This window comes from Sus scrofa, chromosome 1 (genome assembly GCF_054392235.1).
Source record: "Sus scrofa isolate SSC_HxYL_T2T_F1_AM1 chromosome 1, Sscrofa_HxYL_maternal_Yorkshire_Landrace_v2.0, whole genome shotgun sequence".
NCBI lineage: Eukaryota > Metazoa > Chordata > Mammalia > Artiodactyla > Suidae > Sus > Sus scrofa.
This window is the reverse complement of record NC_139383.1, coordinates 78498721-78570809: the sequence shown is the minus strand read 5'-3', so window position 1 is coordinate 78570809 and position 72089 is coordinate 78498721.

Below are 72089 nucleotides of genomic sequence, written 5' to 3'. Positions count from 1 at the left end.
GTGGCAGCAGGAAGACATCAGAGACTCCTCCCCCTTCATCTCCCCCAAAAAATCGTAAAACTGGACAAAACTGTTAAAAATAAACATTTCAGCACCAAGAAAAATGGATCAATTATAAACAACGAAATGAGATGTATTGATTCATAAAATGTATCAATATCTTATGTAAGAACAATGGAGTCTGCCTAGGGCCTTCTTTACCTAGTCAGCTTCTAAACATACACACACACACACACACACACACACCCATTTGATTTGGTGATTTTCTGAGGCTAGCCAGGAAGACTAGCAGCTTTGTGGCCTACAGGGACAGACTTGATGTGGAACAGAGGGCAATATCTCAGGGATGGCAAGTTGCAAACTCATTAGGAAATGAATGGGGAAAATCTATGCTCTACTAACAAGAGTGTGTAATCCCAGTTCAGGGGAAACCCTAGAAATAAGAGATTCATAGACTGTCTAAGGCAGAAGCTGTAGCACTGTATTGCTGAGTTTATAGCATATATAAGCAGAATATATATGACAATATAGCACAAGTAGGGAGTCAAGTTGTTTCATATATGTACATGTGTGTGTGTGTGTGTGTGTGTGTGTGTGTGTGTATCTTTTTTTCTTTTTAAGGCTACACCTGCAGCATATGGAAGTTCCCAGGCTAGGGGTTGAATCAAAGCTGCAGCTTCTGGCCTACGCCACAATCATAGCAATGCTGGATCCAAGCTGCATCTGCAACCTATGCCACAGCACATGGCAATGCCAGATCCTTAACCCACTGAGTGGGGCCAGGGATTGAACCTACATCCTCAAGGTGACTATGTTGGATTCTTAATCTACTGAGCCACAAGGTAAATCCAAGTTGTTATATTTTAATGGAATAAATCAGTCTTAACCTGGCCTAGATTGTGATCGTGTATAATATACCCCTAGAATAATCAATAAGAAAATAACTCAAAAATGTAATTTAAAAAAAAAAATGAGGGAGTTCCACAATGACTAGTGTCCATGAGGATGTGGGTTCCATCCCTGACCTCACTCAATAAGTTAAGGATCCAGCGTTGCTTCGGTCTATGGCATAGGTTGCCAATGTAGCTTGGATCTGGCATTGCTGTGGCTGTGGCCTAGGCCATTGGGTACAGCTCCAATTTGACCCCAGCCCAGAACTGCCAGATGCTGCAGATTTAGCCCTAAAAAGAAACATAAATAAACAAATTTTTTTAAATGAAGAAGAAAGAGATTACTATCAACATTACATAGAGAAACAGGTTTGTAAAGGAATAAAATGAACAACTGTATGCCAGCAAATTACATAGATTAGATAAAATGGAGGACAAAAACTACTGAAACTGTCTTAAAAATAAATAGGAAAACTGAATACATCTATAATAAGTAAAGAGATTAAAAAGATAAATTAAAAACTACCCACAAAGGCAATGAATTCTATCAAACATTTAAAGAAGAATTAATACCAATTCTTCACAAACTCTTCCAAACAATGGAAAGGGAGGGACTACTTCCCAACTTGTTCTATGAGGTCAGTATCACCTTAATACCAAAATCAGAAAAAGAGATCATGGGAAAAGGATACTACATATTAATATCACTTATGAATATAAATGGAAAAATCCTCAATAAAATACTCTTAAATTAAATCCAGAAACCTATAAAAAGGATTATACATAATTACCAATTTATTCCAGGAAAGTAAGTTTTGACATCCCCAAATCAATCAGCATAATACATCATAGCAATAGACTAAAAACCAAAAATCACATGGTCATCTCAAGAGATACAGAAAAAGCATTAAACCAAACTTAACATTCTTCCTGATAGAAACACTCACAAATTAGGAACAGAAGGATATTTCTTTAACCTGATTAAAAGCATCTACGAAAAACCCATAGTTAACATCCTACTTAATGGTAAAAGACTAAATGCTTTCCTCCTAAGATCAGAAACAAAACAAAGATGTCTACTCTCACCAACACAGGCAGATGTACAGAGACAGAAAATAAACTAGTGATTGCCTAGGACTGCATCAAGGAGACTTTAGGGGAAATGCAAAGTGTCTACTAATGAATAGAGGGGTTTGGGGGGAGTGTGATGAAGATGTCGTAAAATTTATTGTGATGATGGTTGCACAACTCTGTGATTACACCAAAAACTATTGGACATTTTTTATGGGTAAATTGTATGGTATACAAATTATATCTTAATAAAGCTATTATCCAAAAAAATAGAAAAGAAAATTGTACATTAAAATATTGATTCATTAAAATGTAGAAAGGAACAACAGAGGGGCAAAAAAAAGACATCAGACACCTTGAAAACAAAGAGCAAAATGGTGGATATAAATCCAACTAAATCAATGTCTTCTAAAATGAATGGACTAAACACTTCAATTAAAAGACAGAGATTAACAGACTGAGTAAAAAAGATCCTGCATCATCTACCAGAGATACAGTCTGGTTTTAAAGACACAATTATGTTGAAAGTAAAAGGGTGAAAAAAGATATAACATATATTTAGTAGTCATAAAAAACATGGAGTGGCTGTACTAATATTAGGCAAAACAGAGGTTAAGAAATATGACTAGTGGTAAAGCACTACATTTCATGATAGAATGGTTAATATACATGGAAGTTATAAATGTACATATATCACATATTAGAGCATCAAAATACCAAATACAGACATAACTGAAAGGAGAAATTGACAGTTCAACAATTATAGGTGGAGATTTGAATTCCTTACTTCCAGAAATTGATAGAACAACTGGGCAGAAAATTAATACTGATATAGAAGATTTGAACACCTCAATCAACTTGACCTGACATTTAAAGAACACTTCAAAAGTAGAACACGCATTCTTTTCAAGGACAAACAGAACATTTGCCAAAACAGACAACAGTCTAGTTCATGAAATATCTCGATACATTTAAAAGAACTGAAATTGTTTACAATATGTTCTCTGAGCACAAAATTAAATTAGACATTAATAACAGATAAATTTTGAAACATCCCAAATACTTGGAAATTAAATAATATATTTATAAATAACCCAAAGGTCAAATAAGAAATCACAGTGAAAATAAGAAAATATCTTTCCTTAAAAAGACACATGCACCTGCATGTTCAATGAAGCACTATTCACAATAGCCAAGACATGGAAACAACCTAAATGTCCATTAACAGATGATTGGATTAGGAAGATGTGGTATATATACACAATGGAATAATACTCAGCCATAAAAAAGAATGAAATAGGGAGTTCCCAACGTGGCGCAGTGGTTAACAAATCCAACTAGGAACCATGAGGTTGTGGGTTCGGTCCCTGCCCTTGCTCAGTGGGTTAAGGATCCGGCGTTGCTGTGAGCTGTGGTGTAGTTTGCAGACGCGGCTCGGATCCTGCGTTGCTGTGGCTCTGGCGTAGGCCAGTGGCTACAGCTCTGAATCAACCCCTAGCCTGGGAACCTCCATATGCCACAGGAGCTGCCCAAAGAAATAACAAAAAGACAAAAAAAAAAAAAAAGAATGAAATAATGCCATTTGCAGCAACATGGATGGAACTAGAGACTAGCATACTGAGTGAAGTAAATCAGAAAGAGAAAGACAAATACCACATGATATCACTCATATCTGGTACCTAATATACAGCACAAATGAACCTTTTCACAGAAAAGAAAATCATGGACTTGAAGAATAGACTTGTGGTTGCCCAGGGAGAGGGGGAGGGAGTGGGAGGGATTGGGAGCTTGGAGTTAACAGATGCAAACTATTGCTTTTGGAATGGACTAACAATGAGATCCTGCTGTGTAGCCCAGAGAACTATGCCTAGATACTTACAATGCAGCATGACAATGGGAGAAAAAATTATGTATTCATGCATGTGTAACTGGGTCCCCATGCTATACAGTGGGGGAAAAAAATAAAATGTGATTAAAAAATAAAAATAAATTAAAAAAATAGACAACTGGAACTCTCACCCATTGCTTATGGGAATGTAAAATGATGTATCCATGTTGGAAAAGATTTTAACAGTTTCTTTAAAAAGTTAAACAGATTTGCCATATGGCTTAGCTATTCTACTTTTAGGAATATTCCCAAGAGAAACAAAAATTTATGTCCACACAAAAGTGTGAATGCAAATGTTCATAACAGCCTTGTGCACAATAACCAAAAAGGTAGGAATAGCTCAAATATCCATCAACTGGTGAAAATATAAACAAGATGTTGAATATCCATAGAATGGATATCTATTCAGCAAGAAGAAAGAATGAAGTACTGATAGAGGCTACAACATGGATGCACTTCAGAAATGTGTTCATTGAAAGAAGCCAGACAAAAACAACACCTATTGGATGATTCTATTTATAAGAAATGGCTTAGAAAGGCAAATATAGAGAGGAAAAAAAGAAAAGCAGTTTTTGCCTAAGGCTGGAGGTAGTAATAGAGTGACTAAATGGGTGCAAATTTCTTTTTAGAGTTATGGACATGTTCTAAAATTAGATTCCAGTAGATGATTGTATAATTTTGTAAATATAAAATTCATGGAATAGTACACTTAAAATGGGTAAATTCTATGATAGATAAAGTATATCTCAATAAAATTTTTTAAGAGCAAAAGAAAAAGAAAGAGAAATCACAGTGAAAATAAGAAAATATCTTGAACTACTTGAAAAGGAAAACACAACATATAAAAACTTGGGAATGCAGCCAAAGTACTGCTTAGAGGGAAATTTAGTGCTTTGAACACTTACATTAGAAAGAAACAAGGATCTAAAAAGATTAAGCTTCCACCTCAAGGAAAAAAAGAACAATTAATCAAATCCAAAATAAGCGGAAAAAAGGAAATAATAGAACTTACTGCTAAAATCAATGAATATGAAAACAGAAAGCCAATAGAGATCATCATGGGAACCAAAAGTGTGTTCTTTGAAAAGTCAGTGAAATTGACAAAGAGTTACAGGGACAAAGGAAAAAATAAAAGATATGAATCAATAAAATCAGGAATGGATGAGGGACAATTAGGAATTTGCCAACAGAAATTTAATTGATTATAAGAAAATGTTGCAATCTACTTAATGTCGACAAATTAAACAACTTAAATGAAATGGACAAATTGATACAAATATATGTATCACCGAAAGAGCTGCAAAAAGAACAGAAAATCTATATAAACCTATAACAAGTGAAGGAATTAAATTAGTAATTAAAAAGTTTCCCACAAAGAAAAACACAGACCCAGGGGACTTCACTAGGCATTCTACCTAATATTTAAAGAAAAAAAGGATACCAATTCATCACGAACTCTTTCAGAGGAGGAAGCAACACCTTCCAACTCATCCTGAGGCCAGAAAATTGTAAACCAATATTCTAAATGAATATAGATATAAAAATCCTTTACAAAATGTTAGCAAATCCAGCTAACATAGCAAAAGGATTATATATTACTGTGCCCAAGTAAGACTGACCCAAGGAATACAAAATTGGCTTAATATCCAAAAAAATCAAATGGTATAATACATAACATCAAGGAAATAATGGACAAAACCACTTGGCCATCTTAGAAGAATCAGAAAAGCAATTTTAAAAAATCAATATCCACTTACAATTTTAAAAAATACTTTGAACAAATTAGGAATAGTAGGGAACTTTCCCAGTCTCATAAAGGACATCTAAGAAAAGCCGACAATTCTTAATAGAGAAGGATTGAGTGATTTCACACTTAGTTCAGGAAAAGAGAAGCGAAGATGTCTGCTCTCACCACTTCTATTCAATACTGTGTGATAGGTTCTAGACAGTGCAATCCAGCCAAAAAAAATAAATCAAAAGCATATATCGGAAAGAAAAACTGTCATTTGCTGACAACATGATCCTATGTGTATAAAATCTTAAGTAACCTCAAAGAAAGAAAGAAAGAAAAAGAAAGAAAGGAAGGAAGGAAACAAACCCTGGAATTAGTAAACAGGATTGAAAGGTCACAAGATACAAAATCAAAACTAAAAATGTAATTATGTTTCCTAATACTAGCAACAAATAATCAAAAATTGAAATTAAGAAAAAATTTCATTCACAATAGCATCAAAACAAATACTGTACTTAGGAATAAATTAATAAAAGAAGTGAAAGACCTGTACACAGAAATCTAAAAAAAAAAAATACTAAAAGCAATTAAAGAAGATTTCTAACAAAATGGAAATCCATACTATATTCATGAATTGTAAGATAAAATATTTAAATGTCAGTTCTCCCCAAACTGATGCATATATTTAATGTAACTTCTCAAAATCTTTGCAGTCTTTTTTGGAAAAATTGACAAGGTGATTCAAAAATAAAAGGCAAAGCAAAAGACTTGGAATACTAAAAAAGCTTTGGAAAAAGCGGAGTTGGACAATTTATACTGGCTTCACGACTTTCTCGAAAACTCATAATTAAGATAGTGTAGTTTTGCATGTAGATCATGGATCAGAATAGAGAATCCCCAAAATAAAGGCTTACATATGGTCAATTGTTTTATTTCATTTTCTGGGCATGGGTGTTTATGTAAATGCTTATCTCCCTGGCTATATTAAATTTTCCCAAACACCTTTTAAAAAAATAAATGTTTTGTTTTAGAAGAGTTTAGATTTATAGATAGTACAGAGTTTCTGTGTATGGTACACACAGTTTCCTCTGTTGTTAATGTCTTACATTACTATGTTCATCTGTCACAGCTAAAAGCCAACTCTAATATAATATTATTAGCTAAACTCCATACTTTATTTGAATTTCCTCAGTGTGTACCTAATATTCCTTTTCTGTTCCAGGATCCCATCCAGGTTACCACATTACATTTAGTCGTCACGTCTCATTAAGCTCCTCCAGACTGTGACAGTTAGTCAAGCTTCCCTTGTTTTTAATGACCTTGACAGTTTTGAGGATTACTAGTCAGGCAGTTTGTAGCATGTCCCTCATATTAGATATTTCCAATGTCTTTTTCTCATGGTTATATTGTGTTTATGTCTTTGGGGAAGAAAGATCACAAAGGTGAAGTGTTCTTAACACATCATACATGCCATCAACATATCACAAAAGAGACTGACCTTAATCACCTAGCTATGCTAGTACCTGTCAGATTTCCCTAGTGTAAAGTTACTCTTTCACACCTTCCCAGCTCCATCCATACTGTACTCTTTGGAAGAAAGTCATTACGTGCAGTCTTCACTGAAGGGGTGAGGAGTTATATTCCACCAGGATCAGTTAGAGAACTATTTGTTACCAACTGTCTCAGAATGAGTACTAATTAAAGACCTAAATATAAGACCAGATACTATAAAATTCTTAGAGGAAAACATAGGCCAAACACTCTCTGACATAAACCACAGCAACATCTTCTCAGATCTACCTCCTAGGGTGATGACAATAAAGACAAAAATAAATAAATGGGACATAAATTTAAAAGTTTCTGTATAGCAAAGGAAACCCTAAACAAAATGAAAAGACGACCCACAGAATGGGAGAAAATATTTGCAAATGAAGCGACTGACAAGGGATTCATCTCCAAAATTTATAAACACCTTCTACAGCTCAATACCAAACAATCCCATTAAAAAATAGGTAGGTAGAAGATCTAAGCAGACAATTCTCCAAAGAAGACATACAGATGGCCAAAAAAAAAAAAGGGTTCAACATCACTCATTATTAGAGAAATGCAAACCAAAACCACTATGAGGTACCACCTTACACCAGTTAGAATGGCCATCATCAAAAAGCCTACAAACAATAAGTGCTGGAGAGGGTGTGGAGAAAAGGGAACCCTATTACACTGTTGGTAGGAATGTAAATTGGTGCAACCACTGTGGAAAACAGTATGGGTTAGTGATAGACTATTTTTTTAATCTCCTTTACCAGAGTTGGAGAAGCTGTGATCTTTAGGTAAGCATGAAAAAAATATGGGGAGTTCCTGTCATGGCTCAGCAGAAACGAATCTGACTAGGAGCCATGAGGTTGCGGGTTCAATCCCTGGCCTCACTCAGTGGGTTAAGGATCCAGCGTTGCCATGGGCTGTGGTGTGGGTCACAGACTCGGATATGGCATTGCTGTGGCTCTGGCATAGGCTGGCAGCTATAGCTCTGATTAGACCCCTAGCATTGGAACCTCCATATGCTGCAGGTTCGGCTCTAAAAGGACAAAGAAAAAAAAAAAAATGTAGTACCAAGTAAAAAGAGAAAATCTACAAATTACATGGACAGTGTGTCACTAATGATTTTACAAATACATGTATAATTAGTAAAATACATACATTACATATGTTATAAAATGAAATAGTAAAATATACACAACTTGTATAGTAACAAGTGTAAGTGTGTATTGATGAGTCATGCATGGGAATGACAGACACCAGCCCCTGAGTAGAGACACCCTTTGCAGAAGGGAGGGAGGTGGGGGGACTTCTACAGTATCCACAGTGTTTTGTTTATTTTTTAAAATATATCTAAAACTAACACTGCAAATGTTATTTTTTTTCAAGCTTGCTTATGGGTATGTGGATGTTCATTAAATTATTCTCTATCTTTCATGTTTGAAATATTCTATAATAAAATACATAAAAGTAAATCAAAGTGTTTTTTTTCCCCGAGTGTCATATAAATTGTAGATTGTTGGAAATTTTCCATGTAAAGAAAGGAAAGTGATCTAAGGGAAGATCAAAGTTGTTCTGAAGTATCTGACAAACTTGAATGGATTAGATGCCTTTCCAAAGTCATTTACTGAACATCAACTATGTATGAAGAACTCTGCAAGGTATTGGGAGTGGGGAAAACTATGTTCTGAGGATATAGAAAAAGACTATTTGAGAAAAACCTGAGACTAAAGCCAGGGCTTATGAAGCCAGATGTCTTAATGTGTACCCAAAACCCAAAACTGGATTTGTATCTTAGATGGGCAAGGTGTTACCTTAAAAGGGACAAGATTCCCACTGTTATTACTTCATTTTCCCACCTTACCTCATATGATACTGGTCTTAGCACTATGACCTGGTGAACTGGCATTTCTAGGAACGCACAGTCTGCGATTCATAAAAGAAATATGGCTTCTAACAACAGATGCTGGGCAGATGCTCCCCCTCTACTTTTTTTTTTTTTTTTTTTTTTTTTTTTTACTTTCCCTCTCTTTAATTCAAAAGTTGGGGGTTAAGCATGATCTTCATGCTGTTGTTTAACTCTGCAGGCCAGCTGCCTTCACAGCAGCCTCAGAACAAGATGATTTCCTTTGCGTGTCTGAAATCATCTGACACCAGCTGCCAGCCTGGAGATTTCCATCACTCAGGAGTACTCAGTAATATGGATGCCATATCACTGTGCACTGGGAAGGGTGCTTCAGCCACAGTGATTTCCTATCCCGTTTCATTAAACTGAAGGTGAGGTAAAAGGGAATTTGACCTCCTTGAGAGGATGGTTTCTTTGACCTATGAGAAGTTTGCCGTTATAAAATGAAAATGCAATCACTGGAGAGACATAAAATAGGAAGCTAAGCTGGGCAGCTTGTAAATCATTGAATAGCCATGCGTGTGATTTCATAGCAAAAGGGTCAAGGTTTCCAGAGAAAGTAATTTGATGCTGATTACATGATACTAAAAAAGCAGAGATGCTTCTGTATGTCACAGAACAATGAGGACATAAGAACAGCAATAAACAGCCTTCATTATGACTCTGCCCCTCTGGGGTCTGGTCGCTTTAGATACCCTTCAATGGAAGCTCGAGCAATTAAGATGGGCTGATTTCTCAGGGAAAGAGCTTTGTGTTAGCAGAGCACAACTGAATACAAAAGCTGAGAAAACTGTCCTAAAATAGCACACTACTGAAGACTCTAAAATTCCTCTTGTCTTAATTTACAAGCCTAAATTAAAACCAACTGTTTTTCAGAACTAAGTATCCAACTGTTAAAGGAATCTAAAAAAAAAAAAAAAAAAAAAAAAAGATATTTTCTTGGATTGTCTACACAAATTTAGAAATTTGCCTTGCAGAATCTTGCAGGAGTCTTTTAGAGTTGTTTTTCAGATCTAAAGGAAAAATCAGAGCCATTTCACTGAAAAAAGGAAAATGAAATCTGCCTCAGGTAAAAGTCATTAAGTAGTGAAATTCTCTTTTTTCTCCTCTGTCATGTTTTTTCTCCTCTGTCATGTTGAGGTCAAAACCTAGGCTGATAGAAACACTGAGATCAATGGTTCCTACACTGCTTTTTGTAGCACCCCAGCATATCTCCAGTGAATCTGGAGATTCCTAATTAATTTTCTTTTTTAAAAAAATCTTCTTATTGAAGTATAGTTGACATAATGTGTTGTTAGTATCAGATGTACAGCAACGTATTCGTATACATTTTTTTCAGAATATTTTCTCTTACAGGTTATTACAAGATATAGAGTTCCCTATGCTGTACACTAGGTCCTTATTATTCACCTGTTTTATATATAGTAGTGTGTGTACTTTAATCCTAAACTCCTAACTTATCCCTTCTCCCCTTTCTCCTTTGGACCATAAGTGGTTTTTATATATATATATATATCTGTGGGTCTGTTTCTGTTTTGTATATGAGTTCATTTGTATCATTTTTGTATCAGATTCCACATATAAGTGATATTGTATGATATTTGTCTTTATCTGGCTTTCTTCACTTAGAATGGTAATCTCTAGGTCAATCCGTGGTGCTGCAAATGGCATTTAAATGTTTATGTAATGCGGGAGCAGAGGAGAGTTTCAGGGAATTGCAAGCTCTGTCAACTCTTCCCCTAGTGGGCTCTCCCTGGAAGTTAAGAGCAACAACTCCCCAGCAGGCCTAGAATCCTGCTTCTGCTACATTATCAGCAAGTTCACTCAAACCCTCTGCATCTCCTTTTCTCATCAATAAAATGGGAAATCACATGGTACCTACCCCACTGTTCTGAAGAGTAAAAGCTTTATTTTAACACCTGGCAAGCACATAGTAGCTCTTTTATAAGCAACATGTAAATATTAGTTGCTTTGTTATTTAATGTAATTGGGTCATTTTTCAACTGAAACAATATTTTATACATCACCGAGGTTAGCTAGAGAAATGTGCACAATTATTGGCCTTAAAATTGTTTAAATATATGCATTTCAATATAGAGGTATACATATATATACTTTCAAACAGAAATGAAACACTGCAAAATATGGAGTGATTACAGGTACAAGAGTACTTTCTTTTTGATGTGTTCTTTTTTTTTTTTTTTTTTTGTCTTTTTGCCATTTTCTTGGGCCGCTCCCGCGGCATATGGAGGTTCCCAGGCTAGGGGTCGAATTGGAGCTGTAGCCATCAGCCTACGCCAGAGCCACAGCAACGCGGGATCTGAGCCATGTCTGCGACCTACACCAAGGCTCATGGAAATGCCGGATCCTTAGCCCACTGAGCAAGGCCAGGGATCGAACCCGCAACCTCATGGTTCCTAGTCAGGTTTGTTAACCACTGAGCCACGACAGGAACTCCTTGATGTATTTTTCTATTTTTAACTTTGTAATAATATCCTCTATTTTCCAAATTTTATTTTTGTGTTATGAAGATAGAATTTCATGAAGAAATAAAAGATAATACATTAACGTTCTGGTATTTGATACCCACTCCTCCAGGACACCTTAATGCCATGCTCTTTTAACAAGCTGGACACAAATCTCTTTGCTATTCCCTAGTTGAGGGACAACTTTCAATTTATAAATCGGACATGATTCCTTGGAGAAGAAATTTCCAACTACTTTTAAGACTGAAGTCTATTGACAACACCTCCAGGAATGGGTTTCTCTTCTAGTGCTAACTATTACCATTTTGGATTCTTCTTTTGTCTACATTAGATATACCTACAAATATAATTGCAAATACTAGGGCTTAGTCTTAAGACAGCTCACTCTATCATTTGGTATACAAGCAGAGTGCTATATTGACTTCATTTACTCCACTTCTGAAGGAGCTGAGGTCCCAGGCTAAGAGGTGGCCTAAGTGAGGACATAGGAAATTGGGTTTCTCTTCAGAATCACTCAGAGATCTTTTTAAAACATGATTTTCTTGGAGCCCTCTCCAATCCTGTTGAATCAGAAACTCTCAAGAAGGAAATGAGGAAGAAGGAGAGACCTGCATTTCATAAGCCCACCTAAGTGATGCTAGTAAGTGGGCAACTTTGTAAACAGCTACAATTTGGGACCAGATAATATTAGGAGAAAGTGTTGGTAATAATTGTATGTAGCTCTATTTTATATCATATGTGTTATGTCCTACAACATCATATACCACATCCATACATGGTCCTTGTATTTGATGTATTTTCAATCTATCTTATGACTTCTCTGTCACCTTGAGTCAATGGGAAAGTTCAGAGCTGCTAGTAGGGAAATAATCCTTATTTAAAATATTATCCTCGGCTTACTTATTTGATCCAATATTTGGGTGGTAGGTCCCTACAACTTCCCTTGGAAGATTCTTTTGTTTTAAGACTACTGGTTTTCAGTAACAGAAATGCAAAGAGATTTTCTGGCAGGACACTTGGTCCTTTTGGCCCCTTGCATTTGGACCAACTCTGAAATTAAAGGTGTTTGGAAAATGGTTCAGAGGAAGTGGAAAGTGACTCTAATAAAGCACTAGACTTGAGGTTTATGTGGACAGTAAATGAATGTTCAATATTGTATGTGAATTGTTTGGCTATCTTCCAGTCCAACTATAATATCAAAATGTTATATAAGTACACTCTGACCCAACTTTACTGATTTTAGGTGTTTCCATTTGGGCTGAAAAGTTCCTTTTTAAACAAGTTACAGCCACTAGTGTTACTTAAAAAGTGGCTGATATCATAATGAAATTCCCAAACATTTTGCCAATTCCTTCCCCCAAAAAAATAACCTTCTGATTTTTCCATTTAAGTTATATGAATTTTATGACTCTTGGGAAATAAATATAAAATAAAAATGAAAGAAATTTTCCCCCACTTGGGTAGAGAGAGATGACAGAAGTAGAAAAGCAGTATGTTTCCCATACTCAGTTTTTACCATAAGGACAATTTGACCAGGCAGATGACTTGCTGGACTCTTTCTCCCTGGACCTTAGAACTTCAGTAGCAATTCTGGTGATTGAAGGCAGGGGTATTTGCTTCTAATCTTTGTATTAAAAAAAAAAAAAGTCATGTCTTAAACTAAAGAGAAGATTCTTGAAGGATTTCATCATCCCCCCTAAATAAATCCATAGTGATATTACTGTTTTATAGGTTAAGACTGCTCTTTAACTAAGCCAAAAAATTCTCCAAGAGTTAAATTTTAACATTCCATTTCTCAAGAAACCTGTTAGCACACACTCCAATTCACATTCTCAAGGTTAAAATGCCAAAATTTCTCTTTTTCTTTTCTTTTTTTTTTTTTTTTTATTTTTTAGGGCCACACCCACTGCATATGCAAGTTCCCAGGCTAGGGGTTGAATCGGAGCTATAGCTGCCAGTCTACACCACAGCCACAGCAATGCTGGATCTGAGCCGTGTCTGTGACCTACACCATAGCATACAGCAACACCAGACCCCCAACCTACTGAGCAAGCCCAGGAATCGAACCAGCGTCCTCACGGATATTAGTGAGGTTCATTTCCACTGAACCTCCCTAGAATGCCAAAATTTCAAATGAAGGACTTATTGGGAAAAAAATGACCATCAGTGCCCTGGTATGGTGATTTTGATTGGCATATCTTAAAAGTGGTGCAAAGATAAAAGTTTCACTTTAAATTACAAGATAATTTATCATGTCACTAAAGATGAGCTTTTCTATATGATGAACCACGTTTGAAGAGATTCTAAGTCAATAATTGGGGGGGGGGAAGCCCCAAGTGTGAGTCCAAAGATTCAGTTAAAAGGACTTTCCTTTGATAAATCTTACTTGAGAACTCTTTAGTCTGAAGCTCTTGGGAGGAAGCAGGAGAGGGCATTGTAGCTCCTTTCCAAACACTTTCATTGGAGAATAAGTGCCCATCCAGACTGGGAGAGACCAGAAAAGTGTCCCTAAGAACTTCAAGAAACCAAAGAAAGGAACAGATCAAAAGAAGTAACATGTTTCTTTCCTTGAGAAAAAGCTGTTACTTTACAAAGTTGCCCTATACCCAAAGCCTCTTGCATTCCCATTTATTTAGTATTCTTTTTAATACCAGGCATTCAAAGAGTTCTTTCCTTCTCAGGGAAATTCAGGGGAAAAAATCATATTTAATTAACCAGCCAAATGAATGAAAATTTCATTTGAAGTTAAATATTTTTGAAATATTTGGCCTAGTCCCATAATGCAATGCCCAAAGTGCCTTCAGATTTTTATTCCTAAGTGGGTTTTCAAATTCAATTACATTCTCTGGCTTCAAAGCTACTTAAGAAATATTCTGGGCCGAAGATATCTCAGTTACCTTTAAGCCCTCTGGGGAACGCCCCTCCAAAAAAATCAGGTCATTTATTCTTGAAACTCATAAATGTCAATGCAAATATATCCTGAAGGTTCATTTGTCACATAGAAATTGAGTGAACCTATGACTGGAAGTAAAATGAATAGTAATAACTTCGGAACATGTTCCATATTTTCACATGCTCTATAGTCTCCAGTATCAGTTTTCATTTGGTACTCAAGAGCTGGAATTTATTAAAATATATTAGGGATAGGACCTAGATTCATATTTCAAATATTTCTGCCAATCCCCCATGTAAAAGCAAAAAAAAAAAAAAAAAGGAAAAGAAATAATCATTGATATTGATAATTCCCACCACTGTTGACAAGTTCCACTGCTTTTTTCATCTTTTTCCCAGCTGAGAAAATATTTGCTCTTGAACATCTGGCTAAGGAATGTTGAAAAGTCCAAAGGCCTGGAGTATCATCTGAAGTGGACTTTTTGAAGGAAAGTAACATGGAGTATTAGGCAGTTTCTCAAAAAGAGATTTTCAGAAACAAACAAACAAAAAATGCCCTGTGACATTTCATGACAATCAGAACATCCTAAAAATGGAAGGAAGGTTGGAATAAAATATTTTGATCAGTATGGTAACTTTATCATGGTGTGAATACTGAAACGTGACATCAGAGGAGGTTCAACTTAGAGCCATATGATGCACCAAGAGCTACAGCTGACAGAGCCAGACCATGACAATGACAGTCTGGTAATGACATTGGCAGCATCTACTCACATCTGTGCCAAGCAGGCAAGGAACAGGTAGTAACACTCTCAGGTTAGGATGGAACACCCTTCCCCACCTGTGTTAGCACTCCCCTTGGGAACCAGGAGCAAAGTACATAAATTTTCTCTTACTGAATCATCTGGTCTGGCATTTGACCATCCAGGATTGAATTCAATGAATTTTTGTGCTGAAAATACACATGCGAGTGGAAGAAGTGTTTGGGAATACAATTTGGTGTTGGGAGAGCTCCTGGCAAATTAAAGAGTAAATTTGTATATATACAAACAATCCTTTGCAAACTAATACCCACTGAATTTCTCTAACACTCCACCCCCCGGTAGGTTAATTACACCGGCTGAATAAACACTTATAACCTCACATCTACATGCCTTATTTCCACCAATGGGCTACACTGACTTGCATCTACTTATATTTTACTGCAAAGCCTTTGCATTGATTGCATTAATGTGTTTCAGAAACAAATAACAACGCTACTCATTTTACACACTTGAGAACCACTCATGGTGTGATATGAATTCTGCAAAAGTAAGGATCTTTTCCTAGTCATCTTGGCATCCCCCAGATTTGTCACTAAAAGTATTTACTGTCCAAATTTGAATGTGTCCATTTAATACACAGAATTTTAGATCTGAAAAAGGACAGAGAGATTATCTGGTCCAAAATTCTCATTTGGAAGAGTAAAAAACTCTGACAGGAAATGGGATATTTTGCTAAAATTATGGGAAGAAGTACAGGATTCAGAGCCCCTACCTCTTTCTGCCACACTGTAAGGATTCCTTTATAATTATCACCATGAATTTCTTGCCCTGATGAATAGGGAATGGTTTTAAGCTTTCTACTAACATTTAAAATTGTTGGATTCTTCTGCAATGCATTTACTGAGACCTTTATTTTTTAAAACCTGAAATGCTGATATGGAGACAATGAGATGCATACTAGACAACCAAGCCCAACAGAAGGGGCTGAGGGCCAGTGTGGGTACAACGTAACAGCCCTGGACCTAAAAACAGTGTCCCTGGGAATTTCCGTTGTGGCGCAGTGGAAACAAATCCAACTAGTAACCATGAGGATGTGGGTTTGATCCCTGGCCTCACTCAGTGGGTTAAGGATCCGGCGTTGCAGTGAGCTGTGGTATAGGTCACAGACACAGCTCAGATGTGATGTTGCTGTAGCTGTGGTGTAGGCCAGTGGCTATAGCTCCCATTTGACCCCTAGCCTAGGAGCCTCCATATGCCGCAAGTATAGCCCTAAAAAAAAAAAAAAAAAAAAAAAAAAATGGGGTTCCTGAGGGATATTTCACCAGACTAAGCTCATTTATTCCTTCTCCCTTTCTTATTAGCTTCCTTCCTTTCTTTTTTCCTCTGTTGTAGTTTGACAAATATGATTATTACCATGACTAGGGAAAATGATTCTTTCAGAAATATGCAGCCTGATACCCATTATATTAGAAATAGGAATTTTAACACTTTCTCTCAAAAAAATGACCATTTCTATCAGAATGGTGACAATTTTCCCATTTAGTTTTTACTAAATTTCTTTTTTTTTTTTTTTTTTGGCAGGGGAGGGGCTGGGGGCTTTTTCTTCCATATTTTATAAAGACAGAAAATTAAAGCTCTCACATTGTGCCCAGTGCTTTGGGTTTGAGTTGTGAGTTCTTCTGGGGGGAACAGAGAAACATAAAACGCTCCCTTAGAACCCTGATGTTGGTTGTCTTTGCCCTGTAGCTCCTACAGATTATACACACACAAGTGGTGGAACCACCGTGGGCCAATCCAGTTCCTGTTTTATTGATAGCTTTCACTCCCAGATCCAATATTCCCTGGTGAATGCTGTTGGAAACCCAGCTTTCCCACACAGGGGCTCACATTTTCCCATTTTCAAAATGTACCAAGAATGGACTATTATTAACAGAACCAAAGAACTGAGAACACCACTAGCCTCATCCATGTAACCAAATCAAAAACAAATAAGCCAACAGGGCCCCAGTCTGTGGGAGGCATGTCACTAAGACCAGGAGATGCCTGCCTTCTATACCCTAGAGTCTTGTATTATTCAGTGACTTCTTAAACTATAATAAATTAGTTTGACAAATTATTCCTCTCACCAGACTTATCCATTATAAACCTTTTCAAGAGGGGTTTTAGCAAAAGCAGCTTTGTCTGCAAGTGACGTGCTGAAGGCATCTGTTTAACAGATTCATTTTTGCAAGGGGCTGTGAAGGCTGCTTTCATCAGGGTGGAGTGCGGGGTGCACCAAGCTCTTCCTTCTCCCAGGGCCCACACCCCATGTGTCACTGTCAATCTTCCCATTGCCTCTCTCATCTGTCCTTTCCCTGCCCTCTGGAGTGATGCATTTGCTCTCAGTGGGGAGGCTCAGAAAATATCACATCCTGTTTTGCAGAACACATACCTGCCACTCACATATTTCACAAATGCACTTTTCTTTGGGGGAAATCCATTTCCCAAAGACCATAAAACAAAAAGCCAATACATTTTAATCAATAAATGTGTTATCTTACTTCTCCTCAGCATAATCATTAAGCTATATTTTTCATCCTACTGTAGACAAACAGCAAACACATCTGTTTACCAAATTCTTCAGGAAGGCATTGCCACATATCCTGGAAAAAATTGAAAGACTGGTTTTTCTATTTCCAGCCTTGCACTCTCCAATCCATTCTTCACAATGTGGCTAGAATCATCTTTCAGAAATGCAAATCTGAGCACATCATAGACCTCAGCTTAAAATCCCTGAATAATTCACCACTCTTCTTATAATAAGCCTACATTCCTTAGCAAGATGTCTAACACCCTTTATGATCTGACTTCTGTCTCCTTATGAGACCTGTTTTATCTTTTAATGAATCACCTTATCACCCTTGCAATCTGTATATCAACTACACTAAAATGCCTTTAGTGCATCCAAGTATCCCTTGTATAATGACTTAGCCCTCTTGCTATCATCTCCGGGTCTTTGCACATGTACGGTCCCCCCTGCCCCCCTGTTTGCAACATTCTTTCTGCTTGCCCTCCTTTGGATGACTTTTTTTTTTTTTTCCGGTCTTTTCTAAGGCTGCACCTGTGGCACATGGAGATTCCCAGACTAGGGGTCTAATCAAAGCTGTAGCTGTTGGCCTACACCAGAGCCACAGCAACTCGGGATCTGAGCCATGTCTGTGACCTACACCATAGCTCCTGGCAACGCCAGATCCCCAACCCAGTGAGCAAGGCCAGGGACTGAACCCACAACCTCATGGTTTCTAGTCGGGTTTGTTAACCACTGAGCCACAACGGGAACTCAGGATGACTCCTATTTTTTATGTCTCCTGGTGCTGCCATTCCCTTTGGGAGGATCCTTTGTCCTCCAAGATTGGGCTAAATGGCCATAGTCCCAACCAACTCAGTCGCACCAATCTATTCATTTGCTGTGGCCTCTTTTCTTCTTCCCCTACCCCTGGAGTAAGTCATTAGAGTCCTAGCACCTAGAATAGTGCCACATACAAAAATGGCAAAATGTAAGCATTTGTTAAATGCTGAGGCTATTATTCTAAAATAAGTGCTTTACTAAATGCCCTCTTAGTGGTGATGGTAACAGAGCCTTTATTCTCAAGGAGATTGCTATTTATTTGGAGCAATGATAATTCGTTTTTAAAAAACCATTAATATAAGAAATAAGGCACATATACAAAATGAAATGTGCAGCAGGTTTGGGGGTGGCTGTTAAGTTCAAGACGTCTATGGGATTTCCAAGAGGGGATGTGTGGTATGCAGTTGGACAGACAAGTATGGAGGTTGGAAGAGAAATCCAGCCTGGATATAGGTAGCTTAGAGAATAGATATCCAAGACTGAACCCTGAGAAAAAGGCAGAAGACAGAAAAAAAAAATACCAGTAGGGGAGGTAGACCTGTGTATCCCTAAGACTGACAATTCATGCCCACTACCTGCTGCACCTTTCATTTTTCTCACTTTGAAGGTGACTTCCCTATCCTTCCAATTATTCAGGCCCCAGATCTTGGAGTCACCTGTGACTCCCCTCTCCCCAATATGTTAAGAAGTCCTACTGACTCTATCTTCAAAATCCATCCAGAGCCTGTCTATCCTTCACCATTTCCATTTCCATCATCCTTGCCTGAACCACCATGGTCTCAAGTGGATCCATCTGGACCTGTCATCTCAAAAAGCACAGAACCCCAAATAGTATGAAACAGTCCAGTAATCCCTGGATATAAGGTTGGAAGATGGAAGTTAAGATACATTAGAAAATGAACATATATTTCCTGGTTCTTAAAGGACTGGCTGGGACTGGAAAAGAGAGTTTCCTAGAGTAATATAGCACTCCAGTCCTAATGTATTCTTGGCAGGATTCAAATCAACGTAAAAGCATGTCATTCAGACCTAATTTGTATTCCCACAGAGCTGGAAGAAATGTAATAAATGCTTTCAGTTACTCTAATAATAAGCATCAATTATTGTAACAATGGTGTTTGCTGCTGTGGTGAGAGCTAATAGGCAGCCTTTAAAAGGTGCCAGGCAGTGTTCTAAGTGCTTTATGCTTGTTAACTCATTAAGTCTCACTGCAACTCTCCAAAATAAATAACATTATTAACAAAGAGTTTTAAGAATAATGCCCAAGGAGTTCCCACCATGGTGCAGTGGGTTAAGAATCTGACTGCAGCAGCTCCTGGTCGCTGTGGAAATGTGGGTTTGACCCCCAGTCTGGCACAGTGGGTTAAAGGATCCAGCATTGCCAAAGCTGTGGCTCAGCCTGCCCTAGAAACTTCCAAAGGACACCCAGGTGCAGCCATGAAAAAAAAAGAAACAAACAAAAATAGTGCCCAAGATCACACAACTGTAAGTGACAGAACTTGGATTTGAACTCCAAAGGTTTGACTCCAGTCCACTCACTAACATCATGCTAAACTTCTTAGGATGAACACTCATGATCTGGCATCTGATTTCTGTAATAAGTTCTCAGATGAAGCTATCCCTCCAAGGTGATGTAATGTTAAACTGAACACCTAACCCAGTATCTGGGGTTGACATCAGAGGACACAAGTCTCAAGTTTATGCTCGTCCACCCTCTAGCCATGTGCCCTGACTTAACAGTTTAACAGCCTTGAACCTGATCTCCCCTAGGGAGATCAGGATAACCATGGCACCTAATTCAACCTAGCTGTAAGGGTTTAGAGCATATATGACAACAGTGCTCTGTATATTTTGAAGCACACATTTATTTTCTAGCAATCTGAAAAATAGGAGGAAACTCATTATGAAGAAACTGTCTTTTGTTATAATGCCACTGCCCCAACCCCACAAAGTGATGCAGTTCCATGCTTAGTCCCAGAGTGGGGAAGACTCAGCTTGTTGTAGTTGTCCCCAGATGTCATTTTCATGTCTCTTTCTACTCCCCATTTTTTCTTTCCTAATATGTTCTCATCATCCGTTATGATTCTGACCTGACATTGCACTCAAGGGCTAGTTACCCCCAGCTGCCCACACCCAGAAGCTAGCCCTGATGACAAGTCTCTGAGCTGGACTGGAAGACACTCCTGTTAAGCTGCTTGTCTGTATTATGTGACTTAATGTCTTCCAGGGCAGCAGAAGCACAATAGTTTTTAAGAAAATGGATCTGTGACAAAGAGTACCTTAACATATTAGTCATATCTATAAAGGCTGATTTTATGCATCAAGGAATTTCCTCTTCCTTGAACATTTCACCTGAAAGTACTTCCCCATGTATACTGGTTACAAGGTTATTGAAAAAGCTATATGCCTTTGCTGCAAGATATAAGCAATAATTTCCTCCCCTTGAGGACCGAGGTGTTCAATAAGGCGTGTTCAGAAGCCACTCTGATAGGTTAAAAGCTGTGAAACTGGAGTTCCCACTGTGGCTCAGCAGCAACAAATCCGACTAGTATCCATGAGGTTGCAGGTTATATCTCTGGCCTCACTCAGTGGGTTAAAGATCTGGCATTGCTGTGAGCTGTGGTGTAGGTTGCACAGCAGCTCAGATCCTGTGTTCCTGTGGCTGTGGTGTAGGTCAGCAGCTGTAGCTCCAACTGGATCCCTAGCCTGGGAACTTTCACATGCCGCAAGTGTGGCCCTATATATATATATAAAGAATACGGAAACTGAACGAGACTGGTAGCCAATGACTAAACTCTGATAAATTAATTTTTTATGGATTATCAAGGGGTGAAATCTCTGGAGATAACTGTGAAAGCAACTGATATTACTTAACTATCATCTTTATCAGTCCTGTGACCTGTATAAATTCTATCCACTCCTAATCAAACATCATGACCCTGAATGATGCATCATTTACCTGTATGGGATCCCATTGGGGCAACTCTTAGAAATGAAGGCTACAACATCACTGCTACTGAAGACACATTGGCTTTTGCTGTTTCCCAAGACCGTATAACACATGGGATGAAATCATCACCTTTGCCATCAGCACCTGTTTTAGGTCTGTTTGTTACTACAACAGTTGAAATGAATTCATGCATGTCTGAGAGCACAACCCAGAGAGAGAGGAGAAGTAACACAGGGAACACTTCTTTTTCTAAAATTTGTTTGGGAAAAAAAATTAAAAACTCAAGTAGAGCTGTTTTCTGCCAGATGCTTTGAAGTAGGCTAATGTTGGGTAGCTCTTCTTTCAGAAAAGCACCCAAATGTTGTGTTTGAGAAAAACAAATGGTCCAACTATTCCAACCAAAGCTTTAAGGCATCATCTGGCTCAGTCGGTGGTAAGACATTAAAGAATTGTACCAAAAAACCATGTGATGAAATGCAATCTTTTGAAAAGGAAAGTGGGCTGCTAAAAATTTATAAGCTCCTATTCTGTACTTCTGAAAATTAAATAAATCAAGTCATAAATAATCTTTAAATTGTTCCTCAGAGATCCAATTGCCAGTCTCATGGTTAGTGGCCAAACACAAATACGAACTAAAAAAGAGTGTATTTTAATTATCCAGTAAAAAGCAGAATGTTCTCAGGCATTTATTCAAAGGAATATCAGTAGGGGTAATGGCAAGATTTTAATAAAATAATTGGGGTCTTTATTACCTACTCAGATCCTTCTGTGTTTCAGTGACATATTAAATTCAAATCTCTAAAAGACTTTGAAAATGTTCCCTAGCTCTCTAATCTCACCTTCCACCCCTAACTTACATGTATAAATTTACCAAAAGTAAACAGTAGTCCACTTCTCTGCCAAAAGACAATATAGAGTTCTCTTAAATTCTGTTCTTTTTTACTTTTAAAACCAGCCTTATTAAAAATATAGTTGGCATACAATCAAATACACACAAAGTGCACAATTTGATGAGTTTTCATATACGTATATACTAATCAAACCATCATCAAAATGAAGGCAATGAAAAATTTCATTGCCCCCATAAGTTACTTCATGCCTCTTTGCCATTCCTTCTTTCCTATTTGCTCTGGCCCTCCTCTTCCCAAAGTAATCACTGGTCTGTTCTCTGTCACTACAGATTAGCTTACAATTTCTAGACTTTTATATAAATAGAATCATACAGTACATCGTTTATTTTTGTCTGACTTCTTTAACACAACATAATTATTTTGAGATTCATTTATGCTGCATAGTTCACACTTGTTTATTGCTGAGTAGTATTCTATTATACGGATACAGTATAACTTGCTTATCAATTCACTTATTTTTAGACATTTGAGTACTTTCCAGTTTTTGATTACTTGAAATAAAGTCACTCAAAATATTTGTGTACAAGTCTTTGTATGGACATATGCTTTTATTTCTCTTGGTTAAATTATTTGGAGTAAAATGACTGACTCATATGATAGACATACAATTCAATTTTTGAGAGTTGGCCCAACTCTTTACCAAAGTATTTGTACCATTTTATATTCCCACCAGGAGTGTATAAGAATTCCAGTTCCTCTGGAGTTCCCATCACCGGGCAGTGGAAACAAATACAACTAGGAACCATGAGGTTGTGTGTTTGATCCCTGGTCTCGCTCAGTGGGTTAAGGATCCGGCATTGCCCTGAGCTGTGGTGTAGGTCAGCAGCTATAGCTCTGATTAGACCCCTAGTCTGGGAACCTCCATATGCCGCCCAGGTGCACCCTAAAAAGCAAAAAATCATTTAAAAAAAAAAGAAGAATTCCAATTCCTCCCCACCCTCACCACCATTTGGTATTGTCAGTATTTTTAATTGCAACCATTCTAATAAGTGTGTACTGGTGTCTCATTATGGTGAGGTGTGAATAACCTACCCCACCAGACCCACCTTAGTGTAATCACTGTATTGGGAGATACCATCCCTGCAAGGACTATGAGCATGAACCTCACTCCCACTGACATGTGGGGCTTTCGGGGCATTTTGTCCCTCTGCTGGAAGACCCCCTGAAAGCTTCTCACTTCTCACATCACACTTGCCTCTGAGCTGCTCCTCTTTTTGCCCCACTGGTTTTCTGTCTCTCAAATGGGGAAAAAGCTATAGTTATTGTCTGTTCTTTACTTTATATTGGGTACATTTTCATATCAGCACACACAGCTCCACCCCACATTTCTTCAGAGCTGAATATTTCACTCTGGAGGCCTTTAAAGGATTTTTAAACCACTCCCTATTGATAGTCACTTCAGTAGCCTCCAAATGACAAAACCGATTTGTGCCTTTGTATGTGCATGCAAGTTCCTGTTAGGAAAGCTGTGTACCATTGTTATTGGAATGGTTGCCGCATCTTCTATAGAGTACTTCCTTCATAGTTATGTCCTTGTTTTCCCAGTCTCTCATTCCATGCATGTTCCTTACATATAAAGAAGCACCAGTTAAATCCGCAGAATTAATAGCTACAATAATGCCACTTTGTGAGGAGAAAAGCAGCTGGCCAAGGGGAAGTGAGTGTTCTCCTACTGGCCCTGAATCCCTGTGGCCCCCATTCTACTCCACAAGAGATGATGTGCTTAGTGGGAAAGGCCTGCAATAAATCTGGGCTTACGGTTCAGTGCAGCCTTTATTTATCTGTGCCCACCCCTCTCCCCAGCAAGTCACTGTAATAATCTGAAACTCGCCTACCCTATTGTCAGTAAGGTAACTGGGGCGGTATTTGAATAAAGTTGGATAAGGGTTTATCCCTACAATATTCTTGGAAGGCTGGTAAGGAAAGACATACTCAAAGGAGCTCAGGGCAGCAGTTATTTCCAAATGGTATAGAATCATGTTTTAACCACCTCCACAGCCTGACTCATACCCACCTACAGAAGATGATCAGTACAAAGCATTGTACCTGAAACTTGGTAGGCGCTTATAAACATTTACTTTTTTCCCTGGATATCATAAAACAAGTCTTTTATATTTCTTTCTTTAGCTCTTCTGTGTCCTAACCATACGTTTTTGGTTTGCCATGCTTCTGATGTAGGAGAATAGCATCTTCATGGAAAGTTTTCTAATATCTTTGTGATGGAAATGGTAATATCAATCGTCAATTTTTATATAAAACCCAAATGCTAAAACTATCATATTTGAGCCATTATCTTCCTCTGTTTCTATCATCAGTACAATTAATGCATAACTACATTAGAACCTTACATTATGGCTAGAGTGGGTACTCTGTCCTTTTTTGAGTGAGGAATAGCAGCAGGGTAGCCAACGCCTTGGGGTGACAAAGGTGGGTTTGGATGTGGTTCAGTTAAAATGAAGACTCATTGGAGTTCCCATTGTGGTGCAGAAGAAACAAATCCGACTAGTAACCATGAGGATGCAGGTTTGATACCCGGCCTCACTCAGTGGGTCAGGGATCTGGTGTTGCTGTGAGCTGTGGTGTAGGTCACATATGCTGCTCAGATCCTGAATTGCTAAGGCTGTGGTGTAGGCCGGTAGCTGTATCTCTGATTAGAACCCCCCTAGCCTGGGACCCTCCATACGCTATGGAAGCGACCCTAAAAAGCAAAAACATAAACAAACAAAAAAAAAATTAATCTCCACAGCACCCTGGCTGACAGAAGGGGGTGCTCAAGAGAAGACCTGTTGAACCACAGTGAACCTGTGATTGAGCCTTGGCTGAGCTAAGATACTAACTGGAATGCCATCACTTATTCCTGATTTTGTTTGTTTGTTTGTTTTCTCTCTGTCTAGTATATGGAGGGGCCAAAAAAAAACTGAAATGGGAGGCGAAGAGAGAAGTAATAAATAGCTCAGGGGTGAAAAAACTAGAAAATACTCATGCTACGCTACAAGTTCCAGATACATCTACGAAGACAGATGTCCAGTTGAAAACCTATTGGTACCAACAAATCCATATTTACACTCCCTCTCTCTCATTGTCTATGTCTTCATAAAGTTAGATCAATGAACATACCCCACAGCCCTACAGATGCCCCTGAAATTCTCAGGACGGGGTTACTTCATTCATCATTATGGAAACAAAATAAGTATTTTAATTCATTTAACTAAGCTCTGGAAATGCTTCTGTCACAATCACTTTTCCTTGCAAGGAATCTTGCTCTCGTTCCCACTCAGATTTCTCCTAATAGTCCTTGCTTCTCTAATTGGGCACGTTTCTTACTTCAGGGCTAATGTGGGCTTCTCATTGCCCCAGCTAATAGGTTTTTAATATTTTAAATTTTCAGTTATGTTTGTTGTACTTGGCCTCATTCCACTAAAAGTAATCTTTTCTGTGGTGTGTTTGCTGTTGTAGTGAAGGCTGAGGCAAGACCCTGGTCGCCACTGGGAGATGAGCCAGCCCCAGGATGTGGCCTCTGGCCAAAGGAGTCCAGGTGTTTTGAATCAGAAGTGGAATGAAATGTATTGCTGGCATGGGATTCTCAGATCAGAGTGAACTCTGGGCTAATGAAGTGAGAAGGAATGGTGTCCAGCATGGTTAACCAAGTGGCGTCTGCATCCGAAGGGCTGTGCCTGGCTAGAGAGCCCCTCAGTGTCACAGATCTGAACAACCTAATGCTTTGCTAGCTGCTATGAAAGTGATTTCCCCAGGCCTCCTTCTCTGAGGCACCCTTCCTAGTTCTCAACTCACATGGCTGACAGAACAGAAATGAAGTAGAAGTTGGCTACTCTCTAGACAATCCAAAATCTGAGAAATGGAATAAATGTTTCTGGCAATTGGAGATAGGCAATGTGGGTGTAAACAGTCTTCAATGAAAAGATCACACTAAAGGAACCTATGTATTACATTGAGGTTATCATTATGCCCATTTCATAGCTAATAGAACCAAGATCCAAGAGATTAATTTTCCCAAAGATGATACAGTTAATGGTCAGACTCAGAATAAAACAGTTTTCCTAGCTGCAAAACTATATTTTCTCAAAGGAAACCCTCCTACATTGTTGGTAGGAGTGTAAGTTGGTGCAACTATCCTGGAAAACACTATAAAGGTTCCTCAGGAAACTAAAAGTAGAATTACCATATGATCTTCCAATCCCACTCCTGGGAATATACCCAGAAAAAAACTATAAAAAGATATATGCCCCCCTGTGTTTATTCCATGTCTTGGCTACTGTTCACAATAGCCAAGACATGGAAACAATATAAATGTCCAGTGACAGATGAATGGATTAAGATGTGACACATGTATACAACAGGATACTAGTCAGTCATTAAAAAGAATGAAATAATGCTATTCACAGCAACACGGATGCATCTAGAGATTATCATACTAAGTGAAGTAAGTCAGAAAGAGAAAGACGTGATATCATTTATATGTGGAATCTAAAAAATGGCACAAATGAAGAAATCTATAAAAGAGAAACGGACTCACAGACATAGAGAACATACTTGTGGTTGCCAAGGGGGAGCAGGAGGGAGTGGGATGGATAGAGAGTTTGGAAAACTATTACAATTTGAATGGACAAATAATAAGGTCCTATTGTATAGCACAGGGAACTATACCCAATATCCTGGGATAGACCACAATGAAAAGGAATATTAAATATATATATATATATATATATAAAACACACATACACACACACACACACACACACACACACAACTGAGTCACTTTGCTTTGCAGCAGAAATTGGCACAACATTGTAAATCAACTGTAATTAAAAAAAAAAAAAAACAGAGCTCCCTCTGTGGCTCAGGGAAAATGAATCTGACTAGCATCCATAAGGATGTAGGTTCGATCCCTGGCCCCACTCAGTGGGTTAAGGATCCAGCGTTGCCATGAGCTGTGGTGTAGGTTGCAGATGCAACTCAGATCTGGCATTGCTGTGGCTGTGGTGCAGGCCAGTGGCTACAGCTCTGATTTGACCCCTAGTCTGGGAACCTCCATATGCTGCAGGTGTGGCTCTAAAAAGACAAAAAAAAAAAAAAAAAAAAAAAGAAAGAAAGAAAAAACCTGTATTCTCTTATCTTCTTTCCCCTTCCAACACTCTTGTAAAAATCTTTCCAATTTCTCTATTCTTCAATTCTGAAAAGAGCAATGTGGAATTACAAATTTAAAATCACCCTCATTTCTTTATGATAATTTTTCTTACATAAGCTTTACAGAAAGCTCCTACTGGAGGTCCCATCGTGGCTCAGTGGTTAACGAATCTGACTAGGAACCATGAGGTTGTGGGTTCGATTCCTGGCCTTACTCAGTGGGTTAAGGATCTGGCGTTGCCGTAAGCTGTGGTGTGGGTCACAGACATGGCTCAGATCCCGAGTTGCTGTGGCTCTGGCATAGGCTGACAGCTACAGCTCTGATTAGATCCCTAGCCTGGGAACTTCCATATGCCGTGGGAGTGACCCTAGAAATGGCAAAAAGACAAAAAAAAGAAAAAAGAAAAAAAAAGAAAGCTCCTACTATATGTAGGATATAAACAGCTATATTTAAAAGCTGGTATGCCAGTGGCAGATATGACCCACACAAGAGTATGGGCAATGGAGTGCATTTAGCCACATACCACATCATTGTAAAAGTTACTGAAGACCTCCTACATAACAGGCTCTGTTTTAGGGGCTTCACATACACTCATCAGTGATCCCAGTGGAGTAGGTACTATTATTGTCTTGATTTACATTAGACCACTAATAAGTGGCAGAGCTAGAATTTGAATTTAGGCAGGCTAATGCCCAAGTTTGCACATTAAGTATTCTGATTTATGCAGATTCTTCATATTTAGTAAATAAAAATAGACACCAATGTCCCTTGCTCTGAGAAACACATTCTTTCCATCCAACAAAAAAAAAAGCTAAGATTAAAATGTAATATACTATGTATGAGATTCTTTCTGAATCTCTTACCTACTCATATTGTCTATAATTTACATCTCACAAGCATTTAAAATGGATATAAAAATTAATACTTTATATTGAATCACAGCTAGAGTAAGCTTGAGCTAAAATCCTTGAATACACTTCAGCTGAACTCCTTAAATAAAATAGAAGTGTTTGCAGAGGTGTCAGCGTGTCCTTGTTGCTACCAATTTACAAATGTTTTCAAAAATTATTCTCATCTTTTGTTAAACTGAATCTCAGCCATAGAGAATTTAACAGAGAATTTAGCTGGATTGAAATTTTAGCCATAAAATAAACAGTTTTTACATTTGGTATAGGATTGTTTCTAATCCTGTCACTGTATCGACCAACTCATTAAAAATAATCAAGCATGGATTATAAACTCTGGGAGCACACTCAAAAAAAAAAAAAAAAAAGACCATTCTTTTGAGAAGTTAAATGATTCACCTAGGAGTTACTCAACAAAACTAGCAGCTATACCCTCAATCACTCTAGTAATTAAAATAAAACCTACAGTGTCCTAAAAGAATAGAACAATGATTGCACTTCTCATATTTCCAGACTATGGCTCTGGTGGTTTTCAAGGAAAAGTCCTTTATGTCTAGAAGCTTGTTAAAATGAGATTAGTTTTTTAACGGTTCCTGCCAATGGCGAGCATTTCATTGCAGTTTTACTGAAATTATCAGTGACGATGATTGATGCTCATAAAGAAGGAAAATTATCCTCTGACTTGCAATTTCATTATTTTTCAAAAAATTGATTTTTCTTTTGACCAATTTGGAACCACTTTTCAAGATGCAAAAATAGATTTCCTATCATTGGTTGGGACCTTAAACTAATAATGGTGACCTTCTTCTGAAGACACTGGTTTATAATCCTTCCTGAATTTTAATGATTCTAGGGACTCAGACAACAAAGGAGAATGAAATACATGATTGAAAGAATGAAACAACTGTTCTATGTATCGGTTATCTGGACCTGTGCTACGCATATCCACAGAAAATTTCTCTCCTTGCCTGTATGAAGTATGTTCAGAGCAATATAAATCATGGCCTTTTGCAATATTTTCTTCTCGTGATATTTTATTGAACAAAAAGATAAATAAGAGTTCCTATAGTGGCTCAATGGGTCAAGAACCTGATATAGTGTCCACGAGGATGCGGGAGTGAATCCCTGGCCTTGCTCAGTGGCTTAAGGATTCAGCATTGCCGCAAGCTCTGGTGTAGGTAGCAGATGTGGCTCAGATGTGGCTGCAGGCCATGGCTGTGGCACAGGCCTGCAGCTGCAGCTCCAATTCAGCTCATAGCCCAGGAACTTTCATATGCTGCAGGTACATCTATAAAGAGAAAAGAAAAAAGACAAAGAAGATAAACCCCCATAGACATATTAAGGTTTTAGATCACTTTCTATTGAGAAACATAATAATTGGTAAGACACTGCAAATATAACCACAGTCCTTGTCTCTAAAATGATAGTCGTCATTTGATAAAATGGGAAGAATAAAGCCTTTGAAAGTCAGACCTGAGTTCCAGTTGAGGTCTTTAGTTTCCTGGCTATATGACTTCTAACAGAGCCTAACCTCTTTCAACTTCAGTTCTTGAGCTGGAAACCTATTTTGATGCACTACCCACCCCTCCGCTCTGTTCTCTGTCACAGGAGGCTGACCTCCAAAGACAATGTCATCAGATGATTTTGGCCACTGGCTTCCCTTCAAGTTCAGCTATGGAAGATTGGCTGAAGATTAGCCAGAGGCAAGTGAGCTCCTCACTCCTGATTCTAGGGACTCAGACAACAAAGGAGAATGAAACACATGACTGAAATGTTAGTTATCCCAGTCATTTGATCAAAGGTCACAGCATCTCTCAAGGCATCTTGCTATGCTGGTCTCTTTCCAGGTCCCAGCACCCACTCCCACTTCCTCCCCTTGTCCTTTGAGCCTGGGTGTGGGAACAGCTCTATCATGAGAGGTCCTAGGAGATTGCACTATCTCCTAGGTGTTCCTTGCCCCTAGGACACCTTCATAAAAATCCTTTTATTAAGCTGTACTTAATTTATCCTAATTCAAAACTGCCATCTGCTTCCTGCTAAAACCCTGACTGATATAGTTCCTCCAACTTATATGAAAAGGAACAATCACACCCATCTTATAGGGTTATTATAAAGAGTGAAAAGATAAATGGTATGCAGTGCCAGGCACTTCCTTAGTATTCAGTATACATTTGTTTTCCCTGTAATTCTTTGGTTCAACTATGAATTTTCATTATGCGTAAAAGTGAATGTGTTATATGCTTTGGAACAAATCATCAGATTTCTCAGTTTAAAAATTGGTGTGATAGCTCTATGCCACAAAAACTTGAATAATAAAGTGCTAGAAACTCAAGAGGAATTCTACTTTGCCACCATCAGGCATTTTGTTTTCTAGTCACACAACACCCTGTTATATACATAGATTCCTATTCCCACAGGCAGTCTCTGAAGAGGAACATGAAAGAAAAATTACTCTCTGACACATATTGTATGCAGATATGGATAACGTCTTACTACAGATGTAACCAAGCTGGATAAGTAGGTAACATCTTACTGCCCAAGTAACATGTAAGTAACACATGTTAAGTAACATCTTACTAAGTTCAACAGGAAATTGGCTATTCTTTATGTTCAAGAAAAGTGATATGGGTTTTTAAAGATAATTTCTGACTTTGGAATACAGCCATGCTAGGCTTACTTTATTTCAAATTAAGTTAAGTATATGTATGTTGATTTACCACTTTATTGCAAAAGAAATATCTAGAATTGTCCTTTTCGTCATCATATTATTTATTCAACTGATTTGCCAGGTTTTGCAAACATTGTAATCATTTAAATGTCTTTATTTATTGAGCCCATATATCTCACATACACAAACAATAATCAGAGTTCCCTTCTTGGCTCAGCGGTAACAAACCCGACATGTAACCTTGAGGACTAGGGTTTGATCCCTGGCCCTGCTCAGTAGGTTAAGGATCTAGAGTTGCTATGAGCTATGATGTAGGTAGCAGATGCAGCTGAGATCTTGGGTTGCTGTGGCTATGGTGTAGGCCAGCAGATGCATCTCCAATTCAACCCCTAGCCTGAGAACTTCCATATGCAACAGGTGTGGCTTTAAAAAGACAAAAAAGTAAAAAGAATATTTAAAAAGGAAATTGAGAGAGAGAGAGAAACATCCATTCTCTCTCTAGGTCAATGGGAAAGAAAACTCCTTTACATTACGCTGATATAATAGGAACCAACATCTAGCAAGCTTCTTTGTGTGTGCTAAGAACAGTACTAAGCATTAATCTATTATTGTATTCAATCTTCATAACTCTAAGATAGCATATAAATTAGGAGTTGCTTTTGCTTGCATTTATTAGACAATCTGGGCAACACTGAGTGAACTAAATGATAGTGTGTTTTTGCATAGAACAAGGAGTCTGGAGAGAGGTGACCCCTGGCTGGTGGAGACCCTTTTACTATGCCCCCAGTGACCCCATCTCCATCCAACTACAGATGTAGCCCACAACCTCATACTCACAGACACCTTGGAGTGCCAACCATTGCATCCATCTCCTTGGCAGAAATAAGAGGAAGGGAACGGTGCAAAGGCAAAATGGCACCAATTAGCCAAGTGTACCACCTATCAAAGGCCTCATTTGGCAACCTCCACTCACATCTCTTGATCCAAGATATGGCCACCCCACAAAGTATCCTCCAAAATGTGGTTATATAGCTCTGTACTGTGCCAATGTCATCAAATTCATCATTCTTTTAATAAGAAAGAGGTAAAGAACAGATATTGGTTAGGCAGGCAGCCAGCCTCTATCATGGGTAAATACTATCATTATCTCCATTTTATAGATGAAGAATTTAAGCCTTTGCTTAAATACCACTAGGAAGCGCTGCTAGTAGTACAGTTAAGACTAGAATCCTTGTTGGCCTTACAATGAAACTTGTGCTTTATTTTTTTTAATTAAAGTGAAAATACCAAGTTACTATATTTGCCATAGGGAAAAAAAAAGTTAATTCTTTTTCCATTCCCTTCACAAGAAGAGTTAACCTTCAAACACTTCCCTAATTTTACATTAAACATTTTCAAATTTCCAGAAAATTTGTAAGAATATTACAAGAAACACCATTATGCCTTCTCCAAGATTTGTCAGTTATTAAAATTTCACATTTGCTTTTGTCTCTATTTATACTCATACATATATACTCCAATATACATACATGTGTATGTTTGCATACATATTAACTGGAGTCATTTAAGAATTACTAGCAAACACCATTACCCTTTATGTCAAATACTTCAGATTATATCTGCTAAGAAGGACATTACTGGTATTCTCTGGAACTCAGTGGGTTAAGGATCCTGCATGGTCATTGAGGTGGCTAAGGTCACTGCTGTAATGTGGGTTCGATCCCTGGCCCAGGAACTTCCATATGCCATGGACATGGACAAAAAAAAAAGTGGGACACTAAGGATATTATCCTACATAACTGAATATATTTATCACCAGGAAATATTGATATATTGTTATCTATTATATGAGCCATATCTAATTACCTCCACTACCCCAATAATGAACCAGGACTCCATCAAGGACACACAATGCATTTTATTTCCCTGTCTCTTTAATCATTAATCCAGAACAGTTTCCCAACTTTACTGCCTTTCATTTTCATGGTATTGATATTTTGGAAGAGTCTGTGGTTTTGCTGAATGCCACTTGATAATGGCTTTGTCTGAAGCATCCCCATTATTAGATATGAGTTAAACACTTACAGAAAGAATAGTTCTATTTTTCTTAGTATTTTTGCATGGGGGAAGGGGCACTTGTCCCTCATTAATGATATTTTGATCAGTTGGCTAAATCAGTATCATCCAAGGCTAGAAGTTGGTTTTGAGTCCTCTCACCTTGGCTTATAACTGGCTGCCTTCTTCCTCTGTCTTCAAATCATCTTCACTCTGTTTTTGTCTGTGTCCAAATTTCCTTTATTCTTCTAAGGTAACCATTCATAGTGGATTCAGGCCCACATAATGACCCAATTTTAACTTAGTTCAAAGACCCTATCTCCAAATTCAGTCCCATTCTGAAGTGCTGTGGTTAGGACTTCAACATATGAATTGGTGGGGGGGGTGCACTATATAATCCACAACTTATAGGAGATGCAATAGAATTCCTCAAGAATTTCAAAAATTACTTTTGGTGGGAAGGCTTTTCTCAACAAAATGTTAATTCTACAGTTTTGCTGATGAATGGGCCAAAGACCTCCAGTGCAAAGGCTTCCATCACAGTTGCAAAGAACATAAGGAAGACTTTACTCTGGGGGTGGAGTAATTTAGGTTATTTTACTCCCATGTGTAGCTAACTTCCTCATTCTCTTTTTTCTCTTCTCTACTCATGGTGAATGTCTGAAGTTACCAGGTCCCATCTCTTCTGTTTAACTCTAATGCTTATGTTAACTGTACCACCCCCCACATACAAACACACAATAAACACTGACCCACTATTTGGAGGGGTACTATTCTTCTCAGGTTTTATCTAGGGAAGAAAGATCACAGCCAGTCCTTGTGTATACACAAACACAACTGATGCAGCACTTTGCAAGTCCTTTACCTAAGGATTCTGCTTGATCTCTAGCCTACTTCTGTCCTTGCTCTAGCTGATTTCAAGCATGTATCCCTCTGAATATCTCATTGAAAAAGACAGCTCTTAACTCTACAGCACCCTTCTCTATCCCGCTTTCCCAGTCTCTGTTTCTTTAGAACTCCCCAAAACCTGTCTTTTTTTTTCTGTCATTTCAGTACAAATTGGGAAGGCAGAAGAGGGAAATCTGGCTCAGTTAGCTATCTTGATACAGAAGTCATGAACACCATTCAAAGTTCTTACAAATCCCATATTTAATAATGTATTCTGCTTTTTTCCTAGAAACCAACATCAAGCCCTGCCTGAAGGTGAGAGTATTTTCTCTTACAGACAGAATAATATTTCTCATACCTCTCCCCTGTGCTGTGATTTCTGTAGGATGATAAACACTCATTCTGAGATCAAGGCTGTAACCTGATCAGTGTCCCAATGAACTTCTGCTTTTAAAGTTGCTGGACAGGAGAGTTCCTGTCATGGCTCAGCAGTTAACAAACCTAACTAGTATCCATGAGGACATGGGTTTGATCTCTGGCCTCACTCAGTTGGTTAAGGATCTGGCAATTCCATGAGCTGCGGTATAGATTGCAGATGCAGCTCAGATCCCATGTTGCCATGGCTGTGATGTAGACCAGCAACTACAGCTTTGATTTGACCCTTGGCCTGGGTACTTCCATATGCCACCTGTGTGGCCCTAAAAAAAAAAAAAAAGTTGCTGGATAGTCTCCTCTTACCTCTTCATCTGCCTGGCACTTCTCTTCTCAAACTCCTAAGTTTTTGCAGTCCTCCAGTTTAGAAATGCTTTCTAATGAAGGAACATGTTGTACTTAATTGATAGAACTCTTGATTCCATCCAGGGCTGTCACACAAGATATATTCTTAATCTTATCTGACAGATAAAAACACCAAGATTCAGAGACAAGAAACAAACCTGATGGTAAAGGGGAGAAAGGGTTATCAAAAATTTCTGTTAAACATCCCAAGTATTTGTGTCTGATTGATGTTTCTGAACAAAGACATTAAAGAGAGTCTCTCCCTGATATTCACTTCATTTGGTCTCCTCTACCTGGCCTAACTCCGGTAGTGACTTGAAATAGGATTCAATGAAAGGTATACATGACACAGAACTCTTAAAATAGGAATTCCTGTTGTGACTCAGTGGATTAAGAACCTCACTAGAATCCCTGAGGATGTGGGTTAGATCCTTGGCCCCACTCAGTGGGTTAAAGGATCCAGCATTGCCACAAGCTGTGGTGTAGGTCACTTACGTGGCTTGGATCTGGCATTACTGTGGCTGGGGCATAGGCCAGCAGCTGCAGCTCTGATCTGACCCCTATTCTGGGAACCTCCATACGCCATGGGTGCGGCCCTAAAAAAGACCAAAAAAAAGAAAAAAGAAAAAGAAAAGAAACTCTTAAAGCAGAAATGAAAAAAAATGCATATATTAGAAATGAGAGGGGGTGGGGCATAGTTGTCATCATGTGTCCAAGGGTCTCAGTAGTCTCTGTTGGATGGTTTAAATAAGTAATAACACAGTTGTTTCCACAGGTGAATATACATCTCAAAGATGAACATGATTGTGTGAATGGGCCTTTTTTAAAATCCCATAAGTTTGTCAAAATCCCCTCCCCCAACTCCAGTCCCAATAAAGGAGGAGTTGTTCAAAATCTTACTATTTTCATCTTTAAGCTCCACAATCTTACCAGGAACACAATACCATAGCATATAACTGCAAGAACTCAAAAGCCAAAATAGTAACATGAAACCACAGAATGTCAGAGGATTTCTAATATAAAAAATATACTGAATTCAGGAGTTCCCATCATGGTGCAGTGGTTAATGAATCCAACTAGGAACCATGAGGTTGCAGGTTTGATCCCTACCCTTGTCCAGCGGGTTAAGGATCTGGCGTTGCCATGAGCTGTGGTGTAGGTCACAGATGTGGCTCGGCTCTTGCTTTGCTCTGGCTCTGGCATAGGCTGGCAGCTACAGCTCCAATTAGACCCCTAGCCTGGGAACCTCCATATGTCGTGGGAGTGGCCCAAGAAATAGCAATAAGACAAAATATATATATATATATATATATATATATATATATATATATATATACACTGAATTCAAAGTCTGGGGGGAATAAAGATTGAAAAACTTGGAAGTAGATAAAGATAGACAGATGCCTTCAAAAACAACAGAGAAGGGAAAAAAATGTCCCTACTAAGAATAAAAGAAAGGGTTTTAGGCTATGTCATGTCCTTAGCCTGATGAGCCACAACAGGAACTCTAGGGTTTGCTATTTAAATCCTGAAGATTCCACCTGAGGTCTCAGAAAAGAAAAGAGAGGAATAGAGTAATATCTGGATGATTAACAACAGGAAAAGGGCACAAAGCCTTTACTCCAGAGTCCCAGATGAATTTAAGCAGATAAATAGGAGGTGGAGGAGGAAATACAAACTGAGGCCAAGGGAAGTACAAGCAGGAATGGAATCTGAGATGGAAGGAAAGAGAGAAAAGATTATTCGAGATACCTCATTGAAGCCATACAAAGATGTGTTTGAAGAAATTGTAATGGAAATAGAAAAGTATACAATACCAGTACACTGAGAGAAGAACAAAAACACAACAAAACCCCAAACAGCTTTTTGTGGTTTGACTAAAATCTTGGAAATTTTGTGGGAATCATGTGGCCATGGTTTAGTAGTATATTTAAAGACTAGGTAAAAGTAAAACATCAGAATAACTATATTCGTGAAGACTTTCTGAAAAGGCAACCATCTAAAAAACACCTTACCCACCTAAGATACCATGTATATCACATTAACTTTACAGCAGCAATGGACTGCTGTAAGATGGTAGTAAATTTGTTTTCATAAATGTGTCAGAAACTGCTAATGGTCCTCCCAAAGAAGCCCTGGAATCTTAGCTGGATATATAGCTGCCCAGGTAACACTATATTTTCCCTGCCTCCCTTGCAGCTAGACACAGCCAGGCAACTAAGCTCTAGCCAATGGGTTATGAGCAAGCACCATGTATGCAGCTTCTGGGTTTTGTTCTTCAAAGTCATTGCTTACCCTCCTGCTATGGTCAGAATGGTGTGTCCCCCCAAAATTCTTAGGTTGAATCCTATTTCCAGTGTGATGATTAGAAAGTAGGGCCTTGGAGTTCTCTTAGTGGCGCAGTGGTTAACGAATCCGACTAGGAACCATGAGGTTGCAGGTTCCATCCCTGGTCTTGCTCAGTGGGTTAAGGATCCAGCATTGCTGTGAGCTGTGGTGTTGGTTGCAGACGTGGTTCAGATCCCGCATTGCTGTGGCTCTGGCGCTGGCCAGTGGCTACAGCTCCAATTCGACCCCTAGCCTGGGAACCTCCATATGCCATGGGAGCAAACCTAGAAAAGGCAAAAAGACAAAAAAAAAAAAAAAGAGAGAGAGAAAGAAAGAAAGTAGGGCCTTGAGATGATTAGGTCATGAGGATGGAGCCCTCATGAGTGGGTTTAGTGTTTTGTGGCATTTTTTTTATCTTTTATTTATTTTTTGTTGTTGTTGTTGTTGTTGCTATCTCTTGGGCTGCTCCCGCAGTATATGGAGGTTCCCAGGCTAGGGGTCGAATCAGAGCTGTAGCCACCGGCCTACGCCAGAGACACAGCAGCATGGGATCCGAGCCGCGTCTGCAACCTACACCACAGCTCACAGCAACGCCGTATCGTTAACCCACTGAGCAAGGGCAGGGATCGAACCCGCAACCTCATGGTTCCTAGTCGGATTCGTTAACCACTGCGCCACGACGGGAACTCCTATCTTTTATTTTTTAATTGAAGTATAGTTGGTTCACAATATTGTGTTAGTTTCAGATGTACAACAAAATAATTCGGTTGTGTATACATACTCTTTTTTTTTATTTTTTCCAGGTTATGACAAGCTATTGAACATAGTTCCCTGTGCTATATAGTAGGTCCTTGTTGTTCATGTATTTTATTTTATTTCTTTTTAATTTAATTTTTTTGATGACTGCGACCGGTAGCTTATGGAAGTTCCCAGGCCAGGGACTGAATCCAAGCTGCCACTGCAACCCACACCACACTCCAGATCCTTTAACCCACTGCACCAGGCTGGGGAATGAACCTGCACCTCTGCAGCCAGCCAAGCTGCCACCATGGGAACTCCCGTCTATTTTATATATGGTAGTGTGTTTCAGTTAATCCCAATCTCCTAATTTATCCTTCTTCTCACGTTTCCCTTTGGTGACCAGAAGTTTTCTCTGTCTGTGAGTCTGTTTCTGTTTTGTAAATAAGTTCATTTGTGTTATTTTGGGGTTAGTACTGTTACAAAAGAGACCCCTACAGCTCCCTGGCCGCTTCTGCCATATGAGCATACAACAGAATGCCTGTGACACAGAAGAGGGCACTCACCCCACTATGCTAGCACCCTTATCTGGGACTTTCAGCCTCCAAATTTCTGCTTATAAGCCACCTACTCTGTGGTAATTTGTTTTAGCAGCTGGAACAGACTAAGGTACTTCCCCTTCCTCTTTATTATGGATAAAGAACTTCAATCTAGACATGATGGTCCTGAGCAGTCTTCAACCACACAGACAAAGAGAAATGTCCTAGAGGATGCAGAGTAACAAGATAGAAAGGATTTGGGTCCCTCAGCTACTTTACAGAGGTAGAAACACCCTCCTATCTCTGATCCACACAGTATTTTAAAAATATCTCAGTTAATCACCATTATTTGATCTCATTTAAATCAGTCAAACAATAATCTGATACAGTAAGCCTATCAATACTACCTCTTACCATGATTTAACAAATTTTTCTTCCTTAAGATGGAAATGTGTTCAGTGATTTAAATATCTTAATTATATCAAGACAAAAAGAAATCTGAGGAGTTCATTATCATCATCCATGAGGTAGTGTCTCTTTTCTTTTTGTGGCTGCCCCATGACATGTGGAAGTTTCTGCGCTAGAGATCAAACCCATGCCACAGCAGTGACCCAAGCAGTGAGAGTGATTTTTTTCTTTTGGCCACAGCCACAGCACATAGAAGTTCCCTGGATCAGATACAGAGCTATGACTTACGCTGTAGCTATAGCAAAATGGGTCCTTAACCCATTAATCCACCGTACCAGGCCTGGGATCAAACTGGTGCTTCCACGGAGACAAGCCAGATCATTAATCTATTGTGCTGCAGTGGGAATACCAATGAGGTAGTTTTCTGTTGTGAGTGTAGGTATGTGTTTTGCTCAAAGAATAAAGTAAATATTAACAATGGTGAGAAATTAAACATGTGCTAGCAATGGAGGAAAAGGACGGAGATCAAAAACGTGTGCAAGAAACTTTCATTAAATGTAGAAGCAGTATGTGTCGATCAACTCACAAACTTGAATGAGCAAGAAACAGAAGTTTGCTTATTCATCTTTTTAAACTAGACCTGATACTGAATTTATATACTTGAAGACAGGCAGAGCAGATGTTAAATATTGAAATGCTTCATCATCAGTTCAAGTGCATCCCCTCCACTGCCACTGCCACCTGGACTGTACTCTACAAACCCCCAGCTTTTTTAACATTCCAGCAACTTAAGAGATTTCACAGCAAGAGGCCTCCAGGATTTTTCAGCCAACAGCTGTTCTTATTGGTTGGTACTAGCGTACATATGGTTGCTAAATATTTAATATTACCCTGGCCTTTATTTAAATTTAATTTTAGTTTTAAATGCCCGTTCCACTGAATAGCAAAAACCATGTCAGTTACTTCAAGGTCCTCACCCCTTTTCCCCTGGGTTTTACCTCTATGCCAGAGAAGTTAAGTAGTACAAAGGCATTGGATAGAAGGATTTGGGGATGAGTGTGGACAGATCCTGCCCTATAAGTTTGGAAAATATTCTTTGGCAATTTTCCACTTAGCTCCAATTTCACTGGCACTTAGCTGTCAGCTAGTAGAAAACCCCATCCCAGAAATGTTAACAGTACATTGACCCTGCCTGGCAAAGGTCTTCTATGCCAAGTAAGCACAGTTTAGTAGTTTACAGAACAGCCATTAATAACTCTAAACTTTCGAGTGCCAGGTTCACTCAGGGAGAAAATTAAGAGACTTTTGATGACTTCACACATCACTGGTCACTAAGGTTTGGAACTCAATAGCTGCAAGCGGCAAAACTGAGGCCAATTAAATAAAGAAGCTATAAATAAACTGCCTGGATCCTAACCTCAGAGCTACATGAAGGTCTGTTAGAAAAGGGTGTGGCTGTGGAAAGCAGAGCAGAATCAGCAGGACAGTGATTCAGCAGATGGGTTCTACTGCATAAAGAGACAGGAGGCCGGAGCTCCAATAAGGGGCTTCCGTTGGAAGTGATGATAGGCAGTGTCTGGGGAAGAAACAGGAAAAGAAACATATACTTAAAGAATATAGGATGTTGAAGTTCTCACTGTGGCATGGTGGGTTAATGATCTGGCTAGTTCGTGGAGGTGCCTGTACCATCCCCAGCCTGGCATAGTGACTAAAAGGATCCAGCATTACTACAGCTCTGGTATAGGGTCAGCTCTGGCTCAGATTCTATCCCTGGCCTGGCCCATGAACTTCCATATGCCACAGGGGCAGCCCCCCCCCCAAAAAAAAGGAATATGGGGGCAAATCTAGATAGTTGAAAATTTCATCAAATAGTACTAAGAGAAATTTTTAAAGACTTAAAGCAGCCTGGACTTGGAGTTTAAATGCAGCATGGCTAGCTTCAGTAAGGAAATAATTAAGGAGGTTACTGCCCAGTTATTCTGTCTCTAATCAAGGTAAAGGGAGAAGAAAGGAGATTAAGTTCAAGCAGCAGTGATCTGATGGGGCCTTAGAAATACTTCCTCTGTAATAAGGAGAAGGCTGAATTCTAAATATTTTATAACCACTAAGGATCTTCCTGCTACAGCTCAGAAAGCAAACAGGAGAGGGACTGACCTGGTGCTACTTGGGCTTCCCAAGCACTCTTATTCACTGCAGGGATCTGACTAGCAGAGAAGTGTTTATAAATATTATTACTATATGTGTGCTCCATCTCTTTCAATTATATTAGAAACAGCTGCTATCAAGGAACAACCATGTGGGCCGTTCTGGGGCTGTGATTTTCCAGAATGCACCAATAAATATGACATTTACACAGTGCTTTCAAAGCCTTAGATAAAATGTTTAAATAAAGAGAAGGCTTATTCTCCCATGTTTTTCTTCTCATCCTGGCATCACCTTTGACTCTGGTTATGATCCTCAGGACAGGACTTAAAAACCCAAGGTATATAGAGGCTCTCTCCCTATTTCACCCTATCCTCCCACCCCTTCTACCCCCCAGAGCCCCATAGATTTGTTAGGACTGAAATTTGCTTTCAATGATATGCTGACAAATCAGCTGGACACGGGGAGATCTGACCCACAGCTTTGCTGATTTTCGTAGTGTAAATACTTCCACCATGGCTGATTTCAAAGACGGCTGTGTGTAACAAATGGCTTGCAAAATTCCTGAAAATTTCACAGTGGGCTCTCATGAAGCTGGTGTGGATAGACTCATCACACCATTGGTGAAGTGAGTTGACCTAAATCTAGTTCTCAGACTCAAGCAAGAAATAGTCCAAACCTCTGAGCAGTCTTAAGTAAAACCACAATAAAAGTAACAGCTGCCTCTTGGTACTCACTCTTACTGTGCAAAGCTTTGAAGTCCTTTGGGGTAACATTATTGATCTCAGCAGAAATTGACAGAACATTGTAAATCAACCATAATAAAAAAAATTCTTAAAAGAAGGGAAAAAAAGCATTGTTGAGTTCCACAAGAAACTTATGAAGTCATTATCATTATGTCCAAGAACAAAGGCTTAAAGAAGCTTAATAACCTAAACAAGGTCATGGATATTGGAAGTTACAGAAGCAGAATTCAAACCCAAGTCTATATCACTCCAAAATCCATGACTTAACCTCTACCTAATCCTGCTTACTTTATAGTATAAAGCACCTGGTGGTCTTCCAAAAGCCCTGCTGCCTCTCTTTAATATGTTACTGCCATTTACCTTTACCTTCATTAGGGTCCCCATCAATTGCTCTCTTCCTCCACATAAACGAATGTTTGCTACTGGAGGGTGGAGCCAGTGTCCCAGGCACGTTTGCATGCCACCAGTGCCCTTTGAGTGCTCTTTCAACGTTTGCTGGATGAATGGATGAATTGATTCAAATCAAACCTGTGACTCAGCATGATTTGTGTTGCTTAGAAAGCTCTGTTCTTACTTCCCCCCAGGCGTCAGAGCCTAAGGGTGGAGGCCTCCTTCTAAGGTTAGAGCTGGAGATAAGATAATGCAATGAGCTTTATGTTAAAGTTCCATCCAAGCAGCTATGGAAAACAGTATGGAGGTTCCTCAGAAAACTAAATATAGAACTACCATATGACCCAGCAATGCTACTCCTGGGCATGTATATTCGAACAAAACTTTCTTTCAAAAAGATACATGTACCCCCATGTTCATTGCAGCACTATTTACAATAGCCAAGACATGGAAACAACCTAAATGTCCATCAACAGATGAATGGATTAAGAAGATATGGTCCATATACACAATGGAATACTATTCAGTCATAAAAAAGAATGAAATAATGCCATTCACAGAAACATGGATCCAACTAGAGATTATCACAGTAAGTAAAATAAGCCAGAAAGAGAAAGACAAATACCATATGACATCACTTACATGTAGAATCTAAAATATGGTACAAATGGGGAGTTCCCGTCATAGCACAGTGTTTAATGAATCCAACTAGGAACCACGAGGTTCTGGGTTCGATCCCTGGCCTTGCTCAGTGAGCTAAGGATCTGGCATTGCCATGAGCTGTGGTGTAGGTTGCAGACACAACTCAGATCCCACGTTGCTGTGGTTCTGGCTTAGGCTGGTGGCTACAGCTCCGATTAGACCCCTAGCCTGGGAACCTCCATATGCATGGGAGCAGCCCTGGAAAAGGCAAAAAGACAAAAAAAAATATATGGCACGTATGTATCTATCTACACAACAGAAACAGACTCACAGACAGGGAGAAAAGACTTATGGTTGCCAAGGAGGAAAGAGGAGGGAGCGGGCTGGACTGGGAGTTTGGGGTTAGTAGATGCAAACTATTACACTTAGAAGGGATAAGCAATGAGGTCCTATTGCATAGCACAGGGAACTGCGTCCAGTTTCTTGGACTAGACCATAATGGAAAGTAATATAAGAAAGGGAATGTGTGTGTGCGTGTATGCGTGTGTACGAATGACTGGATCACTTTGCTGTACTAGGAATTTGCACATCATAAATCAACTATAATTTTTTTAAAAATGAAAAAATAGGAGTTCCCACCATGGCAAAGTGGAAATGAATCCGATTAGGAACCATGATGTTGTGTGTTTGATCCCTGGCCTTGCTCAGTAGGTTAAGGATCCAGCATTGCCATGAGCTGTGGTATAGGTCACAGACGAGGTTCAGATCCATCATTGCTGTGGCTGTGGCATAGGCCGGCGGCTACAGCTCCAATTAGACCCCTAGTCTGGGAACCTCCATATGCTGTGGGTGTGGCCCTAAAAACAAAACAAAACAAAACAAAACAAAAAAAGAGAGAGAGAAAAGAAAAAAGAAAAAAAATTTATTCCATCCTAAGACATTGCTTACCACCTCCCCCCTGGGTTTAGGTTTATTTTTTAAGAAGAAAAGATAAAAGACTCATTAAGGCAGTATTCCTAGTTCATAGGTGCCCTGGGCTGGTTTTCACCTCCACATATATCTCATACACTCATTAAAATGCAGAATTTTCATATGGTCATTTCATTGCTTTCCTGCCCCCTAAATGATTAAGGATCACCTCTCCAGACTTAAGGCTATAACTAATCACCCTGACTCACAGTTCTTTGACCTATAAAATAGGCTCATAAAAATTACAGCCTGGAAAGCAACATCTGGAGCAGCCCAGAGACAAGGCTGATAAATCATTTTATAAATTCATAAAAACTTGAGCATTTTCAATTGAATAATAATAATCACACTTCAAAAGCATCTCAGCAGGTCCTTTTTAAAATGAGGCATGCTGGAGTTTTTAAGTAGCAGTGTGTAGTAGGGTATTTCTACATATTTGACTTCCTCTCACAATGTGTGAATTAGGCAAATTAGCCTGCAGTTCTAAGACCTGTGATACACATCAGATACAAGAGATATTAAGCTTGATGTTGGCTAGAATGTGGATATCTGATTTATTTCATGTCTTCTACACATACTTGGGTGTCAGGTGATAATCCCCTTTTTAGTAGAAACTCCGGGTCTTCTTTTGCTAACCCCAGTGGCCTAAGGTAAGAATTTCAGATATCCCAATTTGCATTCTGGGACATGTCTGGAAATAACTATTAAATTAAACCAGGAGATAGTCTTTCCACATATGCGTATATGATACAGAATTATTTTAGCAAATTCCTTCTAAAAGACTATTTTTTTATTTGCTTTCCTGAATTAATCACAATGCCTGGCTCAGAGAAAGCCCTCAGCAATATGGTCTGATTGCCTTACTGATCTTTATTTCTGGTAAAACAGCAGCAGAAGGGGACACAGAGCTTCAGTTTTTATTAGCTTAGACTATCTGTTCTTCTGATAGTGAGTTGACTGTATCATCTTCAGATAAAAAGATATGCTATTATTGGGTAACTTGAAATTTAGTCAGATAGAAGAATCTCAACTTACTATGTATTTCAATGTTGATTTTCTGCCCTCACAGAGATACTGAAACAGGATTTTTTCCCTCAATGAATTTATAAAACTAAGGCTTTCAGAGATGACCTAAGTATTCTTAGACAACACATACCATGTGTCATTTCACAGGGCTCATGATTCAGAACTCTACCCAGTTTTCCAGTCTTAAAGAACAATTTTGAATGTATGATGATAAGCCATTTTTGCTAAGAATGCTTTACTTATTCATTCTTCTGGTCAATTTCATAGTCATTAAATGTTATTAATTTTTCAAATGTTAGAATTATTTTGAGAGAAAAAAAAAGAAGCATGGCAGGTGGGCTTCTTAACCTTTGTACAGAATTATTTATGAGGTATCATATTTCCCCCAAAATGAGAAGCTGAAATTTCACAGTCTAATATGTTTTCCAAGTAGCCATGTCACACGTTACAAAGACTATAGATTCAATTTGTGGTTTCTATAAAATTAGATTCATATCCATGCAAACTAAATAGCTTAAAACTGTGAGTTCCCATTGTGGCACAGCAGGAACGAATCCAACTATTATCCATGAGGATGCTGGTTCAATCCCTGGTGTCGCTCAGTGGGTTAAGGATCCAGCATTACTGTGAGCTGTGGTACAGGTCACAGATGCAGCTCGGATCCAGCACTGCAGTGACAGCCTCCATCTCCAATTCGATCCCTAGATTGGGCACTTCTATAAGCTGCAAGTGTGACCCTAAAAAGCAAAAAAAAAAAAAAAAAAAAAAAGCTTAAAACGCATTTTCCCTTTTTGAGATTTTCTTTTTCTTAGTGTTGGGGATGGAGTCGGGAGGAGAGATTGCAAAGGTAATAGGGAAGCCACTTCACTGTTGAGTAAGGGTAGAATTAGTTGTCAGGTTAGAAGGTGGTGCTTATAGTAAGCAGAAGAATGGTCTCTCAAAGATGTCCACATCCTAATACTTGGAATCTGTGAATATATTATATCACATGGCAAAGAGGAATTAAAGTTGCAGATGGAATTAATATTGCTAATAAACTCATCTTAAAATAGATGATCCTAAATTACCTGAGCGGGCCTAACATAAATCACAAGGGTCCTTAAGAGTGTAAGAAAGAGACTAAAGAGGGGATTTAGGGGAAAAGATGTGATGATGAAAGTGGAATTAGAGTGATGCTATAATGCTGGCTTTGAAAACAGAGCAAGGAGGCCACAAGCCAAGGAAGGTGGGTGGCCTCTCGAAGCTGGAAAAAGAAAGAAAATGGATCTCTTCCTAGAGTCTCCAGAAAGGTGTCCTGTGGATGCCTCGATTTTAGCCCAGTCAGACATGTGCCAGATTTCTGACCTCCAGAACCTTAAGATAATATATTTGTGTTGCTCAAAGTCACCAAACTTGTGATATTTTGTTACAGCAGCATTATTGGACTAAATGCTGTGCTAATAGAAAGAGCCCACTCTCCAGGACCTCAGGGAGAATTCAAGTAGAATAGGAACTGCTCATACCAAGAGGCCAAGCACAGCAACTTATAACAAGTGCTGAGATGCTGATGAAAATAAAAGGCCAATTCTGTAGGTTAGACACACACCAATGAGAAGGTACTTAATACTTAAACTGTACATGGATAAATGGTGCAGCCTAAGAATACTTTGCCACAGTTTAAAACACAAAGTAGAACATGCCCAACTCAGAAAAGTGTCACATGCCCCTAAGTACCACCCGTCTAGGGTTATTATTTCATAAGATGAAAAACATCTAAGTCATGCTTAATAGAAGAAATAGCCTTTCCTCAGATAAGACCAGACACTGGTTTGGAGAAAGATAAACTTTTTCTTTGGTGACATGTGCTTTCTTTTCAGTTAATTAAGGAGGGAATCAGCTACAACCCCTGCAGGTGTAGATGGTGGAACCCAAGCTGTTCCATTCAGTCAGTCCTATTGCCTTCAGAATCAGCAAACACTAAGAGAAGCATCATTTCTTATCTGGTCCAAGCCCGAAGTGTTCTAGTCTCCAATTCTCAAGACTAGACAAAAGGGATAGATTGAACTCTGTGAGGACAAACAGAATTAAAGAAAAGAGAGGGGCAGAAGAGAAGATAGAGGGGTCAAAAAGGAGATAGTATCTTCATGGGACAGTGTCCTTTCAGAAGCCCAAAGTCCAACATGTTCTTCCCAAGGGATCAGTAACTTTGTCCAAGTTTCATTCTATACCTCCCTGTAGGTCTGGAAGGAGAAGATGGAAAGTCAACATTTTGACTCTTCATCTTCACCAAGACCTCCTCCTGTGTTTTCTTCTTCAATCAAAATCACCTCTACCAATCTGTTCTAAGAGCACATACCTTCAAATCTCCTTCCCCACAGGAAAAGATCAAAAAGTTCCTGGCATCTTCTAATGTCTCAAGGACTTTCTTTCTGCTCTGCCTCAAACCCTCACTCTAAACCCATCTTCTCTAATTGGGTGACTTGTGTTTCTCCTCCTTTTACTACTTCTCTGGTTTGATGCTTCAGGTAGACTTTCTGTTTGGCTTCATCCTGGCCTTTGCCTGGATATTGTCTTTTTCCCAAGCTTCAAAACTCATAGATAGACCAGGAGGCAGTTCCCCTCCCAGCCCTAACACCCAGCCAGACTAGACAAAGCACAGCCCACGAAGGCACTCAGCACACATACACATGCAAAAGTAGGACCATTCGTTGCTTAAACCATAACCTAGAAAAGATATCCTAGACTCTGTCTTCTCCCTCACTGCTTGCCAGCCTCACACTGCTGACTGGCTATCAACACATACACAAATACAAATAGCAAGTTATGCTGACTTTACCTCTTGAATATTTCTGGGATATTTCTTTTTATTTATAGCCTCATATACCAGTCCTTTGGTTTACACCTTTATTATCTCTTACTTGAAATTTTGCAATTACCTTTTTGTCTTAGGTCAGGTTGCTTGGAAACAGACTCAAGTCAAGATTCCTTTGCAGGATGTTTATTAGAGAATGCACTCAGAAGAACATCTGAAAGTGCAAGAAACAGGGTAGGACAGAAGGAGAAATTGAACTGGGACACAGGTACAACAGAAGCCTCCGTACATCCCACAGGGAATTTTACTGTACTTTTTTTTTTTTTTTTTGTCTTTTTGCTGTTTCTTTGGGCCGCTTCCGCGGCATATGGAGGTTCCCAGGCTAGGGGTCTAATCGGAGCTGTAGCCGCCGGCCTACACCACAGCCACAGCAACGCAGGATCCGAGCCATGTCTGCAACCTACACCACAGCTCACGGCAACGCCGGATCGTTAACCCACTGAGCAAGGCCAGGGATCGAACCCGCAACCTCATGGTTCCTAGTCGGATTCGTTAGCCACTGCGCCACGACGGGAACTCCCCACAGGGAATTTTAAAAGTAAGATGGTTCTTAGGAGGTGAATCAAGTGGAGGAAAGGGGACTAGCCACATTTTAGGAACCAGTCATTGGATGGCTCTCCCAGACAGGAGCTGTGGTCCTGAAGGGATAATCTGGGTTACATAATACAGCACTGACCACAGCTTCCTTTCTCAGAAGTGCTGGGCTGGCTGCCCTATCTCCAATCTCCACATTGTTGCTGCAGTCGTTGATTATGCTAAAACATCGGATAAGTATGCCATCATACATTATAAAATCTTTCAGTTCTTGGTCATACTTTTCAGAGACAAATCCCAACTTTTTGGCATGGCTGAAAATCTCAGTGAGATCTAGTCAATTTCAAAAAGAAAATTTTAATGAAATTGTTGATATTTATATGGATCTTATGGTTTAGAACCTTCAGGAATTACAGCTAATCATAAGTTACCTAGTACGGCTTTACCAGCTAGAGTCTGCCAGGTGTTTCATATGCATCATTACTCATGTTGACATCACTAAACCCTTGCACTACGTTGCCATTTTACAGGGGGAGAAGAGCTAAGAGGCAAAGAAATTAACAAACCTGCCACTTACTATAGACACAAGAGGCAAAATTAGACTGGAACTCAAGTTGGTCAACTTCAAAGCCTGTGCTCTTGAGATTTATTTTATCTAGTTCATTGTCACTGGAGCTTTGGCCAAGAAAAGAGTCAATGGCCCATTCTGATTTGGTCATAACTATATAAGGAAGAGTTTTCATCAAATTAAAAAAATGCCATGTTTGTCCAATGGTCACCTTTTGATGATCACCCACCAGGAAGCAGCATTACCTAAGTAGGAGTCATTTAGCATGAAGATGGAAATGTCAAGAAAACAATGAATATGCATTTTGATGATAAACATCACAGTACAGAGGATCAAACAAAAAAGTAAGAGGAGAACTGGAGTTCCCGTCATGGCTCAGTGGCTCAGTGGTTAATGAATCCGACTAGGAACCATGGGGTTATGGGTTCAATCCTTGGCCTTGCTCAGTGGGTTAAGGATCTGGCATTGCCATGAGCTGTGGTGTAGGTGGAAAATGCAGCTCAGATCCCGCATTGCTGTGGCTCTGGAATAGGCCAGGTGGCTACAGCTCTGATTAGACCCCTAGCCTGGGAACCTCCATATGCCATGGGAGTGGCCCAAGAAATGGCAAAAAAAAAAGTAAGAGCAGAACTTAGCACTATTTATTAAAACTAGTGACCCAATCAGGAAAAAGTATAGTCTCATATGAATTGTGTTACACATTTATTCTGGAAAAGCCAAGGACTAAGCTAAAGGTCTTGAAAAACAGTTACAACAGTAACTAAAAACTGTGTTCTGTGAAGCTATACCCAAAAAAATTTAGGCAATAAAATGAATAAACAACAAGAAATCAAAATTCCTTCAATAAATAATAGGGAAAAAAAGAAAAAAGCAATAGAAAATCAATGAAGCAACAGAGTCTTTTCCTGAAGATGAATGATTTAAGATAAATAAACCATTTTAAATCCATAATTTTTGTTAATTTAATCTGCCCAGACCCTCCTCACTCTATAGACTCTTTGCAGAGCACCACAAAAAGATGGGATTTATTCATTTATTCATGTAATAAATATTTGTTGAATGCTAACTATATGCCAGGCACTGTAATAATCACTGAGAAATCATGGTTTTGAGGTTTCTTTAAGCATTATGTAAAATCCTTGAGGAAGAGTTCCTGTTGTGGCTCAGTGGTAATGAACCCAACCAGTAACCATGAGGAAGTGTGTTCAATCCCTGGCCTTGCTTGGTGGGTTAAGAATTGGGCATTGACCAGAGCTGCAGTGTAGATTGCAGATGCAGCTCAGATCTGGCATTTATGTGACAGTGATGTAGGCTGGCAGCTACAGCTCCGATTTGACCCCTAGCCTGGGAACTGCCATATGCCATGGGTATGGCCCTAAAAAGACAATAAAGAAAGAAGAATGAAGTAAGAAACAAAGGAACAAAGAAAGAAACAAAGGAACAAAGAAAGATCCATGAGTGAAGTTCTGAAAGATGGGCTTAGTCCGCATGGGTGCTAAGGAGTTGAGAAATGTTCCAGGGACCATCTCACTGATTGACGGTGGAAACCATGATGTGAGGATATGAAAAGGTTAAAGGACAGTGAAACAAAAGTACTGCCAGAAAATTCCAGGTAAATAAGGGTCTGTGATTTCTCAAGCCCTGAATAACTACCTGGGCCCCAAACCCAAATCAATAAGAAGAGGACCCTGAATGGAGCAACCATACTCCCAGTTTCCTGGAGGTGGTTCCCATTTTATACACATTCTCCTGGACTAATTATCAATAGCACTCACTTTCACTCTCAAAATGTTCTCTTCTTAATAGTAAGTCATGTGCTCTCCCTACTGTGGAGGAGGTAGAGCCCCATCAAGTGTATGAAAAAATAAAAATAATTATGGTAAAAGAGAAATGACTTAATAGTTCTTAAATCCTTGTGATGAGCCGAAACACTGCTTGGTGATTTTCATGTTTAATATATACTTCAATCTGATTTGGTCTTAAACAGCAGCTCTACAAAAGTAAAATTATTATCTTGATTTTACAAGTGAAGATATGGAAGGCTAAACTAAAATCTTGCCTAAGACACAGACTTAATAATCAGTACATTTGTAATTTCAACCCAGGTCTCAATGCACCAATTTTTAAAAGTTGAGTTTATAAGTGGCTGGATAGGCAGCACAAACTTAGATGTAATTTATAAAAATTTATATTTTAAAAATGACTTCAAATATTTTCCTTTTTCTTTAAAACTATTATTAAATGATGCGGTTGAAACATTTTTATACAAAGAAAGTGATAGAGAATAATCCCTCTTAACGGGTGCCTAGAAAATTGAACATTACCCTCTAGAAAACCATCATTTAACAGCTACCAATCAACAACGGTGGTGGCAGTCAGGTTTAGAAAACTTGATAGATACCAGTTAGTTCTTTGCAGGTTCTTGGTGGCAGTGAGTGACTTTAAGGATAAAGAAAAGGCTTCAGGAACAACCAATTCAAAAGTATATAAATCACTCATGAAATTAATTCTAAATTGAAGTCCGAAGAAATAAAAATAAATAAGAAAGGGAAGAAAGAAAGGAGGGAAGGAAAGTAGGAAGGAAGGAGGGAGGGAGAGAAGGCAGAAAGGAGGGGAGGGAAGAAAGGAAGGGAGGGTGGGATAAGGAAGGAGAGAGGGAGGGAAGGAGAAGGGAGGGAGAGAAGATCAGGGGTTGGGAGGGAGGGAGGTATCAAATCTGCTGTGAACAAAATTAATTTTTGAACCAAATAACTGACAATACTTTATAATCTTTTTAAGTCTGAGATTATTCACATAAGGATTTTTGTTATAAGGAAATTTTACTTGTACAAATTTCTAGGTAAAATCTGACTTCTACAAATATAGGCAGATCAATTATAGCACCTGTGATGCCAATAGCAGTTTTATGAAGGGAACCCCTAAGCATCCATCCTGCTAACTCAACAGCCCAGGGGATTACTTCCCTGTCCTTGAACCTGTTCTCTGCCTGAGCAATCCTGCCCATCTGCTGGCCATTTAGACCAGAGTAGGCACCTCACCACAGACTAGCCCGTAGGCAAAGTCTCTGCCCAATGGTAATCATGGTGATTAACTGTCCCGATCAAAGTATTGTGGCAGGAATTTTTGTCTGAAATACAGAAAGAGTTGTAATTAGTATATGTATGTTTTAAAACACCAAAAAAAAAAAGACATAAAGCAGAGGAATCATAAAGAAGCCAAATTATAAGTAACCAGAAATATTGAGTAAGCAGAAAATATACCCAAGAGTAAAAATATGCATAGGGTAGAGAGGATGGTAATTAAGCAGAAGTAGTAAAATCAGAGGAAACTCAGCAGAGAATTAGAGAACTGCCAATGAGGCCCATGAAATAATACTTGTTCTTCAGAGCTGCCTTGAATCCTGAATGGCCCTTCCTTCTAACACAGACTTTGTAAATCATGGCTGAAGCACAGCTCACTTTCATTCCTGTGACTCTGAAACCCCATCGCCCTTACTGCCACACAGGTAACCTCATGATAAATCCCCATTGTTTAGAGATAGTTTCATATTCTTACAACCAAATACCCCTGATCTCACTTTTTGAATGGTTTCCACCTTTCTATCAACAACAATGGTTAGCAATGACGAATGTAAGATACTCATATTTTGAGAGGGTAGAAAGTACAGAAATGAAAGAAAACTTTATAAAGAGGGGGAATAATGGTGGACAGCAGCAATGATAGAGGGTTTGGGGTTGAAGGGGACTGGTTGGGTTTTTGGGACTATGTTGTTTAATTGGGTTATCATATACCCATTACACGAATTTTTGCTTCATAACTAATTAACCCCTAGATTGGTACAAGTTGGTCCAAGTAGAAAGAGGAAAACAAATTTGTGTTCCAAATCAAGGTGATAGCAGTGAATGGGACATAAAGGACCTTCTTCATTTCTTTCAGTCTGGCAGGGTTCCTGGACATCTCAGTTTACATAAATCCCTAATTGTTCTCTCAGTCTAGATTCACTGTCCTCATGGATGATCTTCTTCACAGATTCTTACAGTGAATTGATTGACAGCTCTAGTTTTCTGTGCAGTGAAATCAAGTATTTCATCAAACTGTATTTCTGTATATACTCATGTGTAAACAATAAGAGCCTCTTTCCTTGCTTTTTCTTTTCTCTTCCCTCCTCTCCCTTTCTCTTTTTTAGTTGAGTGGAATGGGGTGAGTTGGAGGTGGAGAGGGAGAGACTTAGTTAAATTAGCCTCAATCCGTCTTGATCATAAATATTCCCCTTTTCACTTGGCAGAGGCCAGCTATAGACCACAATCATTCTCATTACAGGCAGGCACAGTAGAAAGGAATCAAGTGGAACCAGAAGGGAAGCAAAATGATGAGACTCTGATGAATATTCCTGAATTCCTTGTGGGATGGAGATGGAATTATAGACCCAGGTTGTTCCAGTCTTGCCCTCTGCAAGAGGATCTATGGCAACCAGAAGCACCTGCAATTGAAGAGCCAGGGCCACTCGCCAAATCAGCTAGAGGTATGTGATGCCAGGAAAACACCATCAAGGTCAAGTCCTCTGGTACCTTTTTTTCTCCTAGAGCAGTGGCTGACTCACCATGGCAGGTTGTTATTCTGGACCAGTTTCTAGAATGCTTGGCCCTTCATTGTTTGGAGTCACCCAGGACTCTAGCCCTGCAGCAGCGACTCCAGCCCACAGGTGTTAACTTTGAGTTAAATCAGAGAGGGAAGCATGAACATGTGGACGTAGTTATTTACAGACCATTTCTATCACCTATTAAATTCTAAAAAAATGTGTAGACCCCTGAACTTGATAGAACAAGGCCAGTGATGAGGGCAGAAATCTCTAAGAGGGTACTTCTTCCTCCTGCTCTTCAGCTCACGTTTCACTAATATCAGATATTTATCCCCTTAAGAAGGCACTGCTTGGGCTCCTCCAGAGCCATGACAAGTACCAATATATCATCAAAGTTCACTGTCATTCAAATCTTCCACATCCCCACTCACTTTCTCTGTCACCACAAAGTTGGGGCACAGGAAATACTCTAAGTCATCTTGTCCACCTAGTTGTGTCAAATGCCTGATAATACCCACTCCTAAAGCTTAATTCTGAAAACTAACATCTCTCAATTAAATGATCACAAGCATCCCACACTCACAACACACGATAATACTACCTACATCTTCCTGTATTTACTACTTGGGTTAATCCATACTCAGCCTCATTTGGCCTAGTTTTTTCTATACCTTTATAGTTGGCTATGCATAGGGACTCTGAGAAATAATTTTAAGTAATTATTTAATATAGCTTCTCAAGTTATCTCTTACAAGCCATTCCCTCTGGAATTCTCCCTCTACAGAGTGGTGTGTTGAGACTTTAGGTGAAGTCTCTCAGCTTTAACACAGCTTATGGCCCACTTAGGAAGGCAAAGTACAGTCCCCTAGCTCACAGCATTTCTCTTAACCTCTCCTTTCACTCTTTGGGCACAATTAAATTTAAGCTGCAACATAGAAAGGAGAAAGTTCATATTCATAAGTCTGTATTTTCATACCCACCTTCTGTTTCATCCCTAAATGTTTTAAATTTCAGTAATTTGAACATGAGTCGAAATGTGTAAGATCCTAATGACTCTATTATCTCCATTTATATTAGACAAATATACAATCCAATCTACCTACATATGTATGCATTCTTAAAGAGAATACAAATGCATCATGCTAAAGACTGAATTATGCTTTCCTGAAATCTGAATGGAAGGATATAGATTTACTTTGTGTATATGAGCAAATTGGGAGTTCCCTTCGTGGATCAGTGGTTAACGAACCCAACTAGGATCCATGAGGATTCGGGTTCAATCCCTGGCCTCTCTCAGGGGGTTAAGAATCTGGCATTGACATGAGCTGTAGGTCACAGTGTTCCAATCCCTCATTGCTATGGCTGTGGCATAGGCCGGCAGCTGTAGCTCTGATTCAGCCCCTAGATTGGGAACTGCCACATGCCACAGGTGCAGCCCTAAAAAGCAAAAAAATAAATAGATAAAATAAACCTAAATCTGCACCTACCCAAAACGCTTTACATGTAGGTAAAATTACTTGCAATCATCAAGCGCTATCTATAGTTGTGTCGCTGAACCAAATTTGGGTCTGCTCACAGTAGTCAATGTACTGATGCCAGGTTGTGATGAGGGAGAGCATAGAATATTTATTGCAGGGCAACAAGAAAGGAGTCCAGGACAGCTAGTGTTCAAAACACCCGAACTCCCTGATGGGGTTCAGGGAGGCATTTTTAAAGCCCAGGTGGGGAGGAGGGAGGATCCCAGGATGTATCAGCTCCTGCACAATTCTGAAAACTAACATCTCTCAATTAAATGATCACAAGCACAATTCTTATTGGCTGATGGTGAGGTAATAGGGCGGCATCACATGATCAATCCTTATGTGCCAGTAGTTCTGGGAGCTACATGCTCATGGTCAGAAAGCAATTAATTTCCTTCATTTGGTAGTGATTTCAACATCAGAAAAACAACTCAGGAAATGTGCTTCAGATACTATTATCTATGCAGTTCAGAGAGGAGCTAAAGCAGAGACTATAGGATGGGGTCTGTCCTGAAAAGGCCCCAAAGGATCATGCTTAGTTACAGTTGGGGTCGGATTTTATGAAATTTTGAAGCAGAAGATGTTATATAACAGTAAAGTATACTTCTGGCTATTCTACATTAATCCTTTTGAAATTTGCATCCTATATGGGAAAGGAATCTGAAAAAGAATGGATGTGTGTATAACTGAATCACTTTGCTGTACAGCAGAAATTATCACAACAGTGTAAATCAACTCTACTTCAATAAAAACTTAAAAAAGGAAAAAAAATTAAAAATAAAAATCTACATCTATTGACTCAAAATATGCATCTATCAAATCAAGAATATGCTTTCTTAAGCATATTCTGATTTTGAAAATCAGGCATTAGTTCCCAGGAGATTTTCAACAATTACTAAGATGTGTTTTAAATTTTGAATATTCAGAATGCTAATCTATGATGGAATATCATTACCAGAAACAAATCAGGTCTATGGTCTTTGCTCAGATACACAAATAATTCCATCTCCTTCCATTCAGATAGCAGGAAAGTATAATTCAGTCTTGAGGTTTAATTAAAAACAGCTCTCAAATGTAAATGGAATTCTTGTATTTTTAAACAACCAGAATATAAATATCACCGAGTGGCAGCAGAGCAATTTAAAGTTTCAATTTTATGTCAGAATCGAGTTAGCATCAAGTCCTTTGAAAGACATCAATAGCTAGCTCTGATAAACTGTATTGCTGAGCCAAAATGATGCCAATATTCCTTTCCAAATTATGTAGTTTTATTAAGCCATTCTATTTCACACACGTATGTGTGTGTGTGTGTGTGTGTGTGTATATATATATATATAAAATGGATATATACATGTATACATGTGTATACATGCACACATATACTTTCAATTTATGTAATTTAATCACATATATATTACACATACATCATGCACATATGAGATATATATTTCAGATTGTCAAAAATCACTACAGTGCCTTATTTGAAGGTTATCTATTGTGTTTCAAAGTTTCTCAATCCAGGAGTTCCTGTCGTGGTGCAGTGCTTAACGAATCCGACTAGGAACCATGAGGTTGCGGGTTCGATCCCTGCCCTTGCTCAGTGGGTCAACGATCCGGCGTTGCCGTGAGCTGTGGTGTAGGTCGCAGACGCGGCTCGGATCCAGCGTTGCTGTGGCTCTGGTATAGGCAGGCGGCTACGGCTCCAATTAGACCCCTAGCCTGGGAAACTCCATATGCTGCGGGAGCGGCCCAAGAAATGGCAAAAAGACAAAAAGAAAAAACAAAAAAACAAAGTTTCTAAATCCAGGTTGGTATATTACGATCATCAATATCCAAAATATTTGAGGTCCATTACATTAAAAGTACCTTTCTATCGAGCATTCTTGACTCTCTTGCTTATACTTCCAGTGTTTGATACTGCAAGATAATTTTCCTATTGAAAGTATCCAAGCCAGTAGGGCTGTCAGATTTCTGCTCCTCAAGTGAGCTATCAACCTTGCTGTTGATAAGCTGGTTAAATACACTGGTCATCTCTGAGTGAAAAAAAAGAGTTAAGGGTTGAAATGACAAAGGAAGATATGTTCCCTCCACCTCTAACAGCTACACTTCAAGTTGATGTGTATAAAAAGCACAGTTTTGCATGCATTTTGAACTAAGAGAAAATTCTGCTCAAAACTCATGGTTTGTGGTGAATACCTGAAGGTATTCTCCTGCCATCCCCAGCTCTTACTTTTCCAAGGATGTGCCCCTGTCCCCACAACTACCCCATCTGGATGGCTCCCTTAGGAAATGACTCTTACCTGACTTCACCCAGGGCCCCAGATGAGGATACTCACTAATGCTGGGCCAAGTAAACCCCTTCCTAGGGACTTTTTTTTTTTTTGGACTGACACTGAGAAAGTAGGTCAGGTCAGTCTTTAGTGTTGGTGGAAAATATAATAATGGAAAACTCATGAACTGTTGATGGCTTATATTCAACTCTTTGCGACACAAACTAAAAATGATGGTGACCAACAGAACATCAGAGATGAGAGAAGCTATATCCTGGTGGTATCAAATCCCTGGTCATGACTTTTTCGGAAAACCAGCTACTTCTCTGAAGCTTGGTTGTTCAATTCTTCCATGGATTCTAGGAGGTGACTTTGAGTTTGATTATGGTTATTTACAGCTGAGACAATCTGGTTCCTAAAGGCATAGGACCCCAAATTTTGGTATGATTGAATCCAAGTAGGGTGGGAATATCTTTTTGAAGATCAGAGTTTTGGAATTCAAGAGTTCAATTTGTATATTTTCATTAATATAGATAGTTTTTGGAGTTCCCATCATGGCTCAGCAGAAATGAATCTGACTGGATATATACACTCCTTTTGAAGGTAGTGAAGCAATGGGCTAAACCACCTCTTGTTACCTCTTGGATTCAGACCGATGTCCCTATCACAGGATGTTAGCTACTTCTTTTAGCATTCATAAAGTTGAGGCATAGAGAGACAAGCTGTCTCACCTGAAAGGTGGCAGGAAACAAAAGGACAGGTGACAAAGTTCCCATTGCGGTGCAGCAGAAACAAACCCATGAGGATGTGGGTTGAATCCCTGGCCTCACTCAGTGGGTTAAGCATCTGGCATTGCTGTGAGCTGTGGTGTAGGTTGCAGATATGGCTTGGATCCCATGAGGCTGTGGCTGTGGTGTAGACCAGCAGCTATAGCTCAGATTCAACCCCTAGCCTGGGAACTTCCATATACCTCAGGTGTTCCCCTAAAAAAGCAAAAACAAACAAAAAAACCCACAAACCTGAGTTCTAGTTAAACATGGTAAATTAACCCTAGGTTCCTCTTTCTCCTTGAATCCCACTAAAGTGATAGTTAAGGGGGGGGGTAAAAAGATATAAAGTGAAAGGCAAAAGGAATAGAAGACAAAACAACTGCAGAGAAAATTAATGGAGTTGTAATAAAATTTTTAAGAATGGAAAATGAATGGAGTAGTAGTAACTGACTTAGCAGAGCTGAGAACTTCTAAACTCTTATGAAGAAGAGATACTGACAGGAAATGAGGCAACACCTGCAGCACCCACAAAAGGCTCATGGTTAGGTGAGATGCCAGATAAGTGTTAGGTGTGAAGTGGCATGCAAGTGGACGTATTGACAGTCTAAAAAGAGAGTAGTTAGACTTGCCAGCTCTCTTCTCCAATCAAGCAGAACAAGTAACTACACCTTAGTAATTTCCCCAAAGAAATTGAAAGATTTACTCTTTGAAGAAACCTAAGCACCAAGGGTCTAGACTGAGGATGCAATGTCTGTGGCAAAGTGTAAGACTGAAATGAGGATTAATGAAAGTGTACATATTGAGCTGTCAGGCTCTAAACCAACAGTAAATATCTAAAGCCTTTCTACTGTGACCAGAATTCTCTGGAGATACTGAACAGCTAGAGATAAAAGATATCTACATACTAAGTTTTTGGCATCCTCTGTCCATCCTACAATGAACTCCAGGAGGCAGAAGTTTGATGCACATGTACACAACTTCCCATCAACCTTCTAGTGACTCACTCTTAATTATGTACAGAGAATCTAGGTCACCAGTTATTTGAGAAGCTCTTCACATACCTAAGATAAGCACCAACAAAAGGACTCAGGAAAGACAATGAAACCAGGAAAAATTGAATCCTATAATGAATATCCTCAGATAATGGGAGTGGCAAATGCTTATAGAGGGTTTCTGCTGTGGGTCAAGCACTGTTCTAAGTGCTTTAAGTGTATTAACTCATTGAATAATGACAATAATACTTTTATGTAGGTTTTAGCCCATTTACAGATGAGGAAATTTATAATTTGTCTAAGTTTAGAAAACCAGTTAACAAAAAAGCTGGGATTTGTGTATAAATGGTCTGGCTGTGGGTTCACCTCTTAACCAAACATTACCACACAGTAACATAAGAAATTATTCTGTGTCAATGAAACCAGTTTTATGCATCTGAGAACAAAACAGAACTCTTCAAATGAAATGTGATAGTCATAATAAAGAATACAATAGAAGATTCAAAATATAATTTCAAAAATTCTCCCAAAAAGTTAAATTAAAAAACAAAAGTAATCAAAAGGCAATCAAATCAGAGACTCAGTACACAAGATCTAATATGTAACTAACAGGAGTTCTAAAAAGAGAACAGAAAGAATGGAAGCAAGGAACTTGCCAAAAATGATTGTGTTGATGATGGTAACAGTATCAGCAAATTTCTCAGAATTGATGGACAGAATTTGCTAGATGGAAAAATGTTCACTTGAGAGACAACCATACATAATTTAAAAAAAAAAAAAAAAAAAAACGGGGAGTTCCCGTCATGATGCAGTGGTTAATGAATCCGACTAGGAACCATGAGGTTGCGGGTTCGATCCCTGCCTTTGCTCAGTGGGTTAATGATCCGGTGTTGCCGTGAGCTGTGGTGTAGGTCACAGACGCGGCTCGGATCCTGCGTTGCTGTGGCTCTGGTGTAGGCCAATGGCTATAGCTCCAATTGGATCCCTAGCCTGGGAACCTCCCATATGCCACGGGAGCAGCCCAAGAAATGGCAAAAAGACAAAAAAAAAAAAAAACCTAAGATACATCATCATGAAATTTTAGGATACCACAGCTAAAGAAAAGATCCTAAGAGCCTGAAGAAGCAAAAAGAAGATATATGCAAAAGAATAGGAATTCAAGTAGCATCAGCCTTCTCAAGAGCCACACTGGATACTAGAAGAACGTGGAAGAATGCCTTTTGGGTCCAAAGGAAAAGTTTTTTTTTTTTAACCTAGAATTCCATATAAAATCAAATTACTAACTGTGGGTCAGGGAAAATTGAAAACATTTCAGCTATCTGAGAACTCAAAAAACATACCTCCCTCTCATTCATTTTTGGGAAGCTACCAGTATATGTGTTCTAGCAAAACAAGGAAGTCCACTGAGAAAGAACATAGAATTAGAACAACCAACCAGGGGCTGATATAGAAACATGGCAAGGAAAAGTTTCAAAAATGAGAAGTTGTGTGCCAGGTGCTCAGATCATAGCTGAGAGAGGGTGCCAGGAACAGATGGATGAATGAATACAGGAATTCATAGATTATCAAATATTTTGAACATTTGCAAAAATATTACTAAAATATTATAAATTGTTTCAGGATTTGCAAAGAAATTAGTGTTCATTACATAGAGTTTAGAAAATATAAAATTATTAAAATTAAAAATATAAGATATATAATTATAGTTAACTACCAGACAGACTCAGTGAACATGTTTAATTATATTCATAAAAATGTAACAAGGAATCTTAATTTAACCAAAGTCTGAATTATGATCATATTGGTTGGACACAGAGAAAGAAGGTGCCTTGTAAAGAGCTAATAAATGCATCAACTACCATAATAAGATGTTATAAATAAAGTTTAAATGGTCTAAATTAAGAAGGGACAACATAAATAGTTTTTGTAAATATATAAATGTAAATTCCAGAAGAAACAGCTAAGAGTAGAAAGTATCTACTTCTAAAAGTAAGGCTAATGCTGGGGAGAGATGGATAAGAAAAAGTATTAATATATTTTAGTAGTTCTTTGCTTTAAATGTTACATGATAAAATTACTTTGATAAGGATAAAAGTTAAAGCTTGTGAATTGCATTCAATTAGCACCCCAAACGGCAACATACCAGGGCACCCCAGCCTCCCCAGTCCAGATTCTGGCCCTGCTTCCTGTTCCATGAATGAGAGAGCCCACAAGCTTAGTAATAGGAAATTAAAGCACAGAATACAGATTCCAAGAGCTTAAAGCTGGGCATAATTTCCAGTATTATTCGATAATGCAGTCCTTCAATATTGTGTTGACGAGAAACTGATTAGGGTAATAAGTTGTACTGCCAAAGGGGAAAACAATAAGGAGTTTAACAACCCAGGCAATGCCCACATGTAAGTAGCCTGACCAGTGGGAAGGAGTTGTCAAAGCAACACAGCTTAGGCCACTTGTCCGTCATATCCACTCAGATGATACTGGAAAAGGAAGGTGTGTGGTAAGCAGGCTCAGGGAGACCAAGAGGCTGACTCGGACTCCGAGGTGCCCATGAGACTCTCAGGTCCTGCGCTGTAACCCAGGGGTCTTCACCTCTTCTACGCTCTCAGAATTTGTAAAACTATGTACCTCTCACGTGTTGGCATTTCTATTACAAACTACAAATTACAAATTTAAAATTTTTCCAAATAACATAATTCCTTGCAAATAAAGTAAAAAAGTATCATTGCCTAATATTTTTGTACATTGTAAATAAATCATTTTTATTACACTGTAAATAAAATGAATTGTAATTATAAATAAAGTAAAAAGACATTGTACATTGTAAATAAAGTAAAAAGACATAGTTGTCTAATAGTTTATCATAAATTTAAATGATTAAAATAATCTAATTCTGGGCATATTGCAAATACTGATATGTTGATATTTAAAAATAAAATAAAACTGTTATATCACTGTTTTTTGTTTTGTTTTGTTTATCTTTTTGCCATTTCTAGGGCTGCTTCTGTGGCATATGGAGGTTCCCAGGCTAGGGGTCTAATCAGAGCTCTAGCCGCTGGCCGACACCACAGCCACAGCAACATGGGATCCAAGCCGTGTCTGCGAACTACACCACAACTCATGGCAATGCCAGATCCTTAACCCACTGAGCAAGGCCAGGGATTGAACCTGCAACCTCACGGTTCCTAGTCGGATTTGTTAACCACTGAGCCATGATGGGAACTCCTATTATGTCACTGTTTTAAATGTAACCAATAAATGCAGAAACTATAAGAATTTTATATCTATCATCGTCCATTTAGAAAAATACATGAAAATGTCCTCTTTAACTGTGAGTCATTTTCCTCCTTTTCTTCCTGAATTTGTATTTTCAATCAACTTCCTCAAATAATTTTCACTACTGTAGTATATTTTATGCTTTAATATATCTTCTTAATCACACATATTTTTCTACCACCAAATTTTATATAGACAAAAACATTTTTGTTTTATATAAGGTTCAAAGCATTAAAATAAATCTTAGTGATATCACATGTTATAATATTGATCAAAATAATCCAATTGTACTATACTTCTGATAAATATTAAACATAAAAATAAAGTGAATATGTCCTCATACTTATTGCTAGAATGAGAGAGTTGATCCCAAGGTAGAGCCTTGATTGAGAACCAAGGGCCTGCAGAACTTAGGAAGCCAACATCCTGTTGTTACAAATGGCCCATTCCACAGCAGCCATGATTCTCAAACCATTACTGAGGGTCTTATTAAAATGCAGATTCTGACTTGACTTAGCAGGTATGGGGCCTGAGCTTCTATGGCAAGAGCTATAGCAAGCTCCCAGGAGACACTAATATGGAAGGTCCAAGGACCACACTTCAAGAAGCAAGGAGCCGGAGCCATCTTAACCTGAGCCATACTTTGAATCACCTGGCAAGATGTAATAAGGTCCCACCCACCCACAGCCTTTCTGTTATCATTGGTCTGGACTGTGGCATGAGCCCTGGAGTTGTTTAAAATTTCCTGGGAGCAGGGGGGGGATGTAAATGTGGGGCAAAGTCTGAACCACTAGGAGAATGAGAGAGACTATTCTAATTCCTATCTCCACCGACATGGATCAATCAAATTGAATACTTTATCAAGACTAAAAAATAGAGGGCCTAATCTTGAGTAAAGTGGACAAGAGAGAAAGTAGCACCAGCCCTTTATTCCCTCTACTTGCTCAGCCCTCCCCCTGGACAGATCATCCTGGAGTATGGGAATTCTGGCTAGTAGATAAATGAGTTAGTCTAAAGGTGGTGCTGATATTTCATCCCAGGCTTCCCTTGACTGGGTAAGGAGAAAGTATAACTCTCGGGGTGTCACCTGAACAAACTGTCTGTTGTACGCAAGGCCAGCTTCATGGGTGGGTAACCAGTGCAGTCACACAGATGGCCATGCTCAGAAGAGCTCTGTTCTTGGTTTCATATTCTGCTGCCATCATCTTTGCTTTTTTTCTTTTTATGGCAACACCCACAACATATGGAAGTTTCCAGGCTAGGGGTCAAATTGGAGCTGCAGCTATAGGCCTATGCCATAGCCACACCAGATCTGAGCCATATCTGTAGTCGTGGATGACAACACTGGATTCCCTAACCCACTGAGTGAGGCCAGGGATCCACCCTGCAGCCTCAAGGACACAATATTGGGTTCTTAACCCACTGGGCCACAACGGGAGCTCCCTTTAATCCTTAATAATATTATCTTTGAACTTTGGTTTTGTCAGTGAAGTCTGATAAGGGCAGCGGAGAACAAGTGTAGAAGATGCATGCAGTCTGCATGGAGAGGATCTCCTACTGCCCTGTTTGCAGAGAAAACTCTCCAGGCCCCACGAGTGAGACATTCCAGTGGGCGTGCAGTGGTCCAGCAAGACTGAAAGTACAGAGCAAGCATATTGCATTAGTAACTGAGTAAATGGAGGTGTTGATAGTCCCAAAAGGCTACACTTCCCATTCCATCCTGAACTCAGAAGGTACTGCTGGTCTGAGAAACATTAAAGACTCAGAAACCCTATCACATCCTTTCTTATCTGTGTTACTTCTCTGTATTAATCAACCACTTACACTGAAATGATGACATGGAAGTTAAGGGGAAAAAGAGAAAGATAGAGTAGCCCATATTTTGCATTCTTCAAGGAGTAAAATAAAAACGGTTGAATTAGCTTTTCCCCTCATCTTAAAAGAAAAATATACATCTGCCTGTATAACATATAAATTACATAATTTCAGTGAGTGTGCATACAAATTAAATGCTATTGTTTTTGCATTTAGAATCGGCATTTACAATATAAAGATGAATGAGGATAGACGGGATTAAAATGGCAGAGTAGAAGGAGTAGAGATCACCATCTCTCATGAAAAAGGCAAAATCACAACAAATTGCTGAACAACCTTCAACAACATGGACTAGAAACTATCAAAAAAGATACCCTACTCTAAAAGACAAAGAGGAGATCACATTGAGATGATAGGAGGTGTGATAAAAGCAACCCTATACCAACCGGGTGAGTGACCCATAGACTGGAAAGTGACTACATGACAGAGGTTCACCCACAGGAGGCAGAGTTCCAAGCCCCACATCAGGTTACCACAGAATGGGAGAAAATATTTGCAAATGAAGCAACTGACAAGGGATTCATCTCTAAAATATATAAATACCTCCTGCAGCTCAATACTAAAAAACCCCGAATGACCCCATAAAAAAATAAGCAGAAGATCTAAACAGACAATTATCTAAAGACATGCACATGAAAAGATGTTCAACATCGCTTATCGTTAGAGAAATGCAAATCAAAACCACTATGAGGTGCCACCTTACACCACGCAGAATGGCCATCATCAAAGTCCACAAACAATAAATGCCCGAGAGGGTATGGAGAAAAGGCAACCCTCCTACACTGTTGGCGGGAATATAAGTTGGTACAACCTCTACAGAAGACAACATGAAGATTCCTAAAAAACTAAAAATAGAATTATCATATGATCCAGTAATCCCACTCCTGGGCATCTATCCAGAGAAAACCATGACTCAAAAATATACATGTTCTCCAACATTCACTGCAGCAATACATACAACAGCCAAGACATGGAAGCTACCTAAGTGTACATCAACAGAGGAGTGGATGAAAAACATATGGTACATATATATAATGGAGTATTACTCAGCCATAAAAAGGAATGAATTAATAGCATTTCAATCAACAGAAATGCTAATGCTAATTATCATGCTAAGTAGTCAGACAGTGAGACACAAACATCATATGCTATCATTTATATGTTGAACCTTAAAAAAGTATACAACGAACTTATTTGCAAAACAGAAATTGACTCACAGACTTTGAAAAACTTAACCGTTACCAAAGGAAATGGGTTGAAGGGGACGGATAGGCTGCGGGTTTTGGATGGAAATATTGTAAAATTAGGTTTTGATGATGGTTGTACAACTACAAACACAATAAAATTCATTGAATTAAAAGAGATGAATGATCAAATCCATGCAAATAATTTAAAATTATATACTTTTTACTTACAGTGACATCAAATAGCAAGTTAAAACCATGACAGTTTTAGAGAGACTATGGAATACAGGGAAAGCTTCCTATCTTAGTACCTTTAATGGCACTTTTTTGAGCAATTCCCTATGCACCGATTTTAGTCCAAGGTGAACTAGGAGAGTCTTTCCAACTTCACAATCAATTTTTCTTGCATTTTTATATTTTAATGCTGTGATACTCAGACACTCTGACTCACTTTTCTGTGAGATGAGAATCCCTCCAAACTGCCCCCCATCCCTAACATTTTACAAAGGGCAGAGGGGTGAAGCTGCAAACACTCCACCGCACCCCCTACACACATACACAGATAAACACACTCCTCTACCAGCCATTCCCCTCTTTGAGTCCTGTGGTTAAGCTTTAGGACTCCTTTTGTTACCACAAAGGGAGCAACGACAAAGCTACAGAGGAAAGGATGGTCCAACCATGCACTGACCCAATCCTAACCTGTTTTGCACAAGAAACTATTTCCGTTCCTATAAGGTCCGCTAGAGTGTGCACTGTTTCTTTCCAATTCACTGAAGACGACTCAAATTAGTGACTCTAAAGGTAATCTAGTCCAACTGTCCTAACCCACCCAAAAGCTTTATCTAAATTAAGCACGCAATATCAGGGATCTCAAAAAAAAAAAAAAAAAACCAGAAGGACTTCCCGTCGTGGTGCAGTAGTTGATGAATCTTACTAGGAACCATGAGGTTGCAGGTTCGATCCCTGGCCTTGCTCAGTGGGTTGAGGATCCGGCATTGCTGTGAGCTGTGGTGTAGGTCGCAGATGTGGCTCGAATCCCCTGTTGCTGTGGCTGTGGCGTAGGCCTGTGGCTACAGCTCCAGTTAGACCCCTAGCCTGGGAATAACCATATGCCGTGGGAAACAACCCTAGAAAAGGCAAAAAGACAAAAAAAAAAAAAAAAAAACAAAGAAAAGTCATATATAATGGGTTGAGTGACCAATGTTGAAATAACAACAATGACCTACCTTAGTCAAATGGCAGGATAATTTCATAATAGAAGAGTCAACTTCAGGGTGAACACAACCGGCACCATCTGCACCATGATTTATCTGTGTTACACACACACACAATCCCCACTTCCAGGAAAAGAGGAAGGTGCAGACACAAAGCCCAAGGGACTGGCCAGGCCAGAGAGATAAGACACAGCAGCAGTCCTGTCTGACATCAGAGCTCAACCCTTTTAATAGCAGCCTTTGTCTCTGCGCTACTGTGCATCAGAGCAGGGCAGCTGCTTCAGAGTTTAATTCAAAAGAAGGCTTGCTTGTCCATGTGAATCAGGAGGTGAGCTCTTAACTGTGTGTCTTATGATTCAGAAAGAGACCACATGGCCACCGAGAGTGAGGAGCTGCCAGCAGGAGGTGGGCCTATGACTCCACACAACCTTTTTTTTTGGACCGCTCCCACGGCATATGGAGGTTCCCAGGCAAGGGACTGAATCGGAGCCATAGCTGCTGGCCTACACCAGAGCCACAGCAACTCGGGATCCAAGCCACATCTGGAACCTACACCACAGCTCACGGCAACACCAGATCCTTAACCCACTGAGCAAGGCCAGGGGTCGAACCCGCAACCTAGTGGTTCCTAGTCGGATTCGTTAACCACTGCGCTACCACGGGAACTCCTCCACACAACCTTTTAAGGAGATAGCTGGGGGGGGGGGAGCAGAAGTGGGGGCATGCTGAAGAAATGCCTAATCTGGACAGCTGAGATTACTGATATTCAATATTAAGGAAAGACAAATGGACTTTTTTCTCTATAGCAATTTATATGTAATGCTCACAACATTGTCCCTTCAACACATTATCTTTTCTTCAACTGAAATCCATGTGTTTAATACACTTTTTTTCACAGTCTGTTTGCATACTGGATGTCACCTTTTTTTTTCTTTTTTGATGCCACTTTTTTTTTTAAGTATCGTGAAATCAAAATTCCCCAATCTGGTTCACTTTATGGTACCACTTTATGGTAGTAATTGCCTCGTTCACTTCTACAGGGCTGGCCTCCTTTCCCCTCTCAATACTCCACCAGAAATCTCTGAAACAATCATTGTTCCCCATCAACTAAGATGTTCCAGCCTTACTTAGCTCTTCCTGCCCCACATGTAACAGTAGACGCTCCATGAGACTTAGTTCATTTTGGAGAAAGAGATTACAAAGTCCTGAAATCTGGGTCCTAGTCTACATTTTACATCATTCCCATCACTGTGGGCAGTAAACTACCCCATCTCAGAAGCTGTGCGAGTGATTTCAGCAGCTCAGGAGTAGGCTTCCAAAGTCAATACTTCAGCTACTTATGTGAAACTAACTGTTGTTCACCAGGATTGTCTTTACTGTGAGTGTTTACTGTAATGTGTGATGATCTCCCACATAGTGCTCTTCTGCTGGTGGTAAAATGAGTTAAAAATAAAAACTTGCTCCTCTAAAAGGCTAGGAACCCAAAATGTGTCCAAATCTACACAGAGCCAAACCCAGGTCCATTTCTAGTTGATTTTTCCTACATTATCAAATACAAGATAGACAATTTTCTTTTCTTTTTTCTTTTTTTTTTTTTTTTTTTTTTGTCTGTTTGCCTTTTTTTGGGCCGCTCCCGCGGCATATGGAGGTTCCCAGGCTAGGGGTCTAATCGGAGCTGTAGCCCCCGGCCTATGCCAGAGCCACAGCAACTCCGGATCTGAGCCACGTCTGCAACCTACACCACAGTTCACGGCAACGCCGGATTCTTAACCCACTGAGCAAGGTCAGGGATCAAACCAGTAATCACATGGTTCCCAGTCGGATTCATTAACCAGGAACTCCAAGACAGACAATCTTAATAGCACACTCTGGCAAAATGTCTCTTGGCCCTCAGTCTAGTTAACAAAGGAGGAACGCAGTAAAATGAAGTCTATTCACTTTGCTGTTTTTACCAGTATTGCACTTCTAGATGAAATATATATTCTGTAAAAGTGACCAACATATGGAGCAGCTGGAGTTTTCTTTGACCTACCCTTTTTCCTAAGTAGGACATTTTCTTGCAGCTTTCTTAATTTTTTTTACCTGTAACACATCAGTTATAAATGTAGTAAAATTTATTTTATCCAACACTTTATTTTTAAAAAAAAGAGCTCTTTTTTTTTAAATTAAGCTTTTGAGTTGATTTCTATTACTTTATACCAAAGGGTCTTAATTTTTAAAGATGGTCTCAAGTAATTTGCTATACAAACATAGAACACTCTCAGTGTTTTCATCAAGGAGGTTCATGGATGGAAAAGCTACCATTTTCTGACAAAACCCACAGGATGTGGAATTCATTGGCATGTTTTCAGCTGGATACATTGAAAACTTAAATCAGGGACTAAAAGTCTGACCATTTCCAAATAGTAGAATAGTCAAAGGTGAGAAGATGCTCACCTTGGCTGTGCTCTTCAAAAGTGTCTCACATGAATTATTAATGATGGGACAAGACAGTACACTCTGTGTGTGTGTGTGTGTGTGTGTGTGTGTGTGTGTGTGTGTGTGTGTGTGTGTTTTCTATGGCCTCATCCATGGCATATGGAGGTAACCAGGATAGGGGTCGAATCGGAGCTGTAGCCGCCAGCCTACGCCACAGCATTTCAGGATCCAAACCACATCTATGACCTACACCACAGTTGACGGTAATGCTGGATCTAACCCACTGAGCAAGGCCAGGGATTGAACCAGCAACATCATGGATCCTAGTCGGATTCATTAACCACTGAGCCATGACGGGAACTCCGACAGCACACCCTTATACAGGTTTATGTTAAGAGTTTTTTTACAAGGTCCTACCATATAGCATAGGGAACTATATTCAATATCCTGTGATAAATCATAATATAAAACATGAAAAAGAAATATATATTTTTTTCAACTATTTTTAAGGTTTTTTTAGGGCCACACTCATGGCGTGTGGAAGTTCCCAGGCTAGGGGTCAAATTGGAGCTACAGCTGACGGCCTACACCACAGCAATGCAGGGATCTGAGCTGTGTCTTGAGGTACAGCACAGCTGACGGCAATGCCGGATTCTTAACCCACTAAGAGAGGCCAGGGATCGAACCCGCATCCTCATGGTTCCTAGTCAGGTTCATTAACCACTGAGTCATGAAAGGAACTCCTTTTTTAAGTTTCTTAATGGACTTCATTTAGAATTATTTCCCTATCTGGATCTTCTGAGGAAGCCTACCTAAGATGGACATTGATGTCAAAACCTGTAAAATCTTCTGAACTGCTTGTCTTTGGGATTCTCAGCCCAGGCAACTCATCAGCACAGCAACAGTTTTTAGGATAAACTAACTTACCCTGTTAGGCCTATGAAACTTGTCCATGCCCATGCGGTCTCCTGCTCCTGAAACCTCCACCTGGAATAAAGTTCAGTAGAGGAGAGGCCTTAATACTGATGCTTGCAGATGCCAGCGAGCCATGTAAATGGGTGCACCCAACTGCTGAAAGACAGTGTGGGGGTAATGAGCTATGGGGCACTGCTCCACATCTACCCACCTCCGGCTCCTCCCAAGCCAGGTATGAGGCTGTCAAACCTTCCTACTTTCTCAAGAGTAACGGGTTTATTTTTAAGTTCGTTTATTGTAGAGATCTCAGACGAGCATAAGGGGATTGATCATGGCATCAACTCATGACACATTATCTGCATTCTTTTTTTGAGAGTTTTATCCCCCTCATCCCATATAATCCAATTTCTCTCCCCCTCCATAGGCTCCCAGTTGGAAGTATTTAATATTTGAACTTTCAATCCAACTTCAATATTTTTATTTATAAATGTGTGCTGATAACCTTTAAAATACAAATTACTGTTTGGGTATGTTTAACTTACATAAATAGTATAGGCCAACAAAAGCTATATTTTAAAGATCTATCCATGTGGCTAAATGTCTACGTGGTTCATTCCTGGTGATTGCTGTATAGTCTACACTTAACCTAATTATGCCATGGTTTGCTGCCGCAAATAGCAACATCTGTGTTTAGCATCTTCATAAAAACCTCCCAGTTGGGAGTTGCCTCGTGGCTCAGCAGAAAGGAACCTGACTTGTATCCATGAGGATGAGGGTTCCATCCCTGGCCCCGCTCAGTGGGTTAAGGATCCAGTGTTGCTGTGAACTGTGGTATAGGTGGGAGATGTGGCTCAGATCCCAAGTTGCTATGGCTATGGTGTAGGCTAGCAGCTGTAGCTCTGATTCAACCCCTAGCCTGGGAACCTCCATATGCTACAGGTGTGGCCCAAAAAAAGACCTCCCAGTACACCCTTGTGAGGATCTTCCCTGGGGTTAACAGGCTATACAGTAATTAATTCCACTAAGTTACTACTTTATAGCTTTCTGAAGTGACCATACAGTCTACACACCCACCAGCATTGCCTTAACTTTCCACCTCCCCACAGCCTCACCAGCATCCTCATCCATCTTTCTATGTTTTGCTCTTCTATAAACAGAATCTCAGACTTTATTTGTATTCCATTGACTACTGTGCAGTTAACATCATTGCTGTATATTTTTAACTATTAGGCTATCTTTTCCTCATAATGCTTGCCATTTTTCTGTTGTTTTTCTTGCTTCCTTATAGGAATTTATCTTGTTGTGGACAAAAATATTAATTCTTGATCCTAAATATTCTATTTTCTCCCAAACTATCACTCATTCCTAAATTTTGTCTATGGCATTCTTTATTGCCCTTCATTGAGCACTAACTGGAAAACTCACGTGCATACCTCCTCAGACTGCTTTGCAGATGGGAATAGCCAGTTTTAAGAATTTTTAATCACAGAAACTACCATTGCCAGTGTAAGCTAGTTTGTCCTGATAGCCAATTTTGATGTAATAAAATACATTTCAGAAACTATGCATAAAATAAGCTACAAGGATATGTTGCACAACACAGGGAATATAGCCAATATTTTATAGTAACTATAAATGGAGTATAACCTTTAAAAATTGTGAATCATAATGTGGTACCCCTGAAACCTATAATATTTCATATCAACTAAATAAAATAAATATGAAAAAGTTCAACCTCAATGACAGATAAATGCATGCTGAAACAAAAAAATGATGAAGGCTCTTGGAGTTCCCTTGTGTCTCAGTGGGTTGAGAACCTGACATTGTCACTGCTGTGGCTCTGGTTACAGTTTTGGCACAGGTTCAATTCCTGTCCTGGGAAATTCCGCATGCCATGGGCATGGCCAAATAGAGGGGGAGATGAGAGTTTTTTTTTTTTTTTTTTTTTTTTGGACAATTTAGAAGTCTTTCCAATTCAAAGGGACTGAGGAGCTAGGCCTACAAATACTTTCTCCCACTAACCTAATTTTAGACAACTGAAAAAATTCTTACTACCCTTATTTTAAATAGACCCTGCAGATAGGAATCCAGAAGACTGACTGACATAGTAGGAACTTACCTTCTGTTGGCTTTAACTGCAAATGAAAAAAATCAGTTTGTGAGCAGGGAAAAAAAAAAAAATCTTGGCTATTTGAGGGCAAGATTGCCTTCAATTGCCAATCACTAATGAAGCACTTGTGAGCACACATAGACCCAGATGGTATCCTATAGGTGGTTGTTTATCTAGGAACTGTTTGGCCTTTGAGGCACAACTTCTCATGAAATTCAGAGGTGGAGAG